Source organism: Folsomia candida, unplaced genomic scaffold (genome assembly GCF_002217175.1).
Source record: "Folsomia candida strain VU population unplaced genomic scaffold, ASM221717v1 Fcan01_Sc012, whole genome shotgun sequence".
Lineage (NCBI taxonomy): Eukaryota > Metazoa > Arthropoda > Collembola > Entomobryomorpha > Isotomidae > Folsomia > Folsomia candida.
This window is the reverse complement of record NW_019091204.1, coordinates 580,624-648,353: the sequence shown is the minus strand read 5'-3', so window position 1 is coordinate 648,353 and position 67,730 is coordinate 580,624. Positions and strand designations below refer to the sequence as shown.

At 38.0% G+C, this 67,730-nt stretch overlaps 6 protein-coding genes and 1 non-coding gene across 9 annotated transcripts in view; 4 read left to right on the top strand and 3 right to left on the bottom strand.

The window, feature by feature from the left end:
- LOC118437171 overlaps positions 1-1,526 on the top strand; it is a 1,628-nt gene extending 102 nt beyond the window's left edge. Inside the window, exons 1-2 of the mRNA XM_035856019.1 lie at positions 1-216; positions 550-1,526. The exon at positions 1-216 is cut by the window's left edge and continues 102 nt beyond it. Coding sequence (XP_035711912.1) covers positions 1-216; positions 550-1,023 — 690 coding nt within the window. The 3' untranslated portion in view covers positions 1,024-1,526. The remainder of the gene's footprint in view (positions 217-549) is intronic.
- Positions 1,527-8,690: 7,164 nt separating this feature from the next.
- On the top strand, positions 8,691-10,710 carry LOC110855380. Of its 2 annotated transcripts, XM_035856166.1 has the most exons (3): positions 8,691-8,883; positions 8,954-9,202; positions 9,822-10,710. In XM_035856166.1, exons 2-3 carry the CDS (start codon positions 8,960-8,962, stop codon positions 10,575-10,577), a joined length of 999 nt encoding a protein of 332 aa, XP_035712059.1. In that variant the 5' UTR covers positions 8,691-8,883; positions 8,954-8,959; the 3' UTR covers positions 10,578-10,710. The 2 variants fall into 2 exon arrangements, with proteins under 2 accessions (XP_035712059.1, XP_021959500.1); XM_022103808.2 differs by lacking the exon at positions 8,691-8,883 and having other exon boundaries at positions 8,904-9,202.
- Positions 10,711-15,675: 4,965 nt separating this feature from the next.
- LOC118437170 lies at positions 15,676-20,272 on the bottom strand. Its single transcript, XM_035856018.1, has 9 exons — positions 19,653-20,272; positions 19,261-19,573; positions 17,231-17,563; positions 17,000-17,154; positions 16,824-16,925; positions 16,577-16,735; positions 16,295-16,513; positions 15,942-16,215; positions 15,676-15,870 (listed from the first exon to the last, which is right to left on the bottom strand). Exons 2-9 carry the CDS (start codon positions 19,334-19,336, stop codon positions 15,764-15,766), a joined length of 1,425 nt encoding a protein of 474 aa, XP_035711911.1. The 5' UTR covers positions 19,337-19,573; positions 19,653-20,272; the 3' UTR covers positions 15,676-15,763.
- An 8,789-nt stretch (positions 20,273-29,061) lies between these two features.
- On the top strand, positions 29,062-34,889 carry LOC110855465. Its single transcript, XM_035856158.1, has 7 exons — positions 29,062-29,233; positions 29,303-29,463; positions 29,767-29,922; positions 30,593-30,745; positions 30,836-31,197; positions 31,530-31,926; positions 34,483-34,889. Exons 2-7 carry the CDS (start codon positions 29,315-29,317, stop codon positions 34,679-34,681), a joined length of 1,416 nt encoding a protein of 471 aa, XP_035712051.1. The 5' UTR covers positions 29,062-29,233; positions 29,303-29,314; the 3' UTR covers positions 34,682-34,889.
- LOC118437250 lies at positions 32,388-33,856 on the bottom strand. 2 transcript variants are annotated; one of them, XR_004835976.1, is made up of 3 exons: positions 32,838-33,856; positions 32,607-32,711; positions 32,388-32,528 (listed from the first exon to the last, which is right to left on the bottom strand). XR_004835976.1 is itself a non-coding variant. In XM_035856159.1 (3 exons), the coding sequence occupies exons 1-3, from the start codon at positions 33,058-33,060 to the stop codon at positions 32,522-32,524; spliced, it is 342 nt and encodes a 113-aa protein (XP_035712052.1). In that variant the 5' UTR covers positions 33,061-33,412; the 3' UTR covers positions 32,388-32,521. The 2 variants fall into 2 exon arrangements, 1 of the variants encoding a protein (XP_035712052.1); XM_035856159.1 differs by having other exon boundaries at positions 32,600-32,711; positions 32,838-33,412.
- A 10,646-nt stretch (positions 34,890-45,535) lies between the features above and the next one.
- On the top strand, positions 45,536-45,576 carry LOC118437286. The gene has a single exon (XR_004835993.1). It is a non-coding gene; the product is annotated as a small nucleolar RNA U3 (small nucleolar RNA).
- Positions 45,577-66,211: 20,635 nt separating this feature from the next.
- Positions 66,212-67,730, bottom strand: part of LOC110855462 — a 4,151-nt gene continuing 2,632 nt past the window's right edge. Inside the window, exons 1-4 of the mRNA XM_022103870.1 lie at positions 67,348-67,730; positions 66,828-67,059; positions 66,648-66,776; positions 66,212-66,531 (exon numbers count right to left, since the gene is read on the bottom strand). The exon at positions 67,348-67,730 is cut by the window's right edge and continues 2,632 nt beyond it. Coding sequence (XP_021959562.1) covers positions 66,212-66,531; positions 66,648-66,776; positions 66,828-67,059; positions 67,348-67,730 — 1,064 coding nt within the window. The remainder of the gene's footprint in view (positions 66,532-66,647; positions 66,777-66,827; positions 67,060-67,347) is intronic.

Genomic DNA, 67,730 nt, shown 5'->3' with positions numbered 1-67,730 from the left:
TTTTTACTCTTTTTGATCTCTACAAAATCCCTGTCAACCGGAACGGTTCTCACGGCGATGATACTCGGTACAAGGTTGCCTTATCCTAATAACTGCACGCGGCCTTATCATTTACCAGGGGAGGATGTCATCACGTTGTTTGGAAGCTGTCGAGAATATCCGAACGAAAATAAGGACATTCTCCGTTTCAGGATGTCAACTGATACAATTGAGAAGGTTAACATTATTCATAATCAATTCATATTCAATACACATTTTATGGAAATATGTTATAAATTTAAGCCGAATTTGATACTAAACTCTTATAAATAATGGTACCCCTTTGACGGGTAGAATTTCACTTTGAATTATAAATTACTTAAGTAAAATATCCCAAATGCAGAGTACCGTTAAACTGATCAAGAGCAGAGCTTATACTAAACTTGATACAATTTACATAATTTTCATAATCTAAAATTCAAACTGCCTTTACTATTCAAAAGGGTGACATTATTTTTTAGGATTTTTTAATTTACATATTTTAAGTAATTAGCTCCTTATCCTTACCAGGTTGGTGAACTACCGGACAATACGAATCGCGGAACCGTGCAGCCTGGAAGTGTTGGATATATTTACTACTTGGGTGGAAGCAATAACTTGATTTACCGGTACCACCCGGGTCCTAATACAACCGAGACTGGTGGTGTTTTCCCCTTCAATCTGCGGGACTCGACCTCCATCAGTCTTAACGTGACGGACGATGAGGTCATAATTTTTGGCGGGTATGGAATTCCGAATGCCGTCTATGCTCTAAATTTGGCCACATTAACGGTGCAGTACGAAGCCACGCTACCCATAAATATTTTAGAAGCTACATCCGTCCGCGTGGGGGATTACGCTTTTATCTTCGATTCCGGGGCATCGAAAGATAATCGACAGGCAATATCGACAGGCAATTCGGGTCAATTTGAAAAATTTCACAACCGAGCTTGTAGGACCGCCGACCCTTCCCGCTTTTTCGTTGAGACCTTCCTCCGTTTATGATAGTCGAGGGAATAAAGTGTACGTTTTTGGCGGGTATACTGTATCCGAGAACCCGGTAAATCCTACCGCGGGAATTTACGAGTTCGACCCTGTCACATTTGAAAATAGGTTTATCCCAGTTGTAAATTTTCCCGCTAATGGTGAGTTGTATTGGAGAATTGCTCCTGCAGCGGTGTACGTGCCGGATTCGGACAGGTTTTATTTTTTCGGTGGGTCATTGTCTGATAGTTATTATTGGCGCCAGGATGAAATTTTCTACGTGAGTCTAGATGTACTGCGGACAGAGTGAAAATTGCGTGTGAAATTTGTCTATAATTTCGGTGTAACTTATCTTGCTGTAAACATGCCCATTATACCTGTCACATGCATACAGAAATGAAAAATTAATAAACTAATAAATAAAGATGGCACCAAACGAATGGGTATCTAATTAAAGGAGAATTTGTTCAGAATTTGTAACTGAATGAATCTTTGTACTGAATAAATTTGGATTACTTCATGATCGTTAATAGCCTGGTCTCAAATCATGCAGGGTTTATTATTGTTGTAGTCGGGTCAGAGCTTTGCTTTTGGTCCGACTATTGCTCAAATACTATTCAAATACTCAAATACTGGACTCAAATACCGGACTCATACATATGTATACTATTAAATATTAAGGAACAATTTTATTACTATATTTCTGTAGAATAACACTACTTTTTTATTTTATTTATAATCTTTAACCACCGAAAATATAAAACATGAATTGCGATGCATACTCCATTGCGAATACTGCGCCGGGACTCAAACGCAAATGGAGGTAAACTAATCGCTACTGCAGCACCCCAAACTACAAAAAATGTTGCAAGGGCTCCGTCTAATCCAATAGCAACGCCTCTATAAATATTATTGTAGTTTGTCACATTTTTATGCGCCGCAGGTTTCCGATATAAATTCTTCTTACTAACCAGTTCATGCTCAATACGGCCTTGAATCCTTGAATACCGGTCTCAACCAGACGCTTATAATAAAATGGTAGTCTTGAGTTTCCTGCCGAATGAAATACAACTCCGTAAAAGGATTCAAGCAGTACTTGTTTCCCTTTGTAAAATGTACGCCATGGATAGTTTTTCGAAAGGAAATTGTATTCCGCTTCTACGTCATCCGAATTAGCAATGAAAACAGTTTTCCCACATTCAATGACTTCCAGTTCTATATTTCGTTGCAACTCTTTTATATCGTTAGCTTTGGTGAAATTGAATTTTCTTGGATAATGGGAATGTACAGGTAGAAATGATTTCAGTGCGAGATTAAACTGTTTCCTAAGATGTGTGCTTTCAAGCCAATTTGTATTATCAAACAGCAGGGCCGCATCATGTAGATAGGTCAGGAATTCAGGATAATTCTCAGTAATGGAACCAGGCCGTGCTGTGGTAGGGATCGAGTAAAGTTTGAAGCAGTTATCACGTTTGTACGGATTATTTTCTTTTCTAAACTCAGGGGCCAATAACCACCAAAAATACCATAAGAGTTTGGCCTGTATACTCTTCGTATCTTGGATTTCAGACTCATTCAACTTCGGATTAGTAAGGAAAATGTCAGTTTGATTTAGAGATAATTCGTTGCAAACCAGATCATTGAATGTCTTAGGCTGAAAGGTTGAGAGTGGACCATTAAGTTTAGAAATCATTAATCCAGTATAGCAATTCGTAAAAATTACACTTGTTAAACACCAAAAGCCAAACGTTAACCGAAAATATCTGTTACACTTAATTTTTTGGGGAACATGACCCGTCTCCTCAAAAAATGGTAGCCAATATAAAAATCCACGCACAAAACGAGATATCTCTAAAATATCCATAGACCCATGTTAAAGCAATTACAAGAACCAGAATGCCTAACAATGCCGACCACAACTCGGGTTCAAAGGGAGAAATATAAATTTCAAATGTTTGATAATGCTCCCGGTAGCATGTGACGTACTGAAACCCTGTACTTTTCGTTATAACTGGAATTAATGGGTACATCTCGTTAACAGCATCTCTCAGATAAAGATACTCGTCGTTTCCAAGCTTGTAGTTGAATACTAATGTGGGGTTTTGTGGTTCATTGGATTCAATAATGTGTCGGCTAATGTTTACATGTTACATCAGTCCACTGGTCGATAGTGTAGTTTTCGTTACGATCAAATGGATTTAGTATTCTATGTATATCTAAGCTCTTCCCCCCAGGGTTGATCAGTGTCAAAAAACACCACTGACTTGGCCAAGAAGCGACAATATCTACCCGTTGATCCCAGTCAGTGATTCTGCGACAATCCGCCCAAATTGCTTTTGTAATAATTTTTTGTGGCATGACACAAATCTCATTGGTATGGTTATCCTTCGCTAGGTATGACACAGCGAGGTTATAGGTATTGTACATTGACGGTAGTAAATAAAACGACACATAGTGACGTATTTGTTTCTTCTGCCTGGTAGAAACAACAATTATAAACATGACCTCACCATATTGGTAGACTCGTTGTTGTATCTCCATGCTCATCGTATTAGAAATAAGGAGAGGTTGCTTGAATATTTGTGTTGACATATGGAATATATGGTTGCCCACCGTGATTGTAATCCACGCTCTTAGACGTAAATATTTGCCGGAATCTTTTAAAGGGCTAGGTTCAATCAGCAATTTTGTCAGAAACAGGCTCAATTTGTTTTTCGGACTTCGGGATGACAAGGCATTAATACCCAGAGATGATGGATCTAACCCATTTGTATTGAGATATGATGGGACTCGAATGACTTTTGTGGGAATATTGTAATCTCCAAAATCCAACCCGTCGTGCAGAATTTGCAGGTCACAATTGGTCACATTTTGCAATAAATAAGCCACATGTAGCAGAGCAAGTGAAGCAGAATTCGTTTCCGAATTTACCGATGCTGCCAACATTGTTAAAAATATTTCCGTGATGAACATTCTAATTTGATTTTGGATTTATTTTGCAGAAAATTCAAGCAATTCAGCGTGCTGATGTTGTACTATCACATAAACTTTACTTTCACATAGAAGCATAACCCACATCGAATAAGGTAATTGGTAACCTCTCGAGCAAATACGCATTTACTTAGGAGGGGAGCTTGCGAGGTTGATAATAACAGATCTTGGTGCCCTTTGGATATGTGGTAGGGACCCATGAGTGTACTAAAACCCTGAAGTAGTTTGACTCCATGGCCACATTTGCGCCCGCCACACCCACTCAAAAATGCCCAAAAAACGCTTTCACTCGAGTTTTCACTCACTCAAATCCACGTCAAAAATCCAATTTTACTCGGATTTTGAAATTTCTTTCACCATTATACTCCCAGATAGTTACTTTCTTCAATCCAATATCAAACTCAATTTTATTGATGATTATTTCGCAAACATAATTTGTTTTGTTGATGACTACAACAATGCTCATTCAGAATTTTAAATTTTAAAAATACTAAAAATTTCGAAAAAATTGAGTTTGATATTGGGTTGAAGAAAGAAACTATCTGGGAGTATATTGGTGAAAGAAATTTCAAAATCCGAGTAAAATTGGATTTTTGGCGTGGATTTGAGTGAGTGAAAACTGGAGTGAAAGCGTTTTTTGGACATTTTTGAGTGGGTGTGGCGGGCGCAAATGTGGCCATGGAGTCAAACTACTTCAGGGTTTTAGTACACTCATGGGTCCCTACCACATATCCAAAGGGCACCAATATCTGTTATTATCAACCTCGCAAGCTCCCCTCCTTAGGGAGACAATTAATAAATAGTATCGGCAACTCAGACACGCTAACCACGTCATGTAAAACTTTATTTCTTGCCGTATCATGGGCATTATTGTAATTATTTAGAAAGTACTATCAACACAGGTGGCCGCGAAGGGGTGGGGACGGCTTGGGACGTTAACCTTTTAGGATATGAGAGGGAGGGGTCAGTGTTTTAAATTTTACCACTTGGTTTGATTTATACCATCACAGTGGTAAAAAGTGATAAAAAGTGGTAAAATGGTAAAAAGTGGTATAAGCTGGTAACAAGTGGTAAAAACTCATGATTGGTCAATTTACAGTGTGGGAAAGTCAAACTAAATGATATTTTTAATAATGTCTCAGATAATTGGTAGTTCGACATAATAGTTCCCACCTTGAAAAACATTCCTCTCTTAATTAATAAACCATACATACAACAAATCAAAGGACACAATTTTAATGTCCATCAGATAGGAATATTTTTTGTTACGGATTTTTACACAACATTTTGGAACTTTGTTGCAAACCGTTTACATTTAAAAGCTACATAAAGTGTGTAAGACAAAGTTTTCATAATTTTAAATAATTAATAACACTTATTAGTGTGAATCACAAAGTAATGTACCCCTATACATACATACATATACATAATTTGTATCTATTTTGGCTCTTGTTAATATCGCTGGCTCTGTCTGGTTAAATATATATATATATTTATTTGAAGATTATGTATTATATCCACCAATAAACTAATTAATTTTTGTAAATTATAGTGAACTTTTTATGCTAAAAATTTATCTCACAATAAACCAAACAGGTTTATACCACTTCATACCACTTTTTACCACTTTACCAGTTTTTCATGAGAAGGTAAATACCGGTAAATACCAGTATTTACCAGTGGTATATACCAGTTGGTAAATACCACTTTAAACACTGGGAGGGGTTAATATAGATGATTGGGACTTCGAATCTTGTCCTCACCCTTCCTCGGTCACCGGCCAACACATACGTCATACTCGTTAGCGATGTGTGGATTTTTAATAAAAGGCTTGGTGAATTTCCAAAAATCAGCTAACTTCAAGTGTCTGTTACTTTCAGATAAATAATTTTAATTGGTTTATTTTTTGTTCACATCGTAAGCGTAGGTACTTCATATTGTCTGTGGTAGACACGTTATTTCTGAATAAAATCATGGCAACTTCCTAAAAAATATATTGTACCTTTAAATACAGAATGATCCTGTTCCTCAAATTACAAAATATTTTTTAATTCCACAAATTTGATAGACAAATTTGACATCGAACTAGGGCATGTAATCTCGATATCGGTTTCGGTATTCGGTATTCAAATACCGAAATATCGATATTTCGATATTACAATACCGAAATAGGCATTTTCCAATTTATGAATTTATTTAATTAATATAACACTTTCGAATTAACGTACCCCCTTCGAATTCAAACTTTGGGCTGTAACCAGGTCAAAAATCAATTTTTTAAACATTTGGGGTGTAACCAACTCAAAATTTAGAAATAATAATATCGTATTTTGACTTGTCCGTAGCTCTACCTAAAGCTTCTACTTTAGGGGTGTGACCAAGTCAAAATTCAGTTTAGCGAACTTTGGGGGTGTGGCCAAGTCAAAATTCAATTTTGTGAACTTTGGGGGTGTAACCAAGTCAAAATTAAGTTTTGGGAACTTTGGGGGTGTAACCAAGTCAAAACTCAATTTTGGGAAATTTGGGGGTGTAACCACTCCTAAAATCAATTTTGGGAACTTTGGGGGTGTAACCATGTCAAAATTTGGTTTTGGAAACTTTGGGGGCGTAACCAATTCAAAATTCAATTTAGGACATTTTTGAGGTGTACCGAAGTCAAAATTTAATTTTGGAAGCTTTACATAGTTGCAGCTATGGCCAAGTCAAGATTCGATATTATTGTTCCGAAATTTTGACTTCGTCACACCCCCGAAGTTCCCAAAACTGATTTTTGACTGACAATGGAGGTCTCCCAACGTATGCTCACAGATTTGGACCAAACTAGTGTCAATCGATCACAAATATAATTAGTATGAAATTTGCAAATGGAACTATCTGCCAATACGCAGGTTTGGCAGAGATATTTGCATTCAAAGCGGGAAAAATGCGCAGGAAATTTGGAAAATGAAAAATATGCCAGCCTTTTGGTGCGTTTTCTCATCTTTTTATGCAAATATCTCCGCCAAACGTGCGCATTGGCAGATAGTTCCATTTGCAAATTTCATACTAATTATATTTGTGATCGATTGACACTAATTTCGTCCAAATCTGTGAGCATACGTTGGGAGACCTCCATTGTGAGTTACACCCCAAAGTTTGATTTCGAAAGGGTTACGTGAATTAGAAATGGTTATATGAATTAAATAAATTCATAAATTGCAAGAATAAAATTTCGGTATTGTAATATCGAAATATCGATATTTCGGAATTTGGATACCGAGAATTTTGGTATTCAAATACCGAAATATCTATATTTCGAGATCTCGAAATATCGAGATTACATGCCCTACATCGAACCTCCATACACGTAATCCCTGTGAGTAAAACAAATTGCATAAATACTCTTCACGTAGCATATGTATATACTTGAGTTTATTTACACCGTTGTGTTGCGTTGCGTGTGCACAATTTATGAAAGAGATTTTAATATCGTGCATGCAAAAACTCGAAACATATGTACATACATAACTCAAATTTTAGGTAATTGCATAATTTATTTATGCAATTACCTAAAATGTCAGCCATGCTAAGGAATTATTTTTAAGACGTTATTACTTTTTGGTGCTGTTCATTTTTTAATAATATTCATGTGAAGTCTATTTCATTCCGTGCATGAAATCCGACGATTTGATCGTCCTTCTTAATAGTGTTTATTACGCCAGTTTGATGATCTTTGAATCGAATTATGTGAGATTCAAGTATTGATTGGTATATATGTATGCATGCGTTGTCTTACTTTAACTTTGCAATTATCGTACATAATATGTACAATAAGATATTATTTATTTAAATTTATGAAACTTTAATGTTTAATACTGTCACGGCCTTCTCTCTATCAAAGTAAGCAACGCAGGAGAAAAATGTGCGAACTAACGTAGTATTTATGCACAAGTCAGCTAAAATAAATAAATATTTGGTTAATACCAGATCTGATACTTCTTGTTGGAAGGCAGTCATTGGGAAATTTGGATAACGTAATTCCCAAGGGATGTGATAAGTATGTACATAATTAAAAGATAACGACCCGGTATTAACATAAGTGTGGTAACATTTGACGTAGAACACCCACAAATGTGCGGTATTTGACTAACATGTCACACCTGCCACTGATTTACTGACGAAGTCATGGCAACATGTCACCTTATCACTTTACAATTTCCAATTAAATGATTCATTAAGTACTTTCTATGATCCAGATAGATGGGTCGTACACACTAGATTTCACAGATCTTGGGTAAATATGAGTCAGAAGTATTGGTTGTCTATTACACGGTTAGAAATCTGGTATTGTCACGCACTTCAGTATTAAATTTTCCACCGCTTGGTATTAGAATTTTCCGGTCCGTACATAAAAAGTTGCTACTGGCGATGCTTTAATACCATGCAATTACTACATATACATATACAAGTTATTATTTATCAATACCACTTGGGTATATACTCTTAAACAACTGGTATTGAATTATTACGAATCATTACTGGACGGAGTATATATATGCATGACTCTACCGGCATCGGTAACATTGATCGTTACGGCGTAGTAATGAGGTGGTAATGAAATGTGTACCACTCAGAATCAAACTAAAACCAATCCGGTAAGGAATTATTATCAAATCAATACCAGCATGGAGTACATATGTGCCTCTACCGGATGCTTTACAGTGTAGTCGCATATAAATACCGCATGGTATGATATTGATACTGGATTTATAGGTGTGTATGAGTAAGTATTTACGGTAAGTGACATATCATTATAGTTTGTGGAAAAATTTGATCACATCTTTCATGCACAGGCCCTCAATGTACCTGTTACTTGTTACGGGACTGGTATAAAACCCAGGCCAAAATCAGGTTATCACTCAATACGATTTTGCCAATGCTTGATAACCCACCCCAACTAAAGTTTTGCATAATCACGAAGGCAAACATGTCTCAAAATTCGCTACTACTCTTAAGTGTGGTCCCGTTCCTGACACAATTAACCCTCTCAACTGGAACGATTTTACAGGCCACCTTTTTACAGACAAGGTTGCCTGTTCCGGACAACTGTACCCGGCCATACCATTTCCCCTGGGAGGATGTCATCACCCTGTTTGGAAGCTGTCGTACTAATGGGAACCAAAATAAGGACATTCTCCGTTTCAGAATATCAACCGATACCATTGAGAAGGTAAGAACTTTATGTTCACTTTGTTACTGTGATTATTCTTAGGATGAGTCACATGCCAAATTCATAAAACACTTTAAGAAAACACTTTTCAGTTATCCGCAGTGCAGTATTTAACATTCCCTTGTGTGCAGGTTTCAACGTTTCAACGTTCCCTCTTGAATGTATTCAAATGGCGATTTTGAAACATGTTAATTTCCCTGCGTTTTTTTTACAAAATGAGGACTTTTTTAAATAAGATTTTTATGAAGACTTTATTGAATAAAATCTTAATGGAGATTTTGACTTACAAAGTTAGGAATTTTGATTTTTTCTTCAATGAGAAAATATTTAATTTTCCCTTATTATTTTTATCCGTTGTATTTCCATTATCAATTTTTCGATGCTATCAAATCTTTAGTTTATAAAAGTTCACGGAAAGGAACAGGTTTAAGAATCGCTATTTGAATTCATGTATGAAGGGAAAGTTGAGAAACCACTAATAAAATTGAAAACTCTACACTAAGAATTTAAAAAATAATTATTTTGCGGAATACGTATTACAGAATTACAAAAGAAAAATATTCCTTAAAGTCCGTCAATTAAACAATTAAATTCCTATATGCATCCACTTTATCTCCAGGTGGGTGAACTATTGGAGGAAACAAATCGTGGCTCGGTGCAGGCCGACACCGCCGGGAATATATACTACTTGGGCGGAGTTTCTAATTGGGTACAGAAATATAACGCCGCTCAAAATGTGACAGAACGTGTCACCACTTTCCCCTTTAATCTACGAGATTCGACCTCCGTAAATATCAACAGTACGAGCAATGAGGTCATAGTTTTTGGCGGGTATGGAATTCCGAGTGCGGTCTACTCCATCGACCTTGACACATTTTCGACCCAATATAAGACCACGCTACCCCAAAATATTTTAGAAGCTACCTCCGTCCGAGTGGGTGATTTTGCGTACATTTTCGATTCCGGGGCATCACGAAATAACCGACAAGTAATGCGGGTAAATTTGAAAAACTTCACTACCGAGATGGTGGGACCACCCACCCTTCCCGCCTTTTCGTTGAGACCTTCCTCCGTTTATGATAGTACCGGGAATAAAGTGTATGTCATTGGAGGGTATACTTTCGCCGGAAATGAGGGTAATCCTACCGCGGGAATTTACGAGTTTGACCCGGTCACATTTGAAAATAGGTTTATCCCAGTGGCAAATTTCCCCGTGACGGGGGAAATGTATTGGGGAATTTCTCCGGCAGCAGTTTATGTAGAGGGCTTGGACAGGATCTATTTCTTTGGGGGGTCCTTAGTAACCTCGTACAGTTGGTACCAGAATGAAATCTTCTATGTGAGTCTGGCCCCATTACGGGGAAATTTGGGGTGATGTGCTAACCTTGGTTTGATAAAAAAAATTATATATGTGTGATATAAAATTAACGTTTGTGTTAGAGGGTGATACTGTACAAAATTTATTAGTTTGATAAATAAACTAAATTTTCTCGAGTCTGATAAATAAATAATTTGTGAATCCTCCTCTTACATACATACTCTTACATACTTACATATGCATCGATACAAATTTGAGATCTGACCCTTTCTGCTCATATAAAAAATACTAGCATATAAGCCCGTCTCCCGCCGGGCGAGAGTTGATTTGGAATTGGGATAGTGGGGGCTTACCTAACCTAACCCGGGTCATCAGCACCCCCGATAACCACCACCCACAGATAACCATGAGACCACATAGCAGAGAGGATCATACCTTTCTTCATTTAATTTTTTGAACTTAATGTTTTCAGCGTCAATTGAAACTTGGCGTTCTTTACTTTCACTTCCGTTTCGGAAAATTACTTTCACTTCCGTTGCAGACAAACATTTCCAACTTATAATATGGATAAACTCAGCAAACGTGGGAATTACTTCCTTACAGTGGCGGTCACAATTGACCGTCCACTTTTTAATGCCGGATCTACATACATCTGTATTCGGTCTGTACTGTTGACCCAATCTCACCGTTCCTTGTATCTAATTGTAGGTCCATTAATACTCTTTCGAAATCTGTAATTACTTACATATTATATTTCTATTGGTGAGGCATGAGAAAATAAATCATGCAAATTACAAATGAAAATTAACGCGTCAAAATTGTACGTCCAGTTACAATTATTTTCAAATAATGCAGCATAAATTAATTTTCCCATCGAAATAAGTTTATAAATGCAATATGCAGACACGTTGATACTAAATTTGATTAAAGTTATGGACGTCACCTTTTTGCAAATAAATTTCTTTATACATACATGCGATCTTATGAAACGCATAATGACACATAAGTGCAAATGTTCACTCCGATAATGTGCAACTTAAAACAAAATAAATTCCACTCATCATACCAATAAATAACTCTCTAGAGGCGTGGCATTTTCGAATGAGCACCATTTGAAATGAGTGTTATTCAAGTATGTGACAATGTGTCGAAATTTTGTAGGCAGCTAATATACATTGACAGTTGGAGGTTCAAAAATTACATGGTGGATATCAGGCTAATAAATAATGTTGAAACTTAGAATACTACCGTTGATAAATACATAGATCGGATATTTTGCGTACTCCGTACTTCATGTACTCCGGTCTCCAGAAAAAGTCGCGTACTCCAAGCCCTGAGTACTCCGATCTATGGATAAATATGCTGCAATATCTTCATTTGCACTTCTTGCAATATGTTTCGTCAACACGATTCTAGTTCTTATCAGTTTTCATTATTTTTTTACAATTATTAGAAAACGTATTATGGAAACTGGTTGTTTATACCGTGTGACTTTTATGGGATAAAAATTCTGCAATGTAACCGTCATGGAAAAAGAATTATGCAAAGTGACCGGTGACGCTTGCATACAAATCTCATGCTTTTTGTATACATATTGACTCTTGCGAGAGTGGTTTCTGTTATAATTACGTTTACATTTTACACACACTCATTATATCAGGAATTAAAATGAATGAATTAAAATGAACTACTATTGGATAATACCTTGAATCGAAACACGACCAACTAGTTTTGATTGTATTTTTACTTCTCCCACTGTTTGATACATTATGCAGAGTAGGATCGGGCAAACCCTTGGCTCCGAGAGAAAGCACAGCACCAAACTTTAGTTGCGTCTTCGCAGTAGTTCACTCTCCATTGATTTGATTTGATTTATTTAAACCTTTATTCACGTGTTAATAGTTATCAGTTTACAAAACTATGACACAGCAGATAAAACTATGTATTTGATGAATGCCCCTTGACCTTGCCGGCCCTAAATTTATAATTTCGACATTACAAGTTGCGTTACTTACTTAATAAATATACAACTTTAAACAAAAAACACTAATATTAACCAACTCACCATCAAGTTCTTTACAAAAAATCACCATCCTCTCATGTAATCTCACAACGGGATGATTTGACCTTATCGCAATAAGAGCAAAGAAATTCTCCTTCGAATTCCTTATGCTCAAAGCGTTTGCCGATAGTGTATTTCTGCTGTTGAAAATACACAAACAAATAGATTAATGAAGAATCGAAGGTCTAGATATTACTTAATTACTGAATTATTATTGTCAGCCTCACCTTCTGACCCTTGACGTTGTACAAGAGGGCGATTCGCTGCCACATTTCACCCCCAAATATTCGAACATACGGGAATACCGGCTTTTCACGTCAATCAGATTTAAATTTTTCATATTTTTCCGGTGAATCCTGTACCCGAATAAGGATTTCACCCGTGTTGTGCTCGGTCGATCCAACTACCCGTAGAATCCGGAACACCTATAAGCGTGCCTGCAGTTCTGACTATTGAGCTTCGATAAGGACACTTTAACTTAAAATTCACTTGGATGCCTAGATGTGCCCTTTTAACTTGAACAAGTAGTCCCAATGACTTAACTTTACTGATATAATGTCGGCGAATTAATAAAGACTCAAACACTGTAATTAATTGTAACAACTTCAATTAATTAGGACTTTTAAATTACTTTTCGCACGACCACAAATCCAACTTCTTCACTTGACTACTTACAACTTATACTAACGTAAAAATACGTAGTTCATGACTACCAAAAACCAACGCGCTCCTTTTCTCCTCATTCTCCCCCTTACACTTAATCATTATACGAATCCCTCAACCACCCACTCAATACATAGGTAATGTACGTACATAGGTAATGCGCGTACATAAGGATCATTATTCTACATAAGGATCATTCATTCTACATAAGGACCATGCATTCTACATAAGGATCATTTTCTACATAAGGATCATTATTCTACATAAGGATCGTTCATTCTACATAAGGATCATTTACCAAATACTTAGAAATGCACTATCAAAATTACTCGATGGACAAATTCATATCTCTACAATTGATTTCAACTTATCAACTACCATTGTATCACCGTGAATCGAACATTACTCCCACCTTCTTTTGGGAGGTGATATATCCAAAAGAATTTAAACGAAAACTACATAGGATATGCACGTACATAGGATATGCACGTACATAGGATATGCAGGTACATAGGTAATGCACGTACATAGGTAATGCACGTACATAGGTAGGTAGGTAGGTAGGTAGGTTTATTCAAGATTGATATAGCGCAAGCTCTTACAATCATCATCGTTCATTCATTTCATACAAAAGTTCATTCAAATTACATACATAGTTTCATAATGATTAAATCTAAGAATTAACAAAGTACGTGCTCAGTTGTGGGCATAATCCACAAGTAGCACACGGCATCCCAATACAGGCTAATCACACACTATGATAAATTTATAAAATCTAATGATAATATGTATGTAGCAGTATGGGTGTAGAGGAAAAACCGGAGATGGTCTCGGAAAACCTCTACATGTATTGGGAAGTTGGCCCAATACACCATTCGGCCCATTACTGCTGGACACCAGGTAGGAAAATGAATGGCAGGGATACATAGGCGGATTCCGTGGGGTGGTGGTGATATTCAAATGAGGGTGGCGTCTGCATGCGGAAGTAGACGGTTGAAGGTTGTTGGGCGGGGGCTGTCCACGGACCGCGGGATCTTGCCCACGTCCCCCATGGAAGCCGTTGCCGGGGCCGACGACACCCCCACTTGCCCCTTCTCCCATCACAACACAATCAGGTCATGGGACCCCCGTAGACCCGACTATGCCGCCCTCCGACATGCACGACCCCCTCCTCCACTCTTCAACCAACCACTCCCCACGGTCACCACCCCGATATGCCAAACAAAAACCTACCTGGGGGAGCCCCTCCAAGGCGTAGATCCTCCTGTGCACTGGGTCCTGCGAATCCATCTTCGCCTGTTGGCTCAGCTTGTCGTTGCTGGGACGGGTGTGGCAGGGGGTGTCACTAGGCACGCAGGTGGGGGGTGTGAGTGGACGAGGCTCACGTGGCGAAAAGCCCTTAGGACACACTTTACTTGCCCTGGCACACCCGCGACCCAGATGGAAGAGGATCCAGATGCAGAGCGAGAGAGAGATACGTCGTGCACGGAGGAAGCCAAAGAGGAGACTCCACGTACATAGGTAATGTACGTACAGAATTTGGTCACGGATAATTGTACGCTGCATTCTCAAGAGTTCGGCGATAATGTGACGTAAACATAGATCGGAGTACTCCGGGCTTGAAGTACGTACTCCGGCCTCCGGAGCCCGGAGTACGCGAATTTTTCCGGAGTACGGAGTACGCGAGATTTGCCGGAGGCCGGAGTACGGAGTACGCAAAATATTTGATCCCATAGATGGGAATACTACTGGCCTAGAGTACGTACTCAGGCCTCCGGACATGCACGTAAAAGATACTCACTGAAGTATCGGACTGGCTCAATAAAATGCTCATAACTTTACACACAGTTAACGCAATTTAAAAAAATTGCATATGTTTACTATCAAAGCGTATGGATTATCCTGCAGCTAAAATTTTAATGATTTAATTCCTCTATCAGCTACAGATTGTATTTTCTTCGGATTTCGCATGAAATTCCGCCCAGAGACTGCATCTACTTTCAAGCAGACTTTCTTCCACCTGTTGTTAAATTTGCTTAACGTGTCTGGCGTTTCTGAAAGCTTATAATGTTTGTGTTTAGTCAGCGGCAAGAATTTCTCAATTGCTCGCAGTTGAGGAAAATTTGGTGGGTTTTTGTTTTGTGGCACAAATTGAATTTTCGTAGGTACTCCGTGACCTTTTTTGGGCATAATGTGACTTTGCGATGTCAGGCCAAAACAAAGCTTTATGCCAATAAACGATTCCAGTAACTCTTCAATGCAATAAACCTCCTGGTTTACAGTGCCTGGTCTAGGTCGCAGTCTGAAATTTCTTTTCCCGGCATATTTACACGGAGTGACTGTACATACCGTACATAAAGTTTTGATGTACATGAAAATTTGAGTGCAGAAGTTTTGGTGGTTTGGAAATTTACGTTTTATGTCCAAATTTAATAATGTGACGATAATTTTAGGATACAGACTTTTAAAATTTGTAAAATTTGCATTTTAAATGATATTGCCATTGGCCCCTTGAGAATTATTCGTAACAATCTTCTTCCGCCTCCTTCTTTTGCTCCTCGTCGTATATGTTAGGCTGCCATTTGCCTCGCAGATCAGGGAGAGGCACTCCCAGACCTCCCAGACCTGGATTAGTTGGATAATAATTCATATCTGCTAATTAATAATTTGCTAACCCAATTTTTGACAAAACTTACGACTCAAGCTCCTCATCTGGAGAAACTGAATATTCCTCACTCCCCTCCAATCTCCTTGTTTTCTCATGACTTCCAGTTCGGGATTATCATAGTCAACGCTTTTCGAGTGGGATTCCATTGCCAAAATCACGATGGCGCCGCAGTCTCGGTTGCGGCCTTGACGAGAAATCCCGTCAATCTGCTCATACGTTTCGCTCATAGGCCAGTCGGACCCTTCATCCAACTCCCACCCCTGTTGGTCTGGAAGGGCATGCCGTAGAAGTTGTCGAAACAGCTAAACAAATATATGAAAAATAAAATAAACTTACTAGGTAAAATATTGTACATTATTATTGTGTTGAATCAAAAATCACCCTCATGTTGGCGACGAGTCCGTCTCTGGTTCTTTTCATATACAGGTTGGACTCGGTTTTATCCTCGAATGTATCGAAACCTGCTTCAATTTTTTCTCCTGGACGAATGGGGTCAAATATGGACAATCCGACTTGCCGAATGTTTGCAGTCATTAAGGTCCAATGCTGAGAATAATGGATGTGGAGGGGAGCCAGCACAACATCAATGTTCTCCCGATTCTGATTTCATACATATAAATTATGGTTTATACAATTTTACATTTGTAATGAAGTTTTGTTAACCCGTCTCAATGTTTCTACAAAAGGCTGAAGTTCAGGATGATGTACATCTCTGCTCTGCAGTAAAATCTGCATCGAGGACATGGGGAAGTATACCGTCGGAATCATGTTGTCATCCACATTTGAATTTTCCGCGATCATAGATCCGTATGCATCCAGCACCTAAATATGTATTTATGAACAATTTATGAACCTAAGTATTTATGGTTTATTTTATTACATTTCCCACAAAATTGAATTGTTTTTTTACAGCGTCAGAATAATCGGCGTTGAGTATGGCTGCTCCATCCTCGTATGAAAGATCAATCCCATGTACGTTTCCCCAATGTTCGCCATTCTGATGACCAACGAGCTATATTTTGACAGTTTTTGTTTTTATTTTCAATATATACACATAGTACGGAAATTCTGAATAAATTATATTACCTCGTGCCAAGGACCTTGGAGGTACTGGTCAAAGTCAGACTTTTTGATTACCACCTCGTGATGGGGCACTTTTTTGCGAAGAATCCTTTTTTGGGGAACTTTTTTCTGAGCAGTGGTTGGCAGTGAGGGGAGCAATTTTGATTCATTCAGTATTCCTGAATGAATAATAAAAATAGGTTGAGGATATTGCATATACATAGATTTTGTAGTTTGCCTATTTCATAATCTTACGGGTAAAGTTCCGCACTACTTCTGGAATGAGGACATCAAGCTGAGGTAGACGAGGAATTGGGGACGGAAAGAAATTGTCGATAATTTCAGAGTTGACAGCAAGCCCCTCACCGTTTTTATGGTGTATGACATGAGTTTCCCGATCGTACTGGGATCTATCTATGCCCTGCTTCATCGCCTTCATGAAAGCGTAGGTCATTGCGGTACTCACGTCCGAAATAAATCGGTGGACCGTCGTTTCCTCCTTGTTTGTGAGTTTCGTTTTAGAATTCCACTCGTCGGTGAACTGCTTGGCTTTTGTAGGAACTTTGCATTTGTAGCTCCTGCCAGAGTCTATAGTATCCATAATTAAGATTACTAATACGTATGTAATTATAATTAGTAATTAATTACTTGGCTTCAATTGAATAACAAAGTACTTAATTACTCTATTGCTTCGAATTAGAATGCTTATTGTGTAAAATCGTGATTTGCAAGATCGGTTTTAGACGATTGTGAAGATTAATTTTGCGTTAACTATGCTCCCGGTATCAATTATACATTTTCTGTTGCTTTGACTTGTTGGAATCTATGTACTTCCCACAATTAGATTAATTAACTGCCAACTCTTAAAGGTTAATTGCTGTTCATTAGTACATTTACGGTCTTAGAAATATATGTCGCATTAAAATAATACCAAGCGGTATTCATATGTGACTCTACCAAAGTGGTATTGGTAAGTAATGCAGTGTAGTACATACATATATTAGCTCGGTATTAAAGTTTTACCATATCGGTAGCAAATGTTTACGGATCGGTAAAAATTTACCATTCGACGGGTATAATTTTAAAACCAAACGGTTGCAACTTTGATACCGGGAAATGAATACCTGTGTGACTACAGGGTCACAGATCCTATTTGCACAGTGAGAAAAACTGACCAAAGTCATGGGCGGATAAGGTTTTTTGTACTTTCGCAATTTGACTCTCAAAACGTAGTTCTTTGGGGTGAATTTGACGTTTGGTTGACAAAAATCGGTCAACAAATGCCAAAGAAATCGACATCCGAAGTCGACCATCTCCTTCCGCATTTTTCCGAAGGAAAATTGTCACGTGGGAAAATTGTGGAGAAGTAGAACATATCCGGATGCAATGTTACTCGTTCTTCAACATATCGTGAACTTAGTTCCGCTTTAATTAGATCAATATCTAAATTAGCGGGACTGGCATCCCCAATAAAGTTGCAGCCCCCAAAAAACTTTTCGCGTACCGTTTTTCGAAAAATCGACGCCCTGACAAGGCGAGGAAATCTTTTGACCCAAACTCAAATTGGAAAAGTTGTTAAAATATGTCAGCTGCATGTAAGTAGCGTCATCAACAACAAACTTTAAAAACAGGTCAGAAAAAGCCCAAAGTTCACGCGAAAACAAACTTCACAACGAAAATCTCTGGGAAAACGACCCAGTATGCAGCCGAGTAAAAACAAAAGCTAAAAGCAAAAGGATTTCAATTGTTCCTAATTCTCAGGTACCAATGACAAATCCTTATGCCACTCCTTTAGATTTTTAATGGGTTTAGACTATTAAAACCATAGCTTCTTCTCAGACGAGCTCCAGTTTTTTTTGGTGTTTCGGAAAAACCTTCAGGTGGAGTTGAAGAAGATTGCTCTTCAAAATATAGGCAGATTAATGAATTCGTGAAAACGGCGATATAGGCTGGCTAGCCAAAGGTGTGAGGAACGTATTGAATAATCGAAACAAATTCATCGACGCCGAGTGAAGGTTTGAGGTCAATTTTAAAACCTGTGCAAATACGATCTGTGATCCTCAGTATACCATACTTTTAAGATTGTACCGTCATTATGTAAAAAATGTAATTAATTTGTAATTAAGTAATTAATTCCTTCGGCGGAAGTAATTGTAATTGTTATTAATTATTCGACTGATGTAATTAGTAATTGGGTAATTAATTACATTCTTTCGTCAGATGTAATTAAGTAATTAGTAATTAATTGCAAACTTAGGTAATTAAGCAACACTGCTTAAACTTACCAACGTCCACGGTGGGCCCCCAATAACCTCCACCTGCTTGAGACTTTTTCACCTTTACGCTTCGGATTTTATCCATCTCCTCCTGGATCGCAGCGTCCAACTCTTCCAACGCCTTCTTCACTCTATCAGAAGTCAAAAAATGCTCGGCCTTGTCTTCATCGTTTCCAATCCCAAGGTCAACTGTTTCGGTTTCCTCATCAACCACAGTTCTCCTTGCGTATTTCGGAGGTCTTCCCCTGCCCCTGGCTGGAAGTTCGTCTCTTGACACTTTGGGCCGAGTTCCTTGCTTCGGGGGACCCCTTCTTTTTTGGTCCTAATTATTTTATCACACAAAATGTCAATTCAAATTTCAAGTACAATAGTTTGGCTTATAGATATGTCCAATATCTAACCGGAAGTGGCGGACGACCAAAGAGGGACTCTGGAATGGGGGGGCACGAAGCAGATGGTTCTGGAATTGCGGGGAACGGTTAGGCTGCCTCCTCCTGGCGTCTGTTGAGCTCCGCCATGTATGAGTCGTTGACGTCCCTGAATAAGTCAACTTTTGGTTTTTCTGTCAACTCAGAGCCACATGGATCTGCCGTAGTATCTGGGCGTCTCCTTAAATCGGCTACCGATTTGGCATTTTCAATTGCTTTTGATAAGGCAGCGGCTCGGGGCAAGTAACTGGTTGAAGATGCAAATGACCGTGTTGATGATTCCTGTCGCAGTGACGAACGACTTGTCCGATCTGATTTGGGGTGACCGGCCCACTTTCGACCGAATGGTCCTCTTGGGATAACGATACCCTCCTCTTTCTTCTTTTTGGACTGGTAGTAATACTTGCGATTACCTTTGACAACTTCTTCAGTCCGATTCCGATACACCACAAATTTGTTCCCGCCTTTGATAGGTCGTCCAACTGAGGACTTTTTTGGACGAACCACGGCCTTCCCAGGTTCAGGGTCACTGAAATCTTCGTCCGAAGGGGATGAGTCTGTTTTGTTGTCCAGCTTTGGGATTTTATTTGAAGGCTGACGAGATGATCCACTGAAAGATTAGTCAGAAGAAGAAGACATAATTCAGAACTTAAGCCTAGATTTTACACTAACTTACAATGGAACCTTTTTTCAAGCTACACCGGGATTGACTAACGAATTATATCATAAAATCAAGCCAAAAATTAGGAATCGCATGGCGCTTATCGTTCCGTTGAATGGCCCCTTTGAAGAAAAATATTAGGGGCCAAAGTTCGCACGAGCGCCTTAGTTTTCGCCCCGTGGAGGAAAAAGCAAGGGAAAATTTGCTCAAAAATTGAACTTAACCGCCAATATTTTTCTTCAAAGGGGCCATTCAATGGAAAGATAAGTGTCACGTGACTCCTAATTTTTGACTTGATTTTTTGATATAACTCGTTAGTCAATCCCGGTGTAGCTTGAAAAAAGGTTCCATTGTTAGATACAAAAAGAAAAAAAATTGAGCAGAGTAGATGTTAATTTGTTGAAAGTCAAAATTGTACTGAAGAATGAAGTTCAAAAAAATGACTCTTGTCTGCATTACAAATTTCCAATGTTTAAAAATCTCTTTGTCATACTTACGTGGTATATTACATTCGTATTATCTACCTTGTATTAATATGAAAATTAGTTGTCTACCTAAAAGCTGTCTTTACTTTTTAAACATCAAAAAACTTTCAATTTTTTTACATGAAATCCACAAATATGCTGGCAAAGTTTGAAATTAATAAAACCTCCAACCGAATGTAGATAAGTAGCGTCAGAGATATCCCAGTTTCCTTTAACGTTCCGTATATGACCTTGTCCACAAGGTCATAAGGTCAAAGATATAAATGTCTTTGAGTTCGCGGTGGAATTTCCTTTAAAATGACACACCATATGAAAGTTAAGGTTAAATTTAATTTTGGACCACGCCCCTTGTCGCAGTGGGGTGTGGTCCGATTGACCCAATTTTTGAACTCGACCGAGAACTCAAAATTAGAAACACAATGTCGAAAACGGGGTTTGATTATCGTCCCTGAGATATCCTGCTTACGGACGCACGGAAAAACGGACAGCCGGACAAAACGACCACAAGAGTAGCTGACGCTACTTAATAAACAAAAATAAATTTGGAGAGGAAACTAATTGAACTGTACTGTATATGTATTGGTTTTAAACAACGAAATTCTTGTATAGCATAATGTGCTTTGAGCTTTGCCTGGCATGTTTACACAGAGGGACACATACTGATACCATTTTTCCTTTGAAAGATGTGGAGTCGGTATGTCGTGGGGGCCTGGGACATCTTCGGCATTTGATTCGTTGTGAATTTCCTCATCAGCTCTAATAAATTTTTTAAAACAATATTATCATTTTTTTTGGTACTGCATGAAATAGGTGTACAAACAATTAATTAGTTTGTAGTACCCTTGTAATTCACATAAATCACCACCAAAGCTAGCTTCATCTTCAGTATGTTGCACTGGTGGTGTGTTCGTGGGTGACCCACGTGCCTGTGTAAATCGTTTCCGGTCCCTCCCTTCATCGGAAATCTTGCGTTGATCCTAAAAAATGTTTAATATTATTTTCACACAATCGATAGATATGTTTATATATATTTATACAAAGCGATAATAAATACAATCCGCAAAAGAAATTAAGCATGTAATTTATTTAACAACTTTACCGGTAGATTGACGTCCATAACGAAATAGCACGAACGTGAATGAACTTGAACTAGTTGTGGTCGAAGTCTAGATTTTTCGCAATAATTTTTATGAGGATGACAACCCTTTCCGCGGTTGTAAAATTTTAGAATTTCCTCTAACTATAATTTTCGAAATTCAATTCAAGGCCACAAGGTATTTGATGAATTTGCCCTCCTCCACTTATGACTGCTTTTGGATAACCACTTTTTTTGTAATTGTAAGCTTTTTAAACGGATTCATGAAGAATAAAGTAATTAATTGTTGTGGTAATCTAGATTGTTGAAAAAATAGAAACCCACATGGGACACTGGCGACGGGAATACAAAACCCGGCAATGAGAAGCGGCTGATTTTGTTGATGATAGGGGCAACACAATACCGTGTACCAATATTTCCTTGTCTACCCAGCAAATGTGTGAAAAAATCGTTTAATGATTATTCACAGGTTTGATGTTAATATTTTGTAATTTGTCAAATTTGCATACACATTTGCATATTCTTCCTTTCTCAGTACTTTGTTTTCCTCACAGGAAAGACTTTTATTTCCAAAAATTAGGTTCAATTATTTTTTGAAGCGAAAAATATAGAATCTTTTAAAGTAACGTCAATAAACTAATTTCAAGTTTACAATTAGAAACATGTGACGGAATGAGATGCACAGGATAGAGGCAAATATATTACGTTACAAATTGTTATATATAATTTCTGCTCATCTTTTCCCACCAAAATAATGGTTATATCGAGAATGAAATTTTTTAAGGCCTGAAACGCATTGATGCGCTGACCTGCATGAATACAGAGTGTAGTACACTTTGTTCCATGTCTCTATCACTTCTAGATCTATTTCTAGACCCATATCTTGTGGGGTGAAAGTTGGAAAAAATATCGAATAAACTCTATTTTGTCAATTTTTCAACCCCGAGATTTCGTGATCCAGAAAGTCGAGAGACATGGAACAAAGCGTATTACACTCTATAGTCATACAGGCTAAAGGATTAATTGGTTTGAGGTCCTAAAAAAATTCCAATCCCGAAATAACGGGAATTAAGGTTTTTTACGGCCATATATATTTGTACATAGGGAAGCCGTTTCTGGAGGGAATATGTAAAATACATTGGGAATACGTACAATACAGAGGGAATACGTAAAATACATTGGGAATACGTACAATACAGAGGGAATACGTAAAATAACAGGAATATTTTACTTATGTATAGTACTTATGTATTTCATCAATATTTATCTGTAACAATATAATATTCGTATCTAGTAGACGAAAATATCTGATTGCTCCGGCTCGTCTACGTGGAGTTTTTGGTCAGGATTTATTTCTTTGGCGGGTCCTTAGTAACTTCGCACACTTGGTATCAGAACGGAATTTTCCACGGAACGGAAGTATTTAGTACATGATCCCAATGTAGAATGCATGATCCTTATGTGGAATGCATGATCCTTATGTTGAATGCATGATCCTTATGCAGATTGCATGATCCTTATGATCCTTATGTAAAATAAATGATCCTTATGTAGAATGTATGATCCTTATGCAAAATAAATGATCCCCATGTAGAATGTATCATCCTTATGTAGAATGCATGATCCTTATGTAGAATGTATGATCCTTATGTAAAATAAATGATCCTTATGTAGAATGCATGATCCTTATGTAGAAAATGATCCTTATGCATAAAATGATCCTTATGTAGAAAATGATCCTTATGTAGAAAATGATCTTTATGCAGAAAATAATCCTTATGTAGAATGAAGGATCCTTATGTAGAATGAATGATCCTTACGTAGAATAATGATCCTTATGTAGAAAATGATCCTTATGTACGCGCATTACCTATGTACGTATATTACCTATGTACGTATATTACCTATGTACGTACATTACCAATGTATGTATTGAGTGGGTGGTTGAGCGATTCGTATAATGATTAAGTGTAAGCGGGAGAATCCGAAGAAAAAATAGCGCGCTGGTTTTTGGTAGTCAAGAACTACGTATTTTTAAGTTAATATAAAGTTGTAAGTGGTCAAGTGAAGAAGTTGGATTTGTGGTCGTGCGAAAAATAATTTAAAAGTCCTAATTAATTGAAGTTGTTATAATTAATTACAGTGTTCGAGTCTTTATTAATTCGCCGACATTATATAAGTAAAGTGAAGTCATTGGGACTACTTGTTTAAGTTAAAATTGCAAATCTGGGCATCCAAGTGAATTTTAAGTTAAAGTGTCCTTATCGGAGCTCCATTGTCAGACACACTTATAGGTGTTACGGATTCGACGGGTAGTTGGATCGACCTAGCACAACAATTCTGGTCCCATTAAGGGCAAGGTGATGAGTTGAAAAATATATGCTATGAAATTAAAGTTTGTACTTAAAGGGAAGAATGTGCGAAATTTATTAGTTTGGCAAATAAAATAAATTTGCTTGAGGCTGGTAAATAAATAAATTGTAAATACTCGTAGTCCTTTGTCACAAATTTGTCCATAATTTGATACCTTACTCTCGCAGCCATCGCGACTCGCGACTCGAGAGACGCTCCTTGTTTTGGAATTTTTTAATTGTGTCACCGTCAGTAAGTGCATCCTTCGATTAGCATTACCATTTTTTTCTAAGTTTGTCGGTATCTACATGTTTTCTGGCTTCTCATCAATTTTTATTTTACCAATAGACTTGCTAATTATAACTGAAATGCTTAGTATGTACTATAATACAGTAAATTCATATAAATATTTAATTGTGGTTATTTTTAATCCACCAGACTTTTAATTGAAATTACATAACTAAATATATTGAATTCACATAACTTGAATTTACAGTGCTTTAATTCGATTAAAAAACTGTAAAATTTGTAAAATTGAAATCTGCCATACTTTTTAAAATCATACATTTTATTCAATTAAAACAATTTTTCGCGAGAAATAGAAGGAAAACTTGGGTTATTTCTTATAAATCTGTTATAAACAATTTTAGTCGACAAGTAGTGCGCTTTTGGCCTTCGCTGGGCGAGCTCTGTGCCAACTGGAGCGGTCACAGCTTCATCCTGACGGTGAAATCTTTCAAGCCCTCTTCCCTATACATATTCCCTCGACAGGAGGGAATATGTTGACGAAGTTGAGGATGAACGGTCGAAAAAATTTCTTAATTTCGAATTTGGAATCTCAGAGCTTCTACGACATATGTAAGTCCGATGGTTCTCCCAAAAATAAGTACAATTCTATTCTCATCTTTGCTTTTGAGGTAATTAACACCGATGGAGGTTTCGCAATTCCATCTTTTCTTAAAGAATCGATTATTCCATTCGCTTCGCCAGGGATGCCATGCTTGCTTCCTCTGTTATGTTCGTGAGCTTTACCATTTGTCAGAATATTTGCTATTTAAGTTCGTAACAGAATATAATATAGGTCAATTGGTAACATGGCTTTTAGAATGTTTCAAGTGGTCCAATTTATTTTTAACTTGTCGACGCTTTTAGAGTGGTGGTGGCACAGCGTTATCTTCAAAATTCATAGATTCGCCGTCCTAATACATCACAGTGTTAAAATTTTTGTACATTTTAAATGAATCAGTTGTTCTGGATGTTATTTATTTTAGTTATTTTCCTGAACAGTCACTATCTTAATGGTTATTTGCATATAAATGAATGTACAAGTTATGAAAATACGTGTCTGACGGATTCAGTTATAGGGATGGTTCCATCGTACAAAAAGTACTGTGAATTCAAGCTATGTATACGTAATTTCAATATATTTAGTTATGTGATTTCAATTAAAAGTCTGGCCCATTAAATGACACCCTATTTAAATATAAGAAGCTTACGTTATTTTGACCTTTGCATTTTGCAATTTCATGCTCTACATCCTGTAAAATTATTTGTTCCCCTTTAGCGCCAACAAAGTTCTAAACAAACCGCGGACAATACCCTGCAAGAACTTCAATACCGACTTGTGCGATATTATCATGTACCCATCAAGCCCGAGAAATATTGGTTTACAACTCTTCCTAAACTTCGACATATATTTCCTGTCCGCCCTCGATTCCCAGTGATCTCCAAGCACTCTCCAAGAGGTTAAACACTCATTCGAAGACTTTTGTATTTTTCCCGCGCAAATCATAAGTGCCGTCCAAGAAAGCACGGCGAATGACACAGTTAAAATGAAAGCCATCTTCGTTGCGCCATCTATTTTTGCTCCTTCCGCGATACATATGTACCCCGTGGAAATAGTGAGTTGCCCCAGAAGTGTTTGACAAGGTGGTAAGTATTTCCCGAACAAGAGTCTAATTTCGTGCATGGCCAGCTGCAGGGAGCGATACACGTGGATGAGATGTTCTCGGTGTGCCCCAAGTTCTGGGGAACATTTGAATTTCCTGACTTTCCCGGGGGGTTTCTTGGTTAGCGTGAGTTCTTGTATGATCGGTAGGGCAAGAATGATTAAAGTTGAGAAAGCCTGGAACATTATTTGAACAAATGATGCGACAAAATAGAACGTGAGCGTCATGGCGGGAGTGTAGATCAAGTAGGCTAAATAAAATAGAAAGGGGTAATTTGAGAACATATCCGGCCAGTGCATCGAATGTCGGGGTGAGATTAAAATTTGACTTAGGTTGAAAGGTTTAGGACAAATTGAGTTGGGCGCGTAATTCTGAGCCAGATTCGGTCGAACGATGTAATAGCGGTAGATCCAGGGAAGTTCCAATAGTTTTCTGTTAATAGGAAGAAAGAACATAGAAATAGCTTAGAATACTTTAAAACATAATGCTGGAATTTTTTAGCGACTTATGCCAAAAAATCGAGCCAAAAATTAGGAGTCACATGACCGATGGATGGCTAATTTGAATAAAAATATTTGTTAGCAGAGCTTAAACGTTCGCCTTGTTTTCGCCGCGTAGTGGAAAAAGCTTGCCGAAAAAATTAAACTTTGCCGCCAATATTTTCCATTCAAAATGTCATTAATATTTGGCTCGATTTTTTGACATAACTCGCTAAAAAATGCAGATGTAGCTTGAAAAAAGGTTCCATTGCTGGTGCATTTTACTTAATAAACTCGTAGGATTAAAAACTCATTTACATACTTTTCAAACGGTGCAACATTATTTGTAAGAGTGTACAAACTGTAAAAAAGCACGAGTGAAACATAAATCTTACACATACATACCATAAAATTTTACGCTGTATAAAAACATGGCATTCCAATTTCGCGCGACTTCCTTCCCCTGATTAGAAAACAAATATGTGCCCACACACATCGGCATTATGGCGTAGCAACATGCGAGCAGAAAATTAAAATGGTTCGAATTTTGAACAAATTTGTGCCTTATGGTTTGTCCCAGGAGGTAAAACATGTGCAAAAATATGTATCTCTTAACCATCACGGTTCTTGGGTGGATTGTTGCGGAGAATTGTAACTTTCGCGTTTTTGTGTCCCAGATTAACGGAAAACCGAACATATTTGCGGTTTTTACTGTTTTCGAAAATTCTTGACAGAATACGGCACTAAACATTTTGAAAGATTGGGTTAGCAAGTCGTACTGTGAATTTATTTCGAAGGGAGAGAAATCTACATAGGTATGAAAATAAATATGTATGTACATCTGTATGTATGATGGTGGAATTATGTAAATTAATCAATTCTTACCATGGTTTGCCAGGGTGGGAGTTTTAAACATATCCGTTCCCCTTCATTCATTTGACTGATAATGATGTTGAATGAAAATGAATGAAATCCCTGTTGTTTGAAAAAATCTACTGAAGGATTCCGTCGTTTCAGATGAATGAGTAGATGAAAGGATTTTTCAATGCTTCCATTTTTCACCGTATGCTTAATACATGGGTCGAAGTAAGAAATGAAGTCCGATGAAGTGAAATGAAATGAGTTTGAAAGAAAATGGCTGAGCGTGAATGAAAATCTTCAGTGAGAAATCAAGATGGCTGACTTTAGAATGATAAAAAATTTGAACAGGTATGTATGATTCCAGATTTACAGAATTACACAAATTGTCCTACCTTACCCCATTTTGATGGGATTAATCGTTTCAAGTAGGAGTTTGCGAAACCCAGTTTCTTGGATTAAAAAGGAATCAGATATTCATGAAATATTGTCATTAAATTTCCTTCATGCGGCTAAATTGATAGGAAATGATTACTTTCCAGTACATATTGTGAAAAATAATTATTTTCGGTCCCATCAAAAATTTAGGACCAATCTAAATAAAACGGAAAATGATTCAAATATTATACTACAGAGGGTGAACTTGTATTTAATGATTGTTATGTAACTACTGCATTATGCATTTGGTATGGAACTCACAAGGCGGCGCTAGTCGGCCGTATATAAATAAATGATACACTGTAAATTCTCTAATCATAGCCGGGTCTTGAGCCCAAAATTCAAAATTTAATACGCTTGTCTCGAATTATGAGTCATAATTTTTGACATTCGTTTAATGCTTCATCTTAAATACGTAGGTATGTATAGGATACCCGACAAAAAATTTAGCCGGGTCTCCCATTATCTCCGGTTTGTAAATTATAAACCGAATCTGTTTGACCCGCCAAGAAATATAGCATCAACATACAGCACCCTAAACAAAGTTCTGCTAAATTTGCTGAGGTTTGAGTAACAAAAGAGGATAACACAAGAATTGGGTAAAATTTCCTCAGCAGTATGACGAATTTTACACTATTCGTATGCCATCCTCTTTTTTAAACCACGATTTAATTTAGCCCCACTTTTATTTAGAGTGGAATTAAATTTACAAATTTTTTTGATATAATGCAAAATTAACACACATTCTCAAATGATTGGGCATACACGTACGTAAGGTATGCCAAAATCCTGACAGGTGCATATGTACGAATAAATATGTGCTATCTCATACATATTTATGTGTATGGATATCTCCATAAAAGGATTATCACTGTAAATAAGCCGCAAATCCATTATAAACATTTAACCCATTTTAAAAGAAGTAAGGTACAGGTAGCATTCGAGTTTTTATTACCCATTGATGACTCCACGTGTGTTGGATTTAGATAAACCAAACATTAACTAAGATAATGTTCTAGGTATGTAGATTTATATGTAAAAGAGTTTGGAGTAACATACTCCGAAGTGGTACTCATTGGTAATAACAACTTGTTAAAATGGTAATTGTTTGTTTTTGAGTGGTAAATTTTTCATTACCACAACTACATATATACCATTCGTTAGTCGTAACAAGTTAATTTGGAATTCAGGATATATTTAAATATTTCTCAAAAGAATAACAATATTTTTAACAGGGTAATAATTTTTGCACAATTTTTGGTAATCGCTGTCATCCGAAGTGTGAAAACTTTTGTTTTATTCCAGACAAAAAATATAATGGTCCGTTGCCGAATTAAATTTCTTTTATGGATCTTCTCCGTAACGGTAGGAGTCGGCATGTTTATCTTTTTGCTGCTTGATAATCAGACCAAAATATTGCCGACGAATTTATTCAGTGTGTTAAATTGGGTTAACCAGGAAAGCAGGTGAGCTAATTATTTATGAAGGTGCTAAACAAATTAAATTACTGATAAAATATTTACACTCTTAGAAATCTGGTCGGGTCAGATTTATTGATTTGGTAATAACTTCCTACCGGTTTGGTAGCAGTTCGAAGTGATAATTTTATTAGCACGACAAAACCAAAGCGTGATTCTCGTTATTACCAGAATCATACATGCTCTTTCATCGGAAATTATTTAGTACAAGTTTTCTAAGAGTGTAAAGTCTGAGCGTCAATGGGAATGAAATGAAATATTTTGTTTCCAATTATTTACTTATGAATCTAGCTTATCCGCAAATTGGCCATCGGAAACGGATAAAATACTAGCAAAATTAGAAACTGAGGAGCCCGATTGGCAGGAAATTACGGAGGCGGAAGTGTTCCATAATGAAACGTATAAGCCTCGATTTTTCGTCTACTCGGCGTACGTTGACTTTTACGAGTAAGATTTGCACACCGGTTTTATCATAATTTTCAGCAATAAATTATTATCTACATATAAATATATATGTGTGACGTCAGCCCCTTAAAGTGATCCTTTTGTCCGTCCGTTCGTCCAATTCCAAGAAGTATATCTCCAGAATGCTTCAAGGTAGTGAAGCTCCGTTTCCGCCACGGTATTTAGCCCCAGTCGACTTCAATAATGGGGGTAATTGACACCATTGTCCCCCACAGCGACAGGGGTAGGGTGGTCAAAAACTACATAAATTCAACCATTGTTATCATATGGGCTGTGATTTGAAACGAAATTTCACGAAATCAACACCGTTCATATTTTTCTTTTCCGACCAACCCCTGACCCTGTGACTATGGTTAAACGTCGAAAATTCTTAATCGTCATGGTTCGTTATTTTAGCCTTAATTGTTCTAGCCTTCTTAAACACGGGTTATCACAATATTGATCTACTAAATATATAGATAGTTTAGCGAAACAAATTGTTGTGCTGATGATTAATAACATGTAGGAAGAGTTCGACATTAAAAATTTGATCATACCGGGAGAAAATCTTTTCAGGGACCGGTATACATAATTTTAATACCAAGCGATAGCAACTTTAATACGGGGAAATCATTATGCAGATTTCTAATAGTGTACACATTTTCTTTTGTAGAAATCGCGATGTTATACGGCTAATCGCGGTAACGCCTACCTTCGCCAAAGAAGAATTTTTCGCTCATTTATTTGACGACAATCTAAATCCGCTGGACACTTACATCTGCACGATTAGTTCGACGAGGGGTTATGAACAAGGTGAAAAATACAGGTGAGCTTACAAGCACTAATTTGCTAACAATGCGATGGTATAAAGTGTAACCCTCCGATTTGCTTGAAATTTTGAAATTACTTAATTTAGCGCGGGATTCTTTCTATGCCGACAAAGGCAAAGTTCTGGTCCATATGCGAGGGGTAATTTTCTACCGGCGGTTAGACACGTGTCAGTAACACCGTTTCCAGACGCACCCAGTTTGGACCGGGATGGCCACAGATTATTTTCCAACTTGTTGAGACTATCACAGCCAATCGGAACAGATGTCGAGGAGCCGCACAAATTTGCAGTATGCGTACCGCCGGCGTACGATAATTTCGACAATGTCGTCCTGTTCTTAGAATGGTTGGAGTTCTACAAAATGATGGGTGTCGGCCACTTCACCTTTTACAATGTGTCGACAGATCCTTCCATCTCGTGCGTAATGAATTCGGCATCATTTAATGCAGGTTGGTGAATGGCATTTGAATATTTGATATGGTGTCAAAAATCGGAAAATTTTGAAAACCCGGTTTTTCGATTATTCAAATTTGGGTAGTACCGGTTTCCGATTAGTCGGATTTTGGAAAATCTTAGGAACCCGATTTTCGATTCTGTGCAAATCCGGTTTTTAAAATAGGTTTTAGAGTTAATTTTGAAAAGTTGACAAATATAATAGTTAACTAAGAATTGAATGCAAACATTTTATGCCATGATTATCCGTTGTTTACTTAAAAGTACAAGCAATTTGTTTCTAAGCAAATTTTTCTGAAATATGATCTCACTTTTGTTATCCCTTTAGAGACACCTGCAACAATTTTAAAATGGACGTTTCCCATACCATCCCGCATTAACAGTCAACTAGCGCAAGAGAGCGATTGTGCCTTTAGATACAGAGGAGTAGCCAAGCACATCATCGGAGTCGATTATGACGAATTTTTCGTTCCGAACTACACCTTGGCTCGAAATTATGCCGAGTTAATCAACGCTTTGGACACGGCATGGGCCAGCGAGCCAAGAGATGGGAGTTTAGCAAGTTATCAGTTTCAATCAGCCTTTTTCGACCCAGATTTTAGTCATTTCCCAGCCTCCAAGGTGGAAACCCTGCCACGTGTCAAGTTGGACCAATTAGAGTTGGATGACATGGTTTTGTACAGATATGTGACGCGGGCGGAGGCGCTCTTTCCCTATGAAACAAGGTAAGAATGTGTCGATGTAATTAGAAACAATTAAGGGAAGTTCATAAATTGTGCAATGGAAAAATCTTGATTTTCTTAACTCTACGTGATAATTCGCATTTAGTTAATTGTTTGCGTTTAGCGGGTAAGATACCCAGATAACAATTCGCTCTGAATTCTCTTATGTTTCGATATTACATTCGCTTTGATATCGATATCGAATTCGCATCGAATTTCCAACTTTCGAGATAAATTCGAGGAGATATCGAAGGGAAATGTCCGCCGATTCGACAGAGAATCGATGGAGAATCGTATATCGATTTCGCCGGTAAGTCTTCGCGATTTCGTCTTGAATTCGATGAATATGTAGGAGTTCATAACGATTTCTAAACGAATTCAATGCGACTTCTCCACGAATTTAATGCGACTTCTATACGAATTCACTGCGAATTAAGTAATAAATCGATACGATTTCTCCTATATTTCGAGTTAATCCAGCTTATAGTTTATTTTATTTATTCTAAATATCATGTAATATACATAACTGTTTACATTAAAATAAACATAAGTTGAATAATCAGATGACCCTGGTAGTGAAATTGGCCGCGATGTTAAGTCACTTCCTATTGAAAATATACTAATGTTATTTCTAAAATCTTTTCCAACAGTTATTATCGATTGTATATATTTGTACCTCATACGCTTCCCAACTCTATCTGCGACGTTCTTAAGAGATTTTTGTATTTCTTCGTCAACTGTGCCCTCGTCTGGAAAATTTGGAGTCCTAGGGTGAGCTGCTACCGCATCTGAGATTAACATATTTTTAAAATGTTTTAGAGTGTTGCATAATGAGATTGCATGTTTATGAGGAATTTTAAATTCAAGGGACCAATTTTGGATACTATATGTAATATCGAAAGTATCAATTTCACCTTCGCTTTCTGAGCTAATTGTTTCAGTTGAACTTCCTTCACTCGTGTTACTTCCGACTTCAATTTCTTCCAGATCTTCTTCGAACACTTGTTCTAAATAAATGTTTTCCCCTTCGGCCTGGACTAGGTCACTATTTAAATTTTCCTCAAAAATTTCACTTCGTCTTTTTACAAGTCTTCTTTTTTGGCGAGCACTCAACTGAAAAAGTCGTCTCCTTCCCATGAGGAAAGATTTGAATGTGGCAGCTAAAATTACTTAAAAATATAATAACAGCGTGAAAGAGAGAAATCACAGTGAATTCTCTAAGGATTATTTACGAATTCGAGATTTAAGGCGAACAGTATATAGTCTCCTATTCCTGTAAGAAGAATTCCTACCGAAATCGGGGAGAATTCCTAACTACAATAACAGCGAATTCGTTTAAGAATTCATAGTGAAGTCGTTTCGAATTCGATAGAAGAATTCTCTGAGAATTCGAGTCTAATTCGTTACGAATTCTGAAATGAGCGTAATATCGAATTTAGGTACGAATAATTACCGAACTCGATGCGAATTCGATACGAGAATAATAACGAAATCTGAGAGAATTCGAGTTCTGTTTTAACGCGACATTCTCTGCGAATTCTCTAAGCGAATTCAACGCGACCTGTTATCTGGGATATGTATAATGCTGGGGTTCATAAAGATTTTCTGATATTTTTCTCCTTCAGTTAATATTTATAAAATAATAAAATAATTAAATGTATTGGTCGAGTTGATGGTATGTATATTTGGATTTATAAGATCACGCAAAATTTAAGATTACCATCTAAGCTTTTCGGATGTTTAAGATTTAATATTGCAAACAAAATTTATAATCAATATTAAAATTTCGAAAATTCCGTCCCGTGAAATTTTCCGTGACATTCCTGCATTCTGATTGGCTGACATTTCTGCTCCACCAATCAGGGAACAGATACGACCGACCGTACAGATACGATTATAATTATGATTATGATTATGATTATGATTATAATTATCATTACGATTACGATTATGATTATGATTATGATTATAATTATAATTATGATTACGATTATGATTATGATTACCTATGATTATAATTATGATTATGATTCTAATTATGATTATGATTATAATTCTGATTATGATTATAATTATGATTATGATTATGATCATAATTATGATTATGATTATGGTTATAATTATGATTATGATTATGATTATAATTATGATTAGGATTATAAAAAAGTTTTCTTAGCGACACAAAAAAATTTCCTTTACACATAAAAAATGTTGCTTAACAACGTAAAAAAATTTCCTGAGCAACGTAGAAAAAATTCCCTAGCAACATGCAAAATTTTCCTTAGCAACATAAACAAATTTCCGTATCAATATAAAAAAATTCCTTACCAACATAAAAAAATTCCTTGGTAACGTTAAAAAAATAATTTCGTGCGGCCCGTCTTCAGGACGGGCTTATAGGCTAGTTGTATCATAAGTTTTACAAGCATCATATTAATAAGATCAGATTAAGATAAGAGGTGCATAAAATAAGATTATCTACTCGCGGGTTATTGTATCACAACCGGAATACTTTTTAGCCACAAGTCATGAAATGAAATGATTCCCATATTATTCCAGGTCAAAGTTGATAACGAAACCTCGAAAAGTGATCGAACCCAGGCTAAGCTGGGTTGGAGATGGAATGCAGTATCCAATTCAACCAGAATTTGCCTACATTCACCATTTCCAGAGATTTTATATGTGTGAAAACAACTGTACTCATATTTCGAAAATTACCGATTTCAAGGGCCACTATTACGCCACCGAAGTTTTATGAAAGGCACAAAAATTGGCTACCAAATTGATTGAAGAATGCAACTTGACATGATTGTTGTGGCAAAATTTGTTAATAATATGGACAAAAATTACAATAAAAAGTGCTTATTACACATTTATGTAAACATGAGTGTTTCTTTTTTGTGCGCATATTACTTTTTGTGTATGCATGTACTCCAAATAAAAAGATGTAAAATTTACTCAAGGGTGATGAACCAAAATATAAAATTTACCCAGTGTTGTGCAAAATTTGTCCAAAGTTGAGTAAAATTTGTCCGACGGGTGGATACATTTTGCACAACGCTGGAAAAATTTTATCCTGCGTCGTCCTATTTTTGAATCAACCTTGAGTAAATTTTATCTCTTTTATTTAGAGTGTGGTGCAATCTATTGTATGGAAATGCGTACAGAGGTAATTTACACCATATCCGTGCCGAGCGTTTCCTGTTTGCATTTTACACATACATGCTCAGCCATAAATCCATGATAGCAAAAGTCCATTACTTATAAAAATAAATCTTTTCAAATTAAAATAAGTTACACCTGGCTCATCTTTCCTTTTAAAATTCATGACAAGTCTTCTAACGGCTTACAATTGAGGCCTAGATTTGCAAACTAGTGTCAATATATTTTCAAAAAATTTCCATCGCCCGTGATACTGTTCATCTTCATTTCTTCTTCTTCTTGAGGGCCAATAACGTCCTAAACAAGCCACGGATGATACCTTGCATAAACTTCAAGACCGATTTATGCGTCACCACCATAAATCCGCCCCACCCGAAATACAATGGTTTACAGCTTTTCCTAAATTTCGACACGTATTTCCTATCCCCTCTCGATTCCCAGTGGTCGCCATGCACCTTCCAAGAAGTGAGACACTTTTTCGCAGACCTTTGAATTTTTGCCGCGCACGTCATAAGCGCCGCCCAGGACAGCACGGCGGACGGAACACAGACCAAGAATGTCATCCTCTTGGCTACATTGACCTTTTTGCCCTCCGCGATGAACACGTATCCCGAAGAGATGGCAAGTTGCCCCATAACGGTTTGAATAATGGGTAAGTATTTGCCAAAAGCAGCCTTATTTCCGTCATGGCCAGCTGTAAGGATCGATACACATGGACGAGTTGTTCCGGGTGCGCCCCGAGTTCTGGGGAACATTTGAATTTCCTTACTTCCCGGGGTTTTCTGGTTAACGCAAGTTCCTGTAAGACCGGAAGGACAAATAAAATTAGCCCCGAGAACGTTTGACAAAGTATTTTTAGATATGATGCGACAAAACAGAATGAGTATAGGATTATGAGCGAGTAGATGAAGAATGTTGAATAGAAAAGGGCGGGATAATTTGAAAATATGTTGGGCTAATGCATCGGATGGTGGGGCGAGATGAGAATCTGACACCATAGAACGAGCGGAAAAAGAATTAGTAAGAAGTTGGATGGGCGGGTAATTCGGAGCCAGTTTCGGTTGTAACTGGAAACTGCTGTAGATCCGGGAAAGTTCCAGGATGTTTCTACAAAATGGGATAATAAAAATAAATAGGGTAAAATACGTGAACAATGTGTCGTATTTAATGGACGAATTGCCATTTTTTTTTATTTCGAAAACTCCATGTATCTACATGTTTTAACTTGATTTTCCCTAATGCATAAAACTGTACGTAGGTAAAACCTAAAGTATCACGTGAACAGTATCACGGGCGATGGAAATTTTTTGAAAATATATTGACACTAGTTTGCAAATCTAGGCCTCAATTGTAAGCCGTTAGAAGACTTGTCATGAATTTTAAAAGGAAAGATGAGCCAGGTGTAACTTATTTTAATTTGAAAAGATTTATTTTTATAAGTAATGGACTTTTGCTATCATGGATTTATGGCTGAGCATGTATGTGTAAAATACTGTAGGTAAAACATAAAGCTCCTAAATAGGAGCATAAACGCTTAAAAATAATGCTACCCCGTTATGACTAATAAATGAGGTATAAATTATACATGAATTTAGCAATCTATACTCAATTATGAGTAAACTTTATCCTTTATCAAACTAATATTACATACATACTCTGGTTTTAGTTACTTAATTTAGAATTTAGACTGCAGTCTCGAATAAATATTTTGATTTTCACACATTCGAAAATGTCTAACTCATATGTCTTGACAGAAGCACCGCAAAACTGTGGTAGTTAATGGAAATTCACGATTTTTGCCCATCGAAAAACTTACTATTGTAGCTAGAGATTTAAATTCCTCTACAAGGTTTTCATAGACCAAATTTCTAGTAATCTTTTACACACTTACTATCCCTTGTGTAAATGTTTATTCGGAAATTCATATATTGTTCAAATATTTATGCATGGAAACGTTCAGAAATAAGGATAAATCATACCATAGAATTTCACATGGTAGAGAAACATTCCATTCCAATTTCGTGCGACTTCTTTCGCCTGATACGCGAATATATACGCTCCAACACAGATTGCCATCCAGCCGTAGGAAATTGCAAGGAGTAAATTGAAGTGGGGCGAATTTGGCATAAATTTATGCCTCCCGGTTTGCACGAGTACGTAGAAGGTGTTTAAAAATATGAATTTCGTAACGAAATTTGTTCTAGCACCAAATTTCAGGGAGAAATTTAACCTTCTCGTGGATTCGTCCCAAACTAACGGAAATCCGAATGCGTTTCCGGTTTTGATGGTTTTCGAAAATTCTAGGGAAACAATGTTACTAAACATCTTGAAGCTTTAGGTTGGACTGCATATTAATGTTTAAACTTATGACTGCATATTATAGTTTTGCCAGTTGGATGACGTAATTCGTATTTATGCAATTCAGTTTTTCCATTAAAACGAATGAGATATTTACATAGGAAATGTCCTCATTAACGTGCATAATGGCTTTCTGTAAACTAAAAAATAATGTTACTATTTTAAAGAGTAATTTGAGTCGTCTAAATAAAGACACCAAAGTAAAATTTATTCTTGAGTACAATTTACTTAATATTGAATTTAGTGTGCGTTTGTCCTTGAAAGGCGCGGCATTACAGATATTAGGAGTGTATAACTGTAACTGAACATCATAAACATCAAGAATACTAATATACATACATATATGCATACATAGTTATACAGATTTGATGGTTCGACGAAAATTTCGACATTTCTGAATCTTAGGGACGAGAACAAAAGGGGAAGCACAAGTAATGAAAAATCTACAAGCCACCGTAATGCATAGAAGTAGTCAAATTTCAAGCATGTGGAACCTGAAACAACAAATTCTGAAGAGTGTATGGGGATAATTTTGGTGAAGAAATCGCCTCAAATTTTGGCCACCTATCCGGAGTCGTTGTAATGCAGTTATTCGTAGTTACAGGTGCCTATTATATAATTGAGTATAATTTCTTCAGCTAAACTTAAAGAATATACGCAAATTATAAGATAAACGCCAATTATGCAGAATAATTTCGCTCTCTTTTTTCCGAATTTTGTTTACTGTTATATGTACATACTCGGACCAGGTATTCCCGTACAAGCATTTCTGGTGATAAATCCCAAAGTATTAGAGCTATCTGGTCGAAATTTTTATGGATGAACAAGGTATTAATATTGTTTAGAAATCATAACTTCTTTTCCATGATTTCGTCCACCGACTTGTACGCAAGACATAAGTCGTGGTGGAGACTGATCGCTCGCGCCACGCGCGGTTTTCATGGGAAAAGCGACCAGATCTTCAGTACGTACGACCTCAGGCCTTCCACGCTTTCCTGAGATTTAGAACATACTTACATCTATTATTTTGACCACCAGTCATAATTTTGGGAATTCAGGTCTGAAGGTGCTGAGGACCGTTCTTGCGATGTAATAAGGTCATGAAAATTCGTCCAAAACGATTTTTGGACAATTTTTCACCGTGAGCAGGAGCAAGATCTTGTTGGAGGGTCGAATGTTGATTTCCCGAGGTGTCAGTGTTCAGGGGTTTAATGATCGGCTCCAGGACACTCCAAAAATTATTTCTTGGCTCGAACTGTTACTCTTCGCGGAAAAAAACAGAGATTTGCTTTTTCCAGCCAACTCGCTCCCATTCTCACTATGTTGGTGACTTCTTATTGACTTCCGCATACTTAAGGGGATGTCAGACTTCCGTGGAGCAAATATATGTCGCTTTTTTCTATTAAATTTTTCTCCAACGGTGGAAAGTCTGAACTACTTTTTCTAAGAATATGGCCGCGTGCAATGATCGATCGATCTCTACAACGACTTATGTCTTTCTTTCAAGTCGGTGGACGAAACCTTGAAAACGAAGTTATGATTTCTAAACAATATTAATACCTTGTTCATCCATAAAAATTTCGACCAGATAGCTCTAATACTTTGGGATTTATCACCAGAAATGCTTATACGGGAATACCTGGTCCGAGTATGTATAAGTGCTTAATACAGCAATTTAAAGGTACAAAATAGGTCTAATGGCATGATAGGACTATTAAATTGAGGATACATAAATTTCAAAATAAGGGTAAATGGATACCTTCGTCAGTTACACAATTATTTTCGTTTGCATTTTGAAGCTCCTCTAACCCAACTGTGAAATTGTGCTGTCTAGTTTACTAGACATAGTGAGGATAATCTATCCTATTTGGAGAAGTCCAAAAACAAGCCCTAAACTGCTGTCATCATGGATGAATTACCTAGTTTCGCTTAGACCTTTGGTCAAGAACTCTATACAAAATCTGAATAGCACCCGGACATTGCACAGGTAGCTGGGAAATAGGAGTGGTTAAAATTCCTTACTATTTTTCCCGCCTGTGACCCCCTTTTGGACTTTATTTTTTTTAATTTGAATGAAAACTCGAAAATCGTGTTCAGCATAGTTGAATTAGTGGGTTTAGACCAATTTTGGTATCCAAAATGTCTTATTTGGTGCAAATGGACGATAGTTAGCCCGCAAAGGGGATTGATATCTCCCTGTTTTCTGAGATAACCACAGGACCAATTTTGTCCAACTTGGGCTGAAAATGATCATAAATACTTCCTCTTGGGTGGTCCGGGAGATAGTACTGATCCGTGACCTCCATTACCTGATTTTGACCTTTTTTGTATTTGTTGCAAATCTCCTCAAAATCATATATACATACATAAGTATGAGCTTCAGGCTCAAACAAATTGTTTCATTCAAAATGCATACATACATATATCACCTGCTTAGTGCGAGCAGCAGCGTGTGTGGCATCCTATGTGAATTTTTTTATGAATTACACATTTGGTACCCAGCATCACAAATATATGTATCATAGTTAAAATAACTTGTGTGAACTTGCATTTTGCAAGAAAACAGACCAGTTTAAACTCAACATTCGAAACTGCCTAATCTCCGTGTTCCTCATACTCAACAATTAATTCAAAGGTGTGCATTTAAAACCAAGTTTAAAATATTTTTTGAAATACTTGCAGAATGCCACCAGCTAAATATAAGTGCGACGATTTTGTCTTCACAAAAATGGCGTTGTAAGAACAGCGAAGAAAATTTCTTTTCGACTTCTCAATGAAAATCGACAATAATTTCCTCATATTGCTTGGTGGGAAAACACTAATCTGTGTACAACTTGTCGGATATAGTGTTACGAGCGTCGTAGAGCCAGGAAGTGCATTCTTTGAGAAGATGAATTAGTAGCGTTTGTCCAACAACGATGAGTAAGTACTAAATGTGGGGTAATTCATCATTTTTGTTAATTCATCATTTGTTTGTAATTCATCATTTGTGTGTGGCATCATCATATGCTAATGCCAATCTCCTAGCCGGCCATACGGATTCTAGTGCAATGTCGTCTTGTCCGGATGTCGTACCAAGTGCTTCGGTATCGTAAGAATTCATTGCTGATGTTTCTAAATTTAAGATATTCAAATTTTACATGAAAACAAATAAAGTTTGTGTTGAAAACTCTGAACTTATGATGGATGTCGACGAACACAACTCATGTTCATCTATAGGATCCGATGTGCCTTCAACAATAAGTTGGAGGACAAAAGTTGGGGCTTTCAATAAAGCCTTATAAACTCTCCATCAGTCGCCTATCAAGGGGAAGGTGAGGAAGGATCCGACTTCCTTGAGGCGAGAAATGGACAAACTCGTCAAGAAGATTGCGACTGATTTCCAAGCAACACAAAAAATTCTCTCCCTGCCAGTAACATTGGATGCAAAGACTGCAAGTATTTAGTTGTTGGGGCTAAAACAAATTGCCGGAATTTACCAAAAGAAATGACAAGCACAAATTACTTACTTGCATGCCTTAAAGCATTTCAATCAAAAATATGAATTCAACGTTTGGAATTAGCCGCAAGATTATTCGGAAAGCTATGAAACTCAGATAAGATGATGGACCCTTTTCTTCTCCATATTATAATATTTAAAAGTTCCACCCATCTAATCGATGATGAAATTGTGTCACTAGTTAGAGAATTTTACTTGAGCGACATCGTGTTACGTGCTTCCCCTAGACTCAATGATACGATTCTAGTGAACAAAATACCTACAAGGAAGTAACTGAGTAACAACTCATTTACTCATTTAATTTCAGACAATGGACGATGGGGAAGGCGGTCAACCTTGTCACGCTGAGGGAGAGCATAGGATTTTATCCTACGTTTGAAAACCCTTACATCAAAGTACATCGTGCATTCATTTATTAACTCCAAACATTGCATATCCGTCAAGAGGTTGCGCGATTCCGTTATTCGAGATGGAAAATCAGCAACTGTGCAAGTTGACTTTGCATAAAACTAGTCTTTTGTAATCCAAGATGCAGTTCAAGGTTACTTAACTCTCTCACTTCTGAAATTAAATAACTACTAAGTGCGTGATAAATGTGGCATGACATTGTTTGTGATATTTTAATTTGTATGCTTAAATGTTAATATTCTCTTTTTTAGGTTTTCATTAGAATGAAAACGATGCGCACCTTTGTCGTATATTATTACTCGGTTGATGATGATCCTGTCAAAATGAAATCTTTAGGAATTTAAGCAGAAACAATTTAAGTAAATTTGAATAATTTTTGCTACCTTATCTACCTACATGAACTGCATTTAAAATACTCATAACGTAACAATCTTTGCCTGGAGCACCAACTGTAATTGTAAATAACACTATAGCGAACAGAATAATAAGAAATATAGGCATGGTCGAGTCAGATTATATCTCACAGGAATGAAATTAAATTTGTGGAACGTCACAACTTCTCGTTTATGTAACTAACTTCTTATTCAGAACTTAACAAATTTTGGAAATGGAGAATAAATTCGATGGAATAAACTGCGTGTAGCCGTAAAATGGATCATTTTACTGCTGCCTATCTATATGTAAGTATAGTTTTTATGTACCGACAAAATCACCCTTCTGGGACGAGAAGCGTGATTTTGCCCAAGGCACGATGTCATTTCTCTCCATAGAGAAAGAAGCATCTTGCCTCTTCAGTCTTTGTTCGTCACTCGCTCAATAAATCGCCTTGGTTTCATTTTTCACACACAAAAGCTTGGCCAATCGCCAACACACCTTTATTTTCAGAAACAGTCGTATTTGATTCAGTATTGTTGTAGCTGTTGTTATAGCTGGGGTTTGTATGCACTTGCATAGATTCCGTCTTGTCCCGTTAGTCCCCTCGTATCTACCTTGAGTTGTGGCGGTATCCCACCTTTCGCTTATCACTAGCCTCACCATCGTGCAGTGGGATCTTCCCGTGTAGCTCACCCCCTTGCTACATACTCATCTGCTCTCCACCACTGCCCCATATAGTTGGTCGTGGTTAATACACTCGTTGGAGTGGCTCTCTTTCTCTTGTTGCTGCTTTTGGCTCCTGCTATCATCTCCGTGTTGACAGAGCATGAAAAGGGAACCATCCTCTCATCTCGCGTGAAGCTTTGGCAACTGTGCTGGGATTATCCAGCTTTCTGCACTAGCCACTTTTGGCACGTGAAACTTTGTGAACTCGGCAAGTTTACGTAGTTCCCTGTGTTCACCTCGCTCGCTACTTAGCTCGTCTCTCATGGCTATTCCTCGCTGTAGAAATAACGCATCACCTCTAGCTCCTCGCCCTCGTAATACCGCCCCCATCTACCACCTACATTCCACTTTCCTCGTGTTGTCCGTCAGTATCAGAAAGCCAGGCTAACTTCTTACCAAGTGGAAAACTCTATCCCACCACATTTCTTAACTCCTGGGCTGTGTGGCTACTTTATGATTTTTTGTATGTGGTTGATAAACATCATCCTTCTTGTCGTTAGTTGACAGACTTGTAAATCCCTCTTTTGACCCTCGTGACTAAACGTGCTCGTAAATTACGCCGCATTGACGATCCTAAGGCTCAATCCCCTCCTTCCTCTGACTTAGAACTCGAGAGCAGCCCCAAAAGGGCTTCTTATCAATACGTTCCGGGATCCTGCTGACTCGACTCGTTAGAAAATACAACCCCCTGAACTTCATCCCCATATCAAGGATCCTACAGTTCTTGAAAGGGCTTTGCCGCACCTCCGCACAGAATTTCGTCGTTCTCTCCACGCACTTGGACACTGGACTGGTTTGACAGGTTTACTCTCTTCTTCTCCCATACCAACTAGTACCGTCCCAGTTTCCCCTCCTCACATAAGTGGTCAGACGACCCTGGTCTTCTCCCCGACCCTAGATCCTCCTTCTCCCTGCCGCCTGTCCAAACGCGACCGTGCTATTACTGCTTGGCAGAGACAATCTACGTCTCAACCACCTCCATCACATCCGTTTACTCTAAAAAGCCCAAAAAGAGTTGCTCGCTCGAAACCTTAACAGATTTCAGCACTTGAAAGTAACATGCCTGGCCTCACTTTCGAGTCTCCTGCTCCACCCCCAACCCCACTTTTGCCTGTTGCAGCACTCCCACCTTTACATCGTTCTTTACATCGCTTCTCTGCTCCCGTTGGACATGAAGTTTATAAACTCTCCTCTAACTTTACCCTTAGTAAATAAAATAATCCTCCACTAGAGAGGCCAAAGGTCCAGAATTTTTAGCGCCTAGTATAAGGATTGCATATCCTTCGTGGTGGAAAACCCAGCCACGTGTACCTATCCTCTCTCGCCCATCCACACCTCCTCTACCCGTCCGATTGCCACCACTCGAACAGGTTTGCAGAATTAGTTTTGTTGATTTTCACTGACCATAAAAGTCTTTTACGTGTACTTAGTGGGGGCAGGCTAAGTGTTAGTAGCCAAAATCTTTAAAACCGCTGGAGATAATGAAAATCTAATAACCGCATTGGATTCCTCGTGCGATTTTACATTGCGTTTTGCATTGCATTATTAAATTGTACGGTGGCTATCACCACATTCAAATGACTAATATTTTACGAGTACTCGAGTTACAATATGCAAATCTATTTTATTTTGTCCATATTTTACCTGTGGTTAATTGTACACCAGGTTTAGTGAAAAAAATAAACACGAACAAAAGTAATATTTTGTATCAACTTTCGCGTCTTAATAACGTGTGGGACCCCCTTACTTGCAATTACTGCATTGCAACTATTTTTCATGGATCCAACCAATTTTGACTTGATATCTTGACTCATGTTTTCCCACGCTTTCCCACGAAATCTTATGTTTCAGATCCTCCTTGTTCGAAATCTTGAATTTTATAATTTGTCTCTCGGTTTGATCCCACAACTGTACGATCGGGTTGTAGTCAAAATTTGAAACAGAAAATATGAAACGGTAGAAAATTAGGAAAACTAGGCTAGTTTGAAGTTTTGACATCCTGCATATGCGCATACATATATATCCACCTCCATTTCAAATGTTTGCGAGAAAGATCGAAAAATAACAGATTTAGACGTAACGAGTGTCAATTTATTTTTTTAAAGATTTTTGAACGATTGTCCGTGACAATCGTTCATCTTCATTTTTTTTTCTTGAGCGTCAACAATGTCCGAAAAAGGCCTCGGATACTACCTTGTATAAACTTCAAGACCGATTTATGCGTCACCACCATCAATCCGTCCCACCCAAAATACAGTGGTTTACAACTCTTCCTAAATTTCGCCATATATTTCCTGTCCCAGCTCGATTCCCAGTGTGCCCCATGCACTCTCCAAGAAGTGAGACACTTCTTCGCAGACTTTTGAATTTTTGCCGTGCACGTCGTAAGCGCTGCCCAGGAAAGCACGGCTGATGGAACGCACAACAAGAACGTCATCCTCTTAGCTAGATTGACCTTTGTGCCCTCCGCAATTAACACGTACCCCGTAGAAATGGCAAGTTGCCCCATAACGGTTTGAATAATGGGTAAATATTTTCCAAAAACAAGTCTGACTTCCTTCATCGCGAATTGTAGTGAGCGATACACGTGGACCAGATGTTCCGGCTGTGACCCAAGTTCTGGGGAACATTTGAATTTTCTGAATTCGCGTGGTTTTCTAAATAACGCTAGTTCTTCTATGACCGGGAGGACAAACAAAATTAGCCCGGAGAACGTTTGGCACAGTATTTTTGCATACGATGCGACAAAACAGAATGAGTACAGTATTGCCGGTGCGTAGATAAAGTAAGCTGAGTAGAATAGAGCGGGATAGTTTGAAAATATGTTGGGAATATGCATCGGATGGTGGGGTGAGAAGATAATCTGGCACCACAGAACGAGCGGGAATAGATTTAGTAAGAAATTGGCAGGGCGGTTAATTCGGAGCCAGTTTCGGTTGTAACTGGTAACTGCGGTTGAGCCAGGAAAGTTCCAGGATGTTTCTGTAGAATAGGATAATAATAAAATCTATAGGAGAACACAGGTGTTAAAAATTACCACAATTATTTTGGGTTCTTGACTAATGGCAATATACGAATTTTTTTTAGATCATACTTCAAAGGATCATTTCTTTAGTATGAATTTATTCATTCATTCATTCATTCATTCATTCATTCATTCATTCATATACGAAGTTTTCCAGTTGACAAGTTTTCTACTGTAGCAAAATATTTAGACCACCCTGTACATATTTGGTAGGCCTGAATTTACAGGAATCTTTTGCACATTCATGTTCTCTTTTAGGTATGGACACATTTATACGTGGAAACTTTCAGAAATCAGATTAACCTGTCATATGAATAAAAATGACTGAAAGATTCCGTCATTTCAGTTGAATTAGTATGAATGAAATGATTTCTCACTCCATTAATTTTTCACACAATGCTTCATGCATTATGCGAAGTAAGAAATGAAGTGAAGTGAAATGAGTTTGAAAGAAAATGCTGAACGTGAATGAACAGTTTCACTAAGAAATCAGGATGATTTACTTTTAAATGAAAACTCAATTTTTTGAACAGGTAGAGGTTCAGAAAGATAAGCCATACCGTAGAATTTCACGCTGTATAAAAACATTCCATTCCAGTTTCGCGCTACTTCTTTCGCATGATATCCAAATGCATACGCTCCAACACACATCGCCAACCAGGCGTAGGAAATTGCGAGGAGTAAATTGAAATGGGGTGAATTTTGCATAAATTTATGCCGCCCGGTTTGCACGAGTATGTAAAAGGTGTTTAAAAACATGAATTTCTTAACGAAGTTTGTTCTAGCATCAAATTTCGGAGAGAAGTTTAACCTTCTCGTGTTTTCGTCCCAAATTAATGGAAATCCGAATGTGTTTGCAGTTTTAATTGTTTTCGAAAATTCTTGGGAGACGATGCTACTAAACATTTTGAAGCTTTGAGTTGGACTGAATATTTATTTTTAAATAGCTGCCCATGGGATGACATAATTTGTGCTTACATAAATCAGTCTAGCGTTAAAAATAATGAGATATTTGTGTAATTTCCTCATGTTAATACTTGTAAATATTTCATTAAATTTCAGAAAACTAAAACTTCAATATACATTTAATGGCTGTTTGTACTATTAAAAATAATGCTACCCTTTTAAAGATAATTTAAATCTTAAGTCAGGAAACCAGAGTAACTTTAAAACTTGGTATAAAGTAAAATTTCCTTTGGAGTATGGTTCACTTAATATTGAATTTTGGGTGCATTTACAGTTGAATTTTGCTGATGCATAAAGTACTTAGTAGTGGTTAAAATTTCAAGAATGTGGACCTACAACAAACAAAATTCTGAAATATTTGGGGACAAAATTTCCTCAAAAATTTGTTGTAAATATTTTGCTCTGTAAAAAATCAGCGTCGTAATGCAGTTATATGCAGTAATGGGTGCCCGGTTAAGGGATGATTGAGCACAATTTTGAATGTTTTAACAAAATTATGTACATATGCAGTTATTTATAAAAATAAAGGCGAATTATGCCAGAATAATTTTCCGGATTTCTCCACTGCTACATAAGTGGTTAATGCGGAAATTTAAAAATAAAATAGGTTTAATCACACGGGACGAATACTAAATTGTGCATACATTGCGACAGAAATCGATACCTTCTTCATCTTCACTTACACAATTTTTCTTTATTTTAGGTTTCTCTTACCCCACTATAATTTTATAATTGCAAAGGGTTCCAATTCCAGTTACCCTAAGCTACTACAAATAATTTCACTAAAGACACTAAAAGCAATTTCAAGATTCCTAACCAACCCATAAATGAACCAACCATTCTCTAAAATAATTCCAAAAAATGCGGCTCCTAACCCAATCCCCAACACTGAAAATTGCGTCATAACCTGTGTAGAGGACAAGGGTCTTATCTTTTTGAGGAATGCACTCCTCGACGACTGCCATTATATTCTTGGCTAAAATGGGGTATAATACGTACTCCTGCTCCATCAACATATTTTTGCCAGTTTCTAGACCAAAATGAGCAAATCCCTGATTCATGTAAACATTTCAAAAAATTCCCAAATACTTGACCAACTTTATTCCTCGTCGAAATCCAGACAGATCTGAAATCTATCAGATGATGGTCTTCGTTCTTAACTATGACGAACCTATCAGTTTCCATAAGTAAGGTCACCATAATTCTGCAAAGCTATAAATTGGGGTACAATACGTTTGGAATCGACAAATCCATGATACGCGAGTGAATGAGCGATTTTATCGAATGCAGCATAATCACCTACTCCTTCCACCGTCTCAACTATTTTCTTTCCCATACCTGTAAATAGTTCCACTCTTTCTATTAAGTCATCCACTCGTGTCGTAAACATAGGATACTGATCCTGAGGATGTTGAAATGTGTAAACCTTGATTTCGTCTAGTTTCAAAACGTCAGGTGGATTGGTCGGCAAGTTAGGTTTAACCGGGGACATTAACACGGAATAAATAAAATTTGAATAAGAATACGATAAGACAATCATCATTGCTGACCACATTGCGATAATACATGACCCTGCTTTAATCTTACGCCGCAATATATTTTCAAAAATCGAGTTTGTTTGCAACACAAATTTTATACTGTAAGCTGCATACGGCGGGGCTTGAAAATCGAGGAAATTTCTTTTACCTGTCTCGTAAATATTAACGCATCATTAAAATTGAAATCACTGGATCGTTAGCTAGAAAATTCCTGTAGGGATTGGATATTCCCCACCCGACATTCATCCTCCTCGCCGCTCTCGGCAACACGGAAGCAACCGTGGCGGAGCACGACAGTAAAAAGATCTCTCTCCGTCTCTCGACAGTCCGACCCAAGGGTTCCCAGTGTGAACACCTCCACAACACTCCTCTTCACATTTTCTCAGCCAACGCCTTCCGCGTGGCTGCCATTGCTAAAAATAATAAATTCAGTATCCAACAACCTATTTAATTCATATTTTGTCAAATTAGATTGCAAATGGTGTGGTAATAAATCCCGTAATTGATTGTTTATTGAACATTGTGTACACCTTCGTCGGACCGATTATTACGAACACAAATGAAATCACACCGTGAGTCGTTCACAAGTTTGCAGTTTAGTAACGTTCGTACATAATGGTTTCGTAGTGTAATTAAGAGACAGAATCCAGCCCGAGTTATAGTGCCAAGCGAGAGACGTAACCAAATTCATCCCCCGAGCCCCGGTCGTGCTCTCATCTTTGCTGCCCCCACTGTCGGCGTGGGAAGAGTTCGTGACCAGAGACGTGTCCCATTCGTCCCCCGAGGACCCTGACGCCCCACTATATCAGATGAGACAAGCCCAGCACCCATTCCCCAGGTCGCGGCACCATCTTCTACGCCCACACTCCATCAATATTAATGATTTATTTGCTAAATATAAGTTTTTAACAATACTTAAGCGTCGTGACCTACTTATTTTTTTACACACATATGATTCGAAATTTTGCAAGGTCACAAGAGTGACACATCAAATAGATGCTTGTGGCCCTTACTCGATGTACCTTTTGTAAATAAGTGTAAAAGTCATAACAATATCGTGCTATGATAATTTACTTTGGAACCATCCCGCAAGTGATTGGGATGTAAAGATGAGTTACATATATAGTCATCCTCCTCAATCGTAACGACATTTTTTACAGTATTAGTTTTATTCTAGTTACATTTTTTTCACATAGTTATGGCTTATTTGTGTCATAGCATTTTAAAGTACTGCTTATTTATAAAGTGAGATTTATTACAGGAGTCGACGCCGACAAATTATCCGCGGCGTCGGCGGGGCCGCTCGGTACCTGGATGCATGAGGATTCACCGAGTACTCAAACCATACATGTGAATGTATATCCCATCACACTCGTTCATTTTCACTTGAGCGCCAATATTGCCCTAAACACTCCGTGGATGACCCCTTGCATGAAGTTCATCACGGATTCATGCGTGACCACCATAAACCCGTCCCACCCAAGGTACAGTGGTTTGCAGCTTTTCCTAAATTTTGACACGTATTCCCTGTCCGCACTCGATTCCCAGTGGTCTCCATATACCTTCCAAGACGTTAGACATTCCTTCGAAGCCTTTTCTATCGTTCCCGCGCAGGTCATAAGTGCCGCCCAGGAGAGCACGGCGAAAGGAATGCATGCCATTAAAGTCATCCTCGTAACTAGATCGATCTTCCCGCCCTCCACAATTAGCACGTACCCCGCAGAAATGGCAAGTTCCCCCAAAAGGGTTTGCATAATTGGGAAGTATTTGCCAAATACAAGCCTGATTTCCTTCATCGCCAATTGCAAGGATCGATACACGTGGACAAGATTTTCAGGGTGTGCCCCAAGTTCTGGGGAGCATTTGAATTTTCGGACTTGGCGGGGAATTCTAGTTAATGTGAGTTCTCGTAAGAGCGGGAGGACGAACAAAATTAAGCCGGAGAACGTTTGGAACAGTATTTTTAAATAGGATGCGACAAAACAGAATGAATACATTATTGCCGGTGCGTAAATGAGGTGGGCTGAATAAAATAGAGCGGGATACTTTAAAACTATGTGGGGAATGTGCATCGGGTGAAGGGGTGAGATGAGGATCTGACACCACATTACGAACGGAAGGAGATTTAACATTAAATTGGCGGGGCGGTTAATTACGAGCCAGTTCCGGTTGAAGGTGGTAAATTCTGTTGATCCAGGAAAGTGCAAATATTTCTCTGCAATAAAAAGGGTAAACTATTATGAAAAGTGTGACACATTCTGTTTGCATCCTGTTTTCTTCAAGGAGCCACATCAACAATATACACATGTTGCATACTGTAGATTTTAACACTGAATAAAAACATTCCATTCCAATTTCGCGCCACTTCCTTGGGCTGATTTCCAATCACATGTACTCCAACAATCACACCCATCCAAGCGTAGGAAATGGCGAGAAGTAAATTGAAGTCGGGAGAATGTTGCATCCATTTGTGCCTCGCGGTTTGCCCGAGTACGTAAACAGTATACAAAAATATGAATTTCGTAACAATCTTCATTCTAGAATGATATTTCGAAGAGAACAGTAACCTTTTCGCAGTTTCATCCCAAATTAACGGGAAACCGAATTTATTTGCGGTTTTAACCGTTTTCGAATATTCTTGGGAGAAGGTACTAAACATTTTGATAGGTAGATTTGAATGGACTGTTACCTTATAAAGACAGCAAACGGTTTGCTAAATACCGAAAGCAGTCCAATCCCAATAATGGGATTGGAAATTGATAGGTATTTATAGCGTTTCTTCGACCAAAAGCCAAGCAAGTACTCATTTTTCATTATATTTAATGTATTATTAGTAGACATCTCTGCGGTTTTCGAGGATAATACTTGATTTATTGAAAAATTGCTAGCTTTCAGTGACCCACAGTCATCTTCATCAGGCATGTACATTTAATTATATATTTATGTCTATATTTAATGTAATTGTATAGAACCATGTCACAGAACGATTCAGCTACATAAATGATGAACAAATAAAACTGGAATATGTGCTTGCTTCCTGAACTTAATTAGGTAATTGTTTTTCCCACTCAGGAATAGATGAAGAATTTGTGTCTGACCTAAATAATTGGTCAAATTAGTATTTCCTTGGATGCCGTACATAAATATCCTGGATGCTTTTAGCATTTCTTACAGTGCGTACATAATGCTTGTATAAAATGCGTAGAAATCCAAACAATGTAAAAAAATCATATGTACAAGGGATTTAAAAACTATGTTCGAGAAATTCACATTTTTTTGTGATATGGCAATTTTTGTTGAAAATATGTACGGATAATTTTAGAAAATACATGATTTTCTTGGTAAAAGTAAGATTGAACATTTACACTGTCCTTCTTCGCTAAATGATGGCCGTGACACTAATTCGTCTTCTTAAGGGCCAATAAAGCCCGAAACAGGCTACGGATGATACCCTGCATAAACTTCATGACCGATTTATGCGTCACTACCATAAATCCGTCCCATCCGAAGTACAGTGGTTTACAGCTTTTCCTAAATTTCGACATATATTTCCTATCCCCCCACGATTCCCACTGGTCGCCATGCACCTTCCAAGAAGTTAGACAATCCTTCGCAGACTTTTGAATTTTTGCCCCACACGTGATAAGCGCCGCCCAGGATAGCACGACGGAAGGAACACATAGAAACAAGGTCGTCCTTGTGGCTATATCAATTTTCGTTCCTTCCACAATTAACACGTATCCCGAAGAAATGGCAAGATGCCCCATAAGGTTTTGAATAATTGGGACGTATTTTCCAAAGAAAAGTCGAAGTTCTTTTATGGCCAATTGTGCCGACCGATACACGTGGACGAGATGGTCTGGGTGTGCCCCAAGTTCTGGGAAACATTTGAATTTTCTAACTTCGCGGGGTTTTCTAGTTAACGTGAGTTCTTGTAAAATCGTGAGAATACAGAGAATTAGGCAAGAAAAGGCTTGGCATAGTATTTTCAAATAAGAGGAGACAAAACAGAAGGAGTACATCATGGTGGGTGCGTAGATGAGGTAGGTTAAATAGAATAGGGTGGGATAATTTAAAAATATGTAGGGTGGGTGCATCGGGTGGAAGGGTGAGATAAGAATCTGACACCACATAAAGAGCGGAAGAAGATTTAGTAAGAAGTTGGATGGGCGGATAATTCGGAGCCAGGTTCGGTTGTAACTGGTAACCGCGGTTGAGCCAGGAAAGTTCCAAAACGTTTCTGCAACAAGGATTGGAAACGTAATATAATTTATTTTGTTTTTACCCCTGCCTAAAGTTTTGCTTCGCGAGCTTATTGAAATATATTGAAATATATTCGCGAGCTTATTGACTTGAAATATATATATCGGTTTATATGTATATATCAGGCTTCGCTTAGGAAAACCCCAGGGTTTTGGTATGAAAAACCTTACCCAGGGGTTTTACCGAGGTATCGGGGTAGTTGGGGTTTTGGGGATAACCCGAGTCAGTGTCTCATGTTTTAAGTTATAAATGAGCAATCTGGTATGTGTATTCCAATGCTATATAATGCTATATAATGCTATATTCCAATGTTAAAACAATATACTTTTTCAGTAATTTCGTAGCAAAGCTGTTTATTAATTCAATTTTAATAACTATGTTATTTATGACTTGAAAACCCCGAATACCCCGATTACCCCAAAAACCCAGGGTCAAATACCCTCATGTACATATTTACACTCTTAGCAAAACGGTATTGAATCATCACCAAACGGGGAGCCCACATGACTTAACCAAATTGTGATAATATTTACCCCACATTGTGATAAATCTTCCCCACAATGTGTAAAATCCTCACTATCCAGTGGTACGTTTACACATTGTGGGGAAGAGTTATCATAATGTGGGGTAAATATTATCACAATTTGGTTAAGTCATGTGGACTATCCGTTTGGTGATGATTCAATACCGTTTTGCTAAGAGTGTATGCATGAAAACGTGAAGAAGTGAGTATTCAGAAAAGCATACCATAAAATTTCACACTGTATAAAAACATTCCATTCCAATTTCGCGCTACCTCCTTCGCCTGAAACGCGAATGCAAACGCTCCAACACACATTGCCATCCAGGTGTAAGAAATGGCGAGGAGTAGATTGAAATGCGGCGAATTTTGCACAACTTTATTCCTCCCTGTTTGCACAAGTATGTAGAAAGTGTTCAAGAATATGAATTTCGTAGCGAATTTAGTTTTGGCATCATGTTTCGGAGAGAAGATTAATCTTTTCGTGGTTTCGACCCAAACTAACGGAAACCCGAATCTATTTGCGGTTTTAATCGTTTTCGAAAACTCCTGAGAGATAATGTTACTAAACATGTTGAAAGCTGAGGGTTATTTAGACTGGATATTTATTTGTAAGAAGAGAAAAAGTATGTTAGTTGGGTGACCTAATTTTTATTCAAATCAACCCTTACATTAATAATCATGGGATATTTATGAAATGTTCTAATTAATTTTAAATATCTCATTCGTGTAGAACTGCAGAAAACTAAAACTGATTTGTGCAGAGTCGATTTAATGAAGTTATTGTAATAATTGAGGTCACGCACATAATTGGGAACAAATTTAAACAGAATTGTGTGTATAGGTATTTATGCAAACTATTAAATAAAAGCCAATTAATTCTTAATTTCGCTATATTTTTTCTACTTTGTTTTTACTGCTTAAGTGGTTAATAGGATGAACTTCATGCGGATATTTGACCTTACACCTTATTTGAGCTTATTTGACCTTACCTTCATTGCACGGAAGGACTACTACAACAAGTGTTACTCAATTATTGTCGCTTGAATTTTGAGGTTCCTCTTCCTGTTGTTTGGTTTATATAGACAATAGATTTAAGCAAATGTTCGAAACATTTGCATTTATGTAGTCTTCTTGGCGAAATATTGAAATCCATAGTTTGAACGAATGAAAACTTCCGATAATTCAAACTACCCAGGTTAAAACGTTAATTAGGATTTGAGAATTTAATGCGAACGCCGCTAAATACCTATATGTTAAATATGAATTGGACTGGAAATAGCAAAATTTTTAAGAAAGAATTTGCTTAATAGGATGTGTAAAGTGGGAAGAATCTTGATATTTCTTGAATGATTAGATTAAAGTGCACAAATGAAAATAAAATACCCGTTCGTACGCCTAATTAATCCGGTGGATGGATATCCATCCACCTGCTGATTTAGGCGTTTTTAGGGTTCTCTCCATGAAATCATAATACATAAATTTAGTTCGAAAAAGCTAAGCGACCAGCGTCGATATATTAAATACATGTACACATGCATTTGTATATGTATGATGATAAAGGAAAGCTACCTAACATTTTCATGAAAAATTTTCATGAAACATTTTCACGAAACATTTTCATGAAACATTGTCATAAACTATTTATATGTGTCTAACCACGAAGGCTGCATGAATATGTATGTATGTACATACTTAAAAAACAAACGGCGTAAAACGGACCTTTACAAAAAAAATGGAATACGGAAAATGCTGAATTTATGTATGTATGTATACATAACCAGAATCTATCGTCCACAGCCTTTATGAAAGACACGCTCATGATTAAAATTTCCCAGAAAACTAATTACATAACAATCTATTCTAGATTTTTATTTTCGCATGCTGTTCCTCATAGGGCACTCTCTTAAAACTAATGTTACCCTGTTGAAAAGTAAATGGACTCTCAATTCAATATTAAGTAAACTATATTAAATCCAGATTGACGTTAACTCGATATACAGGGGTTGGCACGTAGGTGGATACGAATTTGACCTTGAATAACCCCAGAACGGTTTGTCGCAGCGGGTCAAAATTTTGAACAGACGAGCATGTTATCCTCAAATACTTGTGTGCAAAAAACCAACTCTCTACTTACAAAAATGCATCCCCCACAGCCCCCAGGAGGTGAAACACTCATTTTTACTCTTTCCAAACTTAAATACTCATACAACCGAATTACTAAGCATTTTAAAAGTGAATGGAAAACGGTTTCGAAATCTACAATCAATAAGGTATTGAAAAATATAGGTGAAAAGCGATAAATTTTGAGTAAACGGCAACCACCACCCCCTGAAAGAAGGCAAAAAAAGTGTTAATTCCGGCCGTGTTTAGGAAAAGTGACCTCTTGACCTCAAAAGACACTCTACCGACCCAAAGGGAAATTTTCCGTAAGGTTGGGGTGTCTAAGCGTTGAGTGAAAAGAGAAATTTAGATTTAGAAGAAACGACGTCGTCGGAAAACTTGTTTGCATCAGCTGGCCGAAAAACAGGAAAAAACTCGCGCCCGTGTTTACAAAAAAAATTATTTGAATTTTCTGTCAAGGAATCAGAGTGAGTTATTGGTCACATTTGACGAAGCACTAATTTCACTACAAGTTACTAATTAGGTTCGAACAGTTTACTACACGACAAATGCCGAAAAGAATTCACGCAAGTTGGTGCTTCCGCGTGAGGAGAACTTTTTTAAACAGTTTATGGTGATGGGTGCAATATCGGGTCGTGGTGTCCTCCCACTTATCAAATTCCACCAAAAAGTGAACGTATCTGCGAAGTATGATGTGGACCGTCTATTTAAATCACTTTTAGAATAACATTTTCCTAAATTGCACGGTAAAAAAATATTTAAGGTGATTTTTCATCATGACGGAGCGTCTTCCCAGACGGCAAAGTTGACCTCAGATTATGCAAAGGACCTTGAAGCTAGATTGGGGATAAAAATCATTTTGAATAGTGAAATACCTGTACAATCCCCAGATATAAGTCAAATGAACTTATTTGGGGTCGAATACTTGAAAACAAAAATTTTTCTGCGGAGACCGAATTTTTTAGACCGAGTTTGGAAAAAGTTAAAATTACTGTCTCAACTTCTGGGGGCTGTGGGGGAGGCATTTTTGAAAGTAGAGAGTTATTTTTTGCACACAAGTATTTGAGGATAATATGCTCGTCTGTTCAAAATTTTGACCCGCTGCGACAAACCGTTCTGGGGTTATTCAAGGTCAAATTCGTATCCACGTAAGTGCCAAACCCTTCTGTAGAGGAAAGTTTACTCCTGATTTAAAACGGGTTAGATAGATTATGTATGTCAAATCCAGAATGCATTTACATATTTTAAAATAGGCAATATCATTTTTAAGAGTGAAGACAATCATACAGTTTCAATTTTAAACGAATCGTGAAACGAGTTACTTAATGAAAACATTTCATCAATATCTGACTACTTTTTTATAGTACAAAGTTCGATTTACTTAAATATGTGGCATACCATTGGCAAAAACATTTTTATTCTTTCCAACCCAAATCCATAACCAAATATTCAGTTTTCAAAATGTTTACTAAATTATTCTCTAAACAGTATTCGAAAACGGTAAACAGCGCAAACAAGTTCGGTTTCCCGTTAATTTGGGACGAAAAGACGGGAAGGTTACAATTCTCGCCAAAATTTCATTTCAGGACAAAAATCGTTACGAAATACATATTCCTGTACACATTTTACGTACTTGGGCAAACCGCATGGCAAAAATTTGTTCAACATTCGCCCTATTTCAATTTTCTTCTCGTCGTTTCTTACGCCATGATGGCCATTTGCGTTGGATCCTATGCATGTGCATATCAGCCGAAAGAGGTAGCGCGAAATTGGAATGGGATGATGTTATACAGCATTAAAATCTATGGTAACTATGAGATTTATATACTTCCATTTATGAGTTTTCTTACAATGGAACCCTTTTTCAAGCTACACCGGGATTATTTGATGAGTTATATCAAAAAACGAATCCAAACGTTAGGTATCACATTGCGCTTATCATTACGTTGGATGAAGATAAATATTGGCGGCGAAGTTCAATTTTTAATAAATTTCCTCACCTTTTTCCCTCAAAGAGGCGAAAACTCAGGCACTCGTGGGTACTGTTACGTTTTTTTGGGTATAACTCGTAAGATAATCCCGGTGTAACTTGAAAAAAGTTCAAATGTTAGTGATTCCAGTTTGTGCAATGTTAAAAATAATCTGACCATTTTGAAAAGTAAATCCACCCTGATTTATTTATATAATTCATACAGAGACCTATTGGACCTTTCCTGGATCAACCACAGTTCTCAATTACAACCGAAACTGGCTCCTAATCACCCGCTCGTCCAACTTATTGCTGAACATATTCCCGCTCATTGTCTGGTGTCAGATTCTCGTCTCACCCCGCCATCCGATGCACATTCCGTACATATTTTCCAATTACCCCGCTTTATTCTACTTAGCTTATCTCGCCTACGCACCTGCAATGATGTACTCCTTCTGTTTTGTCGGATCCTACTTGAAAATACTATTTCAAACGGCCTCCGGCATAATTTTGTGTACCCTCGCGCTCTTACAAGAATTAACAATAACTAGAAAACCCCGCCAAATAAGGAAATTCAAATGTTCCCCAGAACTCGGGGCACACGCGGAACATCTCGTCTTTGTTTATCGATCCCTACAACTGGCCGTTATGGAAATTAGGCTCGTTTTTGGGAAATACTTCCCACTTACGCAATCCTTTTTGGGGCAACTTGCCATTTCTACGGGGTACCTGTTAATCGCAGAGAATAAGAAGCTCGACCTAGCCACGAGGATGACGTTTATGCTGTGCGTTCCGTTCGCCGTGTTGTCATGGGCTTTGCTGCTGGCATGCGCTGGCAAAATTCAAAAGTCTGCGAAAGACTGTTTAACATCTTGGAAGGGAAATGGCGACCACTGGGAATTGAGAGGGGACAGGAAATACATGTCGAAATTTAGGAAAAGTTGCAAATCACTGTACCTTGGGTTGGACGGGTTTATGGTGGTGACGCATAGATCCGTCATGAAGTTTATGCAAGGGATCATCCGAGGCGTGTTTCGCGCATTATTGGCGCTCAGGAAGAAGAAATGAGGATAAAGGAGTGTAACGGATATAATGAAAAGGTTCAAGTGTGTTTAACAGTGGTCGCATCGGGTCGATCCGGTTGGTCGGAACCCTCAACCGCTTGCTTTTGAATAATTCTGTATATTTTCCGAGTTGAAAATGATCATTAAAATGATCATTGTACAGGCTTAATTAAAACTTATGTAACTACTTTGGTAGAAGTTATGAAAAGTGCATTAATGTACTGTGATTATGCTTGTTATGCAAAATGACGCTTTGGTAAAAATGTAGGCCATATGGCCGTTAAACAAATTCACCCCATTTTAATTTTATCCTTGGGTTGCGCCATGGTGGCCAGGTATGTTGGATCATACGCATTTGCATATGTACCAGTCGATGGAGACAGCATGATGACGCCTTTGGTTATGTAGAGTTTTTGCATTAGATGGACTGTGTAATGGCTTATATTTACCGGTAAATAAATAATTTTTGCTAAGTAGATAGGGCAAAGCGTGTAATCAATCGCATCGCACCGGAGGGAACTGTAATTCTGTGATTTTACGTGGATCCGTAAAACTCACAATGCGATGGTGTGAAGTGTAACCCTTCCATTTGGATCACCTGGTCCGTGTTAATACAACCAACGTTTCTTCAGGCACTTTGTGCTATGGTCAGAATTTGCCAAAATATTTGAGGTTTAAGTTTAAAAATATGCAATTTTTAGCATGGGAAGAGAATGGGAGTTGAGTTTGCTTCCTCCGCCTTGCAAAAATCGCCCATTTTTCAACTTTGACCTCGAATATTTTGACAAATTTCCACCATCGCACAAGCCCTGGCTGTTTGGCTTGGGCGTGAGAACCGGTTGCTTTCGGCACTCGGAAGGTCTATGGTTCGATCCCTCATATCTCGGCAGCTGGGGCAGCCCTCCCTGGGTGCCAGTTACACACATTGTAGCTGGACACTCAGTAGAGTGGACTGAGCATGCTGCCTTTCCGTGGCAGTATTCGCGTCCAAAGGGGCATACATTAAGATTGAATAGGCAGTGGTGGGTAGAGGATAGGCGGAGTGGGACTGGCCCCGTAAGTGCAGGGGTGAGTGGTGGTGCTTACGGCAAGCCGGCGTCTCTTCCTATGTTACTGTCCTTAAATGGTTTATCGATCCCCATATCTCATCAATAGATATGGGGATTATACCTGAGCAACTAGATAGCCACTGTCACGGTGTAAGTAAGAGGATATGCAATAGATCTGATGGATGATCTGAGCATTGGGCTCCTCCAACAGGAGGAGCCCTCCTCCCAAAATACATACCATCGCACAAACTGCCTGAAGAAACGTTGGTTGTATTGACATGTACACATGATTTCAAAATTTCAATCAAATCGGAGGGTTACACTTCACACCATCGCATTGTCAGCCTTCTAATAGTTGGTATGTAGTCATACAATGGAACCTGATTTGAAGCTTCACCGGGATTTTCTAGCCTGTTACGAGCCTCGTACATCATAATCGTCCTGGCCTCGTAGACCAAAATATTAAGCCAAAAATTAGGATTTGCATGACACTGATGTTTCCGTTAAACGGTCCTTTTGAAGAAAATCATTGGGGGCAAAGTTAAATTTTCGAGTTACTTTCCTCTCGTTTTTCCTCCACAAGGCGAGCGCATGACTTTGCCCTTCAATATTTTTTGGAAATGCACAAGCACCACACTATCTGTTATTTGCGTTTAGTTACTTAATTTTTCACTGCTGGTTTTGTGTAAGGCGATACGGGAAAAACATGTCTGACAAAGGAACATACCGAGGTGGCCAACGAGTTAAGGGTCGACACCTATACCTAAATGACCACAATACATGACTTATTAAACAACCTGAAGAAATTTTCGTGTAAAATTTATTTTTCGTCACGTTGTGACGATATTTGTGACGAGCGCATGACCATCGGGTTGCCAGAGAGGGAGAAGTCGGCCGCTGAACGATCAGGTGGACCACAGAGAAGCGTCGTCGTCTTTACCTCTTCAGAGATTTCGAATTCTTTCAAATTTTGAAATTTTGAAAAGGTTTTGAAATTTTGAAAAAATTGGAGGTGTGTAAGTTATTTGAAATTTGAAATCTCTGAAGACATGATCGAACGCTAATCGATCTGATCGTTATGCGGCCGACCTATCCCGGTGGCAACCCGATGGTCATGCGCTCGTCACAAATATCGTCACAAGTTGACAAAACGTGAATTTTACACTGAAATCGTTCAGTTTATTTAACAAGTCATGTATTCGTGGTCATTTTGGTATAGGTGTCGACCCGTAACTACCTCGGTATGTTCCCTTGCGAGATGTATGTACATTATCAGCACTAAATAAATACAGGGATATTCTACATAAGCAATTTGGGGGATACTCTAGCAAAAAATTTTAATCGCAACACTCTTAGGCAATTGGTATTGAATCATTACGAATCATTACTGGCCGGAGTAGATATTTATATGACTCTACCAGAATCGGTAATATCTACCGTTACGGCGTTGTAAGGTGGTGGTAATGAAATCGTTACCACTCAGAATCAAACTACAACCAGTCCTGTATGGAATTATTACCAGTTCAATTCCATTACGGAGTACATACATATTTATGTGACTACGGGACGCTTTAGAGTGAAGATAAATCGTGTGACACGAATTTTTCAGGTCTTGTGAACACGAAAACACCTTAGACTCCTTTAGCTTTGGACTAAAGGGCTGTTAAAATAATTAAAGTATACTTGGATGTATTTTTTTTAGGAATATAGAGGCATGTTTATAGAACCCAGCGCCGATATTAAATTATTCAGATTGGAATTTTATTACTTCTTAACCACTATTTTTGAGTATGTCATCATATAATATGTCCTAAAAGTAACTCAACAGTTTTAAAATCCGTCTCATATTTATCAAAGTTAAAATATTTATGTATGTACTTCGTATAAAACTAAAATGCAAAATTAATCCGGGATCCCGAATGCTTCTTCCAATTATGGCTTCTCTGACCATTTTGTATCCGATTGAACGAATTATTTTGGAATTAAGAACCAAACGCTGTTTTTCCACTTTATTCGCCACTATCTTCAAAAATTCATTCGAATTACTTTGAAAACTTGTAAACTTTTTGGCTTCTGACCTCGGTTAGAGTATTGTTGTTTGCAGACAAACCAAAATGTCCAAATACGACGATGTTGAGCGACATTTGATGCCTTATTTTCAATGTTTTTTCTCCAAGTATCTGGTCACAATTTTGCAAACTGACACGTTGATTAGTCGGCCAAAATAAGTCTAAATACAAACTCTTGCAGGTACCCGTAGTCAAAGACTGATTTGTAGGGTTCCAAAATATACCCCAAACTCATTCTAGGCTTGAAAAATTAAGCCGTATTTGAGAGATTTTGTTTAATTCATAAATTACGTCCTTATGATCTAAATGCATGGAAAATTTGCTTTTAGGATGTAGAGATGGGTCCGTTGATGACCACAAATTTCTCCAAGCATTTTTGGTTGATCAAACATAATTGTGACAAATTTCTTGTTTGTGTGATTAGTGAAGCCTAGTCAATTGGCTTCAATTCGGTAGAAGGATGCATTTTCAAATATTGACCAGAATTATAAACGGATTTGGTAGCATGCATTTTAAAAGCTGCATAACCCCAACAACGTAATCCTATGAAGGAATTCCCGTGGGTGTGGAATAAACCAAAATTTGAGGTCATTGATGTCACAAGAAGCTATTTTTGTTAAACCATATATAAAAATTCCTTCCACCAAAGGTCCACGATTAATACAATTATTGATAAAATTAAGAGTATAAAAAATCTCAAATAATTTATGACTATAAACTAGAAACAATTGTAAGTCTTCGAAATCCCAAACATATTGAGTAAATTAGTTAGGTAATTTTAGAGTGGATAAGATTAATTATTTAGCCTTGGTATTGTAAGCTCATGGAAACAGTTCTAGCTCGTTTTACGAAAATCTTGGATAATAGATACATGGGGCAGCCATGGACATATAACTTAGATCATGACGTATAACTTATAATTATAAATATACGTCGCCTTATGGCGTTTCTATGATTTATAACGTATAAAATAAGTTACACGTCATAACTTTAAGCTATAAGTTATATGTCCATGGCTCCTCATGTATCTAACATGTTTCTTATTATTAAGCCCGAATTTTGTAATCACTAGTACATATTAGTAAATGAGGATAATAGATAAATGCTTATCATTATTATTATTATTATATTTTCGCCGGTTCCGAATTAATTGTCTCATGTGGAACTGTTAAGTTACTTTTAAAACATGGCTTAGTGAACTTTCTCGTAGCAACTAAGCCCAACCCATATCTGCTTCATGTAGAATGTAGATAAGCGAGTATTAGTTTGAGAAATCACCTTATTGAAAAGAATAAGGCATTCACTATTAACCATTTGATTCGCCAGTTTGCACATTTGGACTTGTTTTAAATTTGGTTCCAAGAAGTTAAACCCCTGAGCAAGAAAGTTTGAAAAATATTCAGAAACATAAGACTTGCTTCCCGCATACAAAAACATATTCAGCGGATCTGAGAATGGCAACCTGCGATGCGAAGCTTTACCCTTCGATCTGAAAATACTTCTCTGTCGAATCGGAAGCACAAGTTGAGGTCTTCGTATCTTTGCAGACATGGGTCTTCTGCTAAGAATAATTGTACACATTTGTAATATCAAATTCTCAGCATCTTTCTTATCTCATGAAGAATTTTACGAAATTCAAGATTTTGGAGACAAGGTAAACTCACTCAGTCCATCTTGCCAATTTAGCGTTTCCTATTTTGGAGATTTTCATTTCCCATCGAGTATAAAAACGCCATACCAACTAAGCAAATACTGTGTATCCTGTCATAACGGGTGAGCAACCGATATTGCCTTAAATATATAGTTAACCCGTTTATAAATCACTCATTCAAAACAATTTCAGACCCGAACCGACCCAACCAAATCTACTCGTCCAACCAATAGATCCTATATTTCGTTCCCACCGAACACCTGGCTGTCTGATCTACGTCATAATCTTCACGCCCCAGTTAGCTCTTGAGTACAAGACTCTTGTCGCCAGCGCTATAGGCTGGGGGAGTAATCCAGATATCCAAAAACTACATACAAACTGGAACACGAAACATCGACCCAAATGTTTTTCCTACTTTTACTCTGCAATGATAGCAATTTTTGGTGATATTCCTACAATCCGAGGCACCACCGATAGTATTAATAACATTTTCCTACAACCAATTATATTGAGGTTTCAAATTGTGAAAACTATTGACAAACAGTCCATCAGTAGTTATCTTATTGAGAGTAATTTTACCTCACATTGTGCGCATCTAGGATTGATTGAGACTACAGAGTTGGTGCCCCTCGCTGCAAACTGCAAGAAGTTAGTAAGATCTAAATTGTGGCTCTACTTGTCTTACTATATAACCCAAAGTAAATTACGTAACTTTTATGAAGTTGTCAAGTTCGTCAAAAATTATTCACTTACACACGCGCTAAGCGTGGCCATTGGACACATGACTAGTTTGGATGGAAATTCATCCTACGATAAGCATGTAGAAATAAATTACTATAACGGCGACCCACTATATACAGGACATGAAGTTTCTGATGTCGTGCACAAGTCTCTGATTCTAATTGGGAACTTGTCTTTTTCCTTCGTCACGTGCTCATCCTTAAGCCACGGTCGATTAGACTACTGGGGATATACAAAGCCATTCGTGGGCTCAGTTTGGTTAACCTTAATGGGTTCATGTGTTTTGTTAACCATCGTGCTTTTTAGTCAGAATTACGCGAAATATAGTTGGGGTGAACTAACCTACGGAATTCTTAAGGCTTGGATAGATTTAATCCTTACAGCCCTTGAAGGATCTAGTCCGTCCTTGCAGGTAATGTTCAAAGACCTAACTTCGAGGAAACTTCTCATCCTATGGGCAATGGTGACCTTCGTGTTGGTGAATACTTTCAAGAGTATCGTTACCGAGGACACCACTGCGCCACTGGTGTCGAGCCCGCCTAGAACGTTTTCACAGGTCATTAACGGTGGGTTCCGCGTATGGAGCAGTCCCATTACGAAATCTGCGTACAAATTTCTCATACCATAAACGATGACGACGTTGCGAGTTGGATAGGGCGAATTTGATTCAGAAATTTATCCGCAGTATTCAGAATGGAGGAATACATTATCTTGGCAACTAGGAGCAATTACTGACGCACTCTTCACACAAGGCTGCCTGACTGATAAAAATCGGGGTCTCGGCAAAGTTTACCAAGCTGCTTGTGAAAATGATAAATCAGATTTGTTGCTATTGAAAAATCACAACCTGATCGAGCAGGTCCAACGGGAATTCAATGGGTATGAGGTTGGACGAATTGCAAGGGTATCGCAAGCCGTTAATAATTCTTTGATTTCCGAGATTGTCGGACAATGTGACAAAACTGTTTTTGTCTCACCCATAATTTACATCAAGTCAAAAGGGTATTTGCTGAGTATTTTGGGCGGGGAGAGTTCACACTTAAATAGGAAACCGTACATGGAAAGTACTGAAACTGGTTATTCAAAAAAGTCGTACATAAAAATTGGAAAATGGGGCGCGATAAGTGAAGCATTGCGAGGCCGAATTTCGAAACTCGTGGAGGGCGGGTTATACCAGTTTTGGCAAGACTTGATCATTCATCTGCATACAATTGTGAGAAAAGTGAAAATGCGAGAAGATAAATTTGTCGAACAGCAACTGAATATTCTTACGATTTTTGTCATACTGGCGGTTGCGTTAGGTTTTTGTGATGTGGTGTTTCTGTTTGAGGCTATATTCGCAAGAAGGATGAGTATTTTAAAAGGGTTACGCATATTGTTTGTCCGTCTGCATACTCTTGTCCGGAATTGTCATACGGATATAAGAATATTTAGAATTCGAGTAAAGCCGGTGAGAAATTAGCCTTTATACGTAATGTGCTACCGCTGATGGCTGAAGACAGTCGTCGAGCCCTCTCCTCGCTTAAATTAACCTCGCATTAACTTATTACGGTGTATTTTTAAATTTTTGAAGTTAAGTTTGAAATTCAAAAGCTTATCAATAATCAACTTATAAATAATCCGTACAAGTGTATTTGAGTTAACCTACTAGGATGTATGCTTCCTACTCCCTGCATTCCGTCCCGTGTATGTACCATAACTAGGCGTTAAAGTGCAACAGTTAGGCCGGATTCGTATCAACTGAAGAATAGCCACTTCATGTGCGTGTACATATGTATGTATCTGCTTTTTTGGCTCCCGTACAAATAGGGGCAGGTTGAGATTTACCGACAGGCATATACCTAAATACGGTTCGCAAATGCGAGCTAAACTACTCATACCAAAGAAAACGGTCTTAACCAAGTTAACTCAAATCGTATACTGAATTCAGCTCCAGGTACGGGACAAATCAAGCACATTGCTTTTAGAACATAGTATCGAGCTCGCATTATCTAATTATTAATACACTATGTACATATGCCTTCTGAAGATAATCGTAATAGCACTTTTTAGAGTGAAGCTCTGCAAGTACATACATATATCTTGTAATTATGACATTACTTCAAGCATGTAGTTTTTATTTGAGTAAATTTGCTGTTTGCATCACACAAACAACAAGTCAGCTTATATAAGGTAACTTACCTTGTATAAGCTTGGAGGAACACTCAAAAAAACACTCGAAAAATTAGGAAACTTTACGCGATATCTGTTTTCAAAAATATTGACCCGCCTTTGAGCTAAAAAGCGCAGACGGATGTGATTTTTCCAACTTTAAGTTCCTCCCGTTCCTCGAGGGGCGGAGTGGAAACGCCGGACAAAAAAGACACTCGTTGGACCACCTTTTCCAAAAGGACTGGACCATTTGTTGGAGTAGTTGCCATCTGGACAAATGATTGGTATTGAGATGCTCCAAGGTGGGTTCTGGAATGGCATTCAGTGGGGCTCCAATGAGGAAGTGACCTGGAGTGAGGGCGTTGAGATCGTCTGGACGTGTGGATTCTGGAGTGAGGGGACGAGAATTAAGAATCGCCTCGATTTGACTAGTCACCGTGGTCAATTCCTCAAAAGTCAAGCGTTGCGTTCCCATGATGCGGCGCAAATGGTACTTAATGGACTTAACGCCCGCCTCCCAGAGTCCTCCGAAGTGGGGACTAGCAGCCGGATTATAATGCCAATTTGTCCCGAGTGCAGACATTTCATTGGCGACAAGAGAATTGTGCGGTTGAGACACAAATAATTTCATCATGTCCTTCTACTCTCGATCAGCTCCAACGAAGTTGGTTCCGTTGTCGCTATAGAGGTCAGTGGGGCGTCCTCTCCGAGATATGAACCTTCGCAATGTGGCCAAGAACGCGTCGGTCGAAAGGCTACTGACCACCTCGAGATGTAGAGCACGAGTGGTGCAGCAGATAAGCCTTGATTGTGAGTTTGCTCCGTGGCTGAATTGGACGGATTTGGAATGGACCAGCATAGTCGATGCCGGTTTTGAGGAAGGGTCGAGCTGGTTTGACCCTGAATGAGGGGAGACTTGCCATCATTTGTTGTAGAGTCTGGGCCTTGAGCTTTGTGCATATGGTACACTTAGAGATGCCATGTCGAATCGCATCTTTCACTCGGATTATCCAGTATCGTCGTCGCAGAATGGATATCATGAGCTGAGGGCCAGCATGAAAGTTACGTGTATGGGTATCCTCAATTAACAACTGAGTCAATCTGCTGTGGATTGGAAGAATAGTAGGATGTTTCTGGTCCATCGGAAGCTCAGAAATTCTCAATCGGCCACCAACTTTGAGAATCCCTTCGGGGTCTAAATAGGGAGACAAAGAGAGAATTTTGCTTTTAGAGTCAATAGGCAAACCATGGACGAGTGCATGGATCTCCTTCTGGAACTCTTGCTGTTGAGTAATTCTGATCCAATATTTCTGAGCACAATCCAGCTCGGAAATTGATAGTGGATTCACAGCCGCCGTTGAGGAGATGACTTGACCACTTTTTTGTTGTTGTGATGTACCAGAATAGGGAAAGGCGTCGATAGAGAACGGGATGAGCTTTGTTAATGTTGATTTAGAGGGGGCGACCAAGTGTTTCGTCTTGTAGAGTGTGAATGAGTTGATGAAACGTAAGACGTACGCTGTAACCCGGATCAACGACGAGTGGCGATCAAGTAGGAATTGATTGGTTTTTGTGATAGCATGGAATGTTATCACTTTCTTCTCTTCCAGTAGCGCTTCTGAGGGGACTGGGTCATGGCAATTTATAGGAACCGGGACACCCTTCTTCAGCCATTATGGTCCATGCCACCACAATGGATGAGTGATAAGTTCTGCAGATGATATCCCTCTGGATGGGCAATCCGCAGGGTTCTCCTCTCCTCGTACGTGTCCCCACATAGTCGGAGGAATTTTTTCTTGGATCTTGGTGACCCGATTTGCAATGAAAGTTTTCCACCTTGCTGGTGGCGACTGAATCCACGCGAGAGCACAAGTGGAATCCGTCCAGGCGGTCATGGAATGTATGGGGATTCGAAGTGCGGCTCGGAATGAAATGAGGAGGTCGGCTAGAATATCCGCCCCACATAGCTCAAGCCTTGGCAACGTGATGACCTTGACTGGAGCAATTCGAGTTTTGGATGAGACGAGAGAGGTTGAACTTGATCCATTATAGTATACGCACAGGTACACTGCGGCAGCATAGGATTTCTGAGAGGCGTCACAGAATCCTGCGAGGCAAAACTTAGGGGTGAGACCGAGAATGGGAGCGT

Coding starts and splice junctions, on each gene's coding strand:
- LOC110855380 (XM_022103808.2), top strand. CDS start 8,909: ATGCTTGATAACCCACCCCAACTAAAGTTTTGCATAATCACGAAGGCA. Junction 9,203..9,821: donor CAACCGATACCATTGAGAAG/GTAAGAACTTTA, acceptor CTTTATCTCCAG/GTGGGTGAACTATTGGAGGA.
- LOC118437250 (XM_035856159.1), bottom strand. CDS start 33,060: ATGGGAAGGAGACGACTTTTTCAGTTGAGTGCTCGCCAAAAAAGAAGA. Junction 32,712..32,837: donor AATTAGCTCAGAAAGCGAAG/GTGAAATTGATA, acceptor TGTTAATCTCAG/ATGCGGTAGCAGCTCACCCT.
- LOC118437170 (XM_035856018.1), bottom strand. CDS start 19,336: ATGGATAAAATCCGAAGCGTAAAGGTGAAAAAGTCTCAAGCAGGTGGA. Junction 17,564..19,260: donor GGGGCCCACCGTGGACGTTG/GTAAGTTTAAGC, acceptor TGGATACTATAG/ACTCTGGCAGGAGCTACAAA. Junction 16,514..16,576: donor TTGTAGAAACATTGAGACGG/GTTAACAAAACT, acceptor GTATGAAATCAG/AATCGGGAGAACATTGATGT.
- LOC110855465 (XM_035856158.1), top strand. CDS start 29,315: ATGGTCCGTTGCCGAATTAAATTTCTTTTATGGATCTTCTCCGTAACG. Junction 30,746..30,835: donor GAACAAGGTGAAAAATACAG/GTGAGCTTACAA, acceptor TACTTAATTTAG/CGCGGGATTCTTTCTATGCC. Junction 31,198..31,529: donor TTCGGCATCATTTAATGCAG/GTTGGTGAATGG, acceptor TTATCCCTTTAG/AGACACCTGCAACAATTTTA.